The 62166-nt window shown below is 31.4% G+C and overlaps 5 protein-coding genes and 11 non-coding genes across 21 annotated transcripts; 6 read left to right on the forward strand and 10 right to left on the reverse strand.

The window, feature by feature from the left end:
• Nucleotides 1–1516: 1516 nt before the first annotated feature.
• On the reverse strand, nt 1517–4908 carry LOC110630260 (vesicle-associated membrane protein 722). The gene is made up of 5 exons (XM_021777670.2): nt 4583–4908; nt 2995–3136; nt 2781–2901; nt 2541–2603; nt 1517–1879 (listed from the first exon to the last, which is right to left on the reverse strand). Exons 1-5 carry the CDS (start codon nt 4770–4772, stop codon nt 1733–1735), a joined length of 663 nt encoding a protein of 220 aa, XP_021633362.1. The 5' UTR covers nt 4773–4908; the 3' UTR covers nt 1517–1732.
• A 3576-nt stretch (nt 4909–8484) lies between these two features.
• Nucleotides 8485–10349, forward strand: LOC110629141 (uncharacterized protein At4g13200, chloroplastic). Its single transcript, XM_021776052.1, has 3 exons — nt 8485–8803; nt 8892–9046; nt 9678–10349. Exons 1-3 carry the CDS (start codon nt 8575–8577, stop codon nt 9942–9944), a joined length of 651 nt encoding a protein of 216 aa, XP_021631744.1. The 5' UTR covers nt 8485–8574; the 3' UTR covers nt 9945–10349.
• Nucleotides 10350–11015: 666 nt separating this feature from the next.
• On the reverse strand, nt 11016–15198 carry LOC110630108 (guanine nucleotide-binding protein-like NSN1). 2 transcript variants are annotated; one of them, XM_043949707.1, is made up of 10 exons: nt 15042–15198; nt 14898–14954; nt 14546–14790; nt 14035–14167; nt 13737–13910; nt 13347–13564; nt 12884–13148; nt 12017–12196; nt 11682–11893; nt 11016–11525 (listed from the first exon to the last, which is right to left on the reverse strand). In XM_043949707.1, the coding sequence occupies exons 2-10, from the start codon at nt 14914–14916 to the stop codon at nt 11151–11153; spliced, it is 1821 nt and encodes a 606-aa protein (XP_043805642.1). In that variant the 5' UTR covers nt 14917–14954; nt 15042–15198; the 3' UTR covers nt 11016–11150. The 2 variants fall into 2 exon arrangements, with proteins under 2 accessions (XP_043805642.1, XP_043805643.1); XM_043949708.1 differs by having other exon boundaries at nt 14898–14942; nt 15042–15158.
• A 110-nt stretch (nt 15199–15308) lies between these two features.
• Nucleotides 15309–15393, reverse strand: TRNAM-CAU. Its single transcript is given in 2 exon segments — nt 15309–15344; nt 15356–15393. It is a non-coding gene; the product is annotated as a tRNA-Met (tRNA).
• Nucleotides 15394–15615: 222 nt separating this feature from the next.
• Nucleotides 15616–15700, reverse strand: TRNAM-CAU. The gene is given in 2 exon segments: nt 15616–15651; nt 15663–15700. It is a non-coding gene; the product is annotated as a tRNA-Met (tRNA).
• A 6866-nt stretch (nt 15701–22566) lies between these two features.
• TRNAR-UCU lies at nt 22567–22639 on the reverse strand. The gene has a single exon. It is a non-coding gene; the product is annotated as a tRNA-Arg (tRNA).
• An 801-nt stretch (nt 22640–23440) lies between these two features.
• Nucleotides 23441–23512, forward strand: TRNAW-CCA. Its single transcript has one exon. It is a non-coding gene; the product is annotated as a tRNA-Trp (tRNA).
• Nucleotides 23513–24186: 674 nt separating this feature from the next.
• On the reverse strand, nt 24187–24271 carry TRNAM-CAU. The gene is given in 2 exon segments: nt 24187–24222; nt 24234–24271. It is a non-coding gene; the product is annotated as a tRNA-Met (tRNA).
• A 1710-nt stretch (nt 24272–25981) lies between these two features.
• Nucleotides 25982–26054, reverse strand: TRNAR-UCU. The gene has a single exon. It is a non-coding gene; the product is annotated as a tRNA-Arg (tRNA).
• Nucleotides 26055–26387: 333 nt separating this feature from the next.
• On the reverse strand, nt 26388–26460 carry TRNAR-UCU. Its single transcript has one exon. It is a non-coding gene; the product is annotated as a tRNA-Arg (tRNA).
• A 176-nt stretch (nt 26461–26636) lies between these two features.
• Nucleotides 26637–26708, forward strand: TRNAW-CCA. The gene has a single exon. It is a non-coding gene; the product is annotated as a tRNA-Trp (tRNA).
• Nucleotides 26709–27725: 1017 nt separating this feature from the next.
• TRNAM-CAU lies at nt 27726–27810 on the reverse strand. Its single transcript is given in 2 exon segments — nt 27726–27761; nt 27773–27810. It is a non-coding gene; the product is annotated as a tRNA-Met (tRNA).
• Nucleotides 27811–29525: 1715 nt separating this feature from the next.
• Nucleotides 29526–29597, forward strand: TRNAW-CCA. Its single transcript has one exon. It is a non-coding gene; the product is annotated as a tRNA-Trp (tRNA).
• A 719-nt stretch (nt 29598–30316) lies between these two features.
• On the reverse strand, nt 30317–30401 carry TRNAM-CAU. The gene is given in 2 exon segments: nt 30317–30352; nt 30364–30401. It is a non-coding gene; the product is annotated as a tRNA-Met (tRNA).
• Nucleotides 30402–39988: 9587 nt separating this feature from the next.
• On the forward strand, nt 39989–47945 carry LOC110630227. Of its 5 annotated transcripts, XM_021777607.2 has the most exons (9): nt 39989–40108; nt 40286–40450; nt 40985–41302; nt 41457–41676; nt 41902–42048; nt 42142–42266; nt 44720–44927; nt 45770–46038; nt 46889–47945. In XM_021777607.2, exons 2-9 carry the CDS (start codon nt 40341–40343, stop codon nt 47055–47057), a joined length of 1566 nt encoding a protein of 521 aa, XP_021633299.1. In that variant the 5' UTR covers nt 39989–40108; nt 40286–40340; the 3' UTR covers nt 47058–47945. The 5 variants fall into 5 exon arrangements, with proteins under 5 accessions (XP_021633299.1, XP_043805700.1, XP_043805698.1 ...); XM_043949765.1 differs by lacking the exon at nt 46889–47945 and having other exon boundaries at nt 40038–40450; nt 44723–44786; nt 44875–44927; XM_043949763.1 differs by having other exon boundaries at nt 40041–40450; nt 40985–41298; nt 41504–41676.
• An 11457-nt stretch (nt 47946–59402) lies between these two features.
• Nucleotides 59403–60233, forward strand: LOC122721538 (CLAVATA3/ESR (CLE)-related protein 41). The gene has a single exon (XM_043949423.1). The coding sequence runs from the start codon at nt 59569–59571 to the stop codon at nt 59941–59943; it is 375 nt and encodes a 124-aa protein (XP_043805358.1). The 5' UTR covers nt 59403–59568; the 3' UTR covers nt 59944–60233.
• The last annotated feature ends 1933 nt before the right edge of the window (nt 60234–62166 follow it).

A 62166-nucleotide genomic window follows, 5' to 3' on the forward strand; every position in this document is an offset into this window, starting at 1 on the left:
ATTTTGCTTTGCAACCACTTAACTACTCTATCCTGTTCTATCACTGAGTTTGATCCAATGCCCTGAATAAGAACCAATTTTAAGGTTGGGAGAGATGAGGTTAATAGTAAAATACATATAATTACCCATGAATTTTTAAGTTGGGACAGTTCAGTAATTGGTTGTGCCTACCTTATATTGCGTGATTCAATTGCTAAGATTTATTTACTTTATATTTTTGTTTCTGTTAAGATTAAATAGGTCGAAACTTCATTTGCTGATAATTATGTCTATTTCAATTATTTTTAACATATATATTTTATTTCCTTCACGCCTACGCTATACTCTTTTTTTTTTTTTTTTTTTAATCTCAATTGATTTTTAGATATTTTTGAACAACGAAATTATATATTTCATATTGTACACAATTTAGTAGTCAATAAGGATGGCGTTGACTAGCTTTAGGAGATGTCTTCTCCTTGCTTGTATAACTGAAACTCTAGCCTTAGGAAAAAGGCTCTTATGGTTGGGACGAGAATTTGTCGTAGATGCTAAAATGGGGCGGATGCTATCTCTTCTTTTTGTGAAGACTAGTTTGAATTTGATCAAATTTCATAAGATTATAAGAATTTTAAAAAAGTCAATATTGCTGCTCATACTTTGATTGAGATAGCTTTATTAAGTAGTTTGAGTCGCTAAGTTCCATTAACAATGTAATTGTGTTTGATGTTGTGCCAGTTTTTTTTCACTTGATATTTGAAGTACTGATCTAAGTTAAAATGTGTCTAAAATGTTAAGTTTAAAGGATGCCGTCTTTGCTTTTCCCCTTGAACAAGGAAGTTATTCTTGAGCCTTCGAGGAATCTAATGTAAAACCCATGTAGGACATTCTATTTTCAAAACATTGTTAATAGATCTTTGGAATGTAATTCAATTCTAAATTCTTATATGTTTGTGTTGAAAAAGAAAATATTTGTAATTTTCTCCGATTGACCCAAACTGAACGATAAAAATTAAGGTCACAAGTATCGATCATCATCCGCTAACCATAACTTTGTTGACAAATGATTTGAAATTGTCAAAATTGAAACCAAATTGTGACCAACTAAATAAAATAACCTCATATGACTTAAAATGATTAAAATTAAAATAAAAAGTTTTGATTCTTGTTTCCCCTTAGCATTAGGCCAAATTCTTATTATTTTGACTTAAATCGTTGTCAAGCGTTTTTACTTAGCTTGTTTGACAAGCAAAGGTTTAATGGATAATTGAACAAGTAATAAGCATTAAACGGAAGGTTGTTTACCAGCAACAACATGAGCATGACAACATGACGAAATTACCAGAGAAATTTTCCTGAAAGTTAGCCCAACAATCCTCCGATTAACCCAATAATAAGGCTAAAGCAATCGCAACGAAACTAGGAGAGGGGGATTTGTTTTAGTAAATGACGAGTGTCATGAATATGGAGCTCGGGTCATGGCCTAGTATAATATTACTAAAACAATGAATTCACAGTAAACAATCGAGATGCGGCATCTGTGAAGCAATTATTTACTTCCAACTTAATTTGACTGACATTCATGAAATAAAAAATAATAATACTGTGTGACAAGAAGGAATGACAAACTTCCACACACACCGAGCAAGAGAATTCAAAGCACAAACTATACAAGCACTGTCTCATGATGTAGACTATAGCAGAAAGTGGTAACAACACAAAAAAAAGTATAGGTAAATCATTATCGATGAAACTAGTGACATTTGAAGCCACCACAAACGGACAATACTATGATGAGAATCAAGGCAATCAAGATACCCAGCACTATCAGCTTAATTTTCATGTTCTGCAACCACATCTTCCTCCTCATCTTGGTTCCCTGTTGTCTGAAATCTTGAGCCTGAAAAAACCAGATAATTTAACTTAGTCAGAGACTAACAGAAGCAACTGATATAAATAAAACAAATCCCAACAAATATTCATTTTTCCAGAGAGTTGCTTCTTTTATGTCTTTTTAGTTCAAAAAGAAAAGAGAAAGAATGGGAAAGGATGAAAGAAAGAGAGAGAGATTCAAAGGAAGAGGGTGCCCCACGAAGAACAAGGAACTAGCACAGCATGATCACGCTGGATCAACAGGCAAAGGCCTGCCTCACCTGACCATTGCTACTTTATGAATAGAAGAGAAATTGCTTATCTCTTCCACAAGTTTCACGTTTTTGAAAGTTGCCTTTCAATTGATAAGTTCTAAACTTTCAAAATTTTGAAAAATATGTGGACGCCATATGACCAAGGAAATTATATTAAATAGTTGAATTCTTAAGGATTGCAGCACTATCCTCAATGCTTTGAAATTTATGCTAAGATATAATTGGTAAAATGGGTATGCAAGTTGCTTAAATGTGTGGGGCATGCTATATTCTTATTTTCTTCAACAAGAGGGTTGAACTAGTCAGCCCCTTCATATCCAGAACCCTTGCATTATATATATCAGTTTTCAGTTTGGTTTAAAAAAAAAAAAAACTAATCTTGGGAAAAAAGCTAAATGATTTTCAGCAACTCACCTGAGAGCGAAGATTTTCAGTTTTGTCAACCAAAAGCTCAATTTTCTCTCCACGGTCAAGAACCTGCAGAATAAAACTCTATTGATCAACAACACAGTTCCACAATCTAAAGATTTTTATGATCCATTACTGAAACAGTAACACATAACAGGAAACTCACATAAAAAAACAAAATTTAAACCCACCCAAACCACACAGAGATGGGTTTAGCAATTACAAAATGTAGAAGCAGTCTCTCACCTTCTCTATGTTTTCCATCATTACCCCTTTGACTTCTGAAACCTGAGCTTTCACTTTCGCTAGCTTACTGACCTCCTCAGGGTGATCCACACAGTATTGCATCTGCTCCTTCAACTTGGGCCTATATCCATTAACAAATTTCCAATATTATAATGATTCATAGAAATACATTGCATGCAATGGGATCCATATGTGAATAAATAAAAGCAGTTACCCAAATTCCTTGTTCAGGCTATTGGCAACTGCTGTTGCAGCTTTTCCTCCACCATATTTCTTGGTAAATTCCTCCTTGATTCGCTCAAGAAAGGCAATTGGAACCTGTCGGCCAACAGACTCAACTGCAACTACACAGTAAGCTGCAAAATTTACAAGATCCAGTTAGTCCAACTTAGAAATAGGATATCCAAATGCACAAATGAGAACATTATGCACAGAGTATCCTATTCAGATAAGTGAATAAAACTGAATCCAAATTGTTTCATCACATATAACATAACATCGTATACCTTCTCCAATATTACTATACAGGGATTTGTGGGTATTTTAACTCTTCAACAGGTATCACATATGAATAAGTGACTTTTCAAGTGCCCAAATACTAAAATCAAATGTATTCTCCTCTTCATGCACAAATTCAACCCTAGTCATTCGCATATGAATAACTCTTCAGCTTACTTACATTTGTACTCTTTAATAATCATCTTTGCAAATCCAAAAATTCAGGACTTTATTAGAAAGACTAAAAATTTTATCAAATGCATCAGAACATTGCAACTCACAACGTAAGAATAGAACTCCCAAATACCATTATTTAAGGCACAGGTCCCTATTTGTACAGTTCATGCAAATCCCATTGTCATTAATTGCTCTTTGAAACATTAAAAATGAAATGCAGAATAAGATTTGCCATGTCAATAAAAACTTCCCTTTTTTCAGTGCGCTCATTAATAAGATGAAAACCTGAATTACTACTATTTATCTGCATCAGTTAAAACCGATAAATAAAGTACTGAATAATAGTCACAAGGAAATTCATTTTTCATTCAAAAACGATCAAGACAATCCAAGAAATGTTGCAAAGCACTAATCACAACTGCCATCCAACTCTAGTTCCATAATCAAAAACACTCTTTCCCAATTAAGAAAATGAGTCACTTTTGTTCTCATAGTCTTTAATTATCCTTATCATCTCCCAGGTTCCAGCAACCAAGCAAATAACTAGGGGCAGCAGTAAGTCCCAATAAAGAAAGTAAAGTGGAACTGATTCACCCAAAATTTTCTACTAGTGAAGGCAACATAAAATTAAATAACATGGTTGATAAGGTTCTTCCCATTTTCATCACTCCCATTCAAACACAAACACAAAACTCTAAACTCTAATTACAGCTTGAAGCCTATTATCTTCACAGACAGACAATAAGGACTCAAGGTCATAGCATCAACACAATGATCCAAGTGCCCTATATTGATCTAATTCAACAACTACAGCATTCATCATATGCGTGTGCTTGTTTGCACGCCCTTGACTAGAACCAGACAGATAATAGTAAGATCAATGGACACCACACTGAGATCAGCTAGATCGTCAAATTATTAGCAGTATTACCTAATATGCTACAATAATCACAGCCCAAAGCAAATCCATAGACACATTAACCCGCAGGAACATGCAAAGAAGCCCGCAGATCAAAGCATATGAAAATCGATTACAAACAGATACTGAATCATGGAGAAGACAAAGATCAGATCCTAGAAAGAGTTGAAGAGGCAAAACAATAAAGACAAAAGGTTAGATGATATACTGAAGCCGTTATCGACGAGGTAGTTGAAGGTGTGGCCATCGCAATTGTAGGTGAACTTGTTGTTGGTGGCCGGAAGTTTCTGGAGGCACTGAGCTGCTATGCTGGTAAAGTTGCCGGTGAACTCCGTGAAGTCTGCCAAAATCACCGTCCCTCTCGCCACGAAGCTGTAGATCAACGATTGCTGCCCCATCTGTTACGTCAACAAAACCCTAACCTTAGAGAGAGATAGAGAGAGAGAGAGGGAACTGAGGTCAGGAGCCTTTGGTTTTGGAGAGCGAAGTTAAAATCAAAGAAATGAGTGATTTTATTGTGGGGAGAGAGAGAGAGAGAGAGAGAGAGAGAGAGAGCGAGAGTTTCCTTTTCGCTTAGATGGGAGGCAAAGTAGCGTGGCGTGGGCTTGTTCATGAAAGGAATAGCTACCCTCCAACTTGATATGTAATAACGGAAATGCCACGCTGTCTGAATTTTAAATTTTTTCATATAATTAACCTTTTTATTGATAATTCTCTGCCTTAGCCGTAAAAATCATGAATTTTTACGCGTTTCTACATATGGTAAACTTTTAATCTTAGCGCCACCGTCAAAAAATTTAAAATTTTAAAGAAATTTTATTCAATTAAAAAATTAATGTGATATTTTTTAATATTTAATAGATGAAAAAAATAAATTTAAAAGATCAAGCAAATTAAATACATTAATTAATTTAAATTTTAATCATTAATTAATCTAAATTTGATAAAAATTACAAACAAAGTCGTATTATTGTTGTAGGCGACAAAAAAGAGGCGGTGGGCTAAGCGTGAGATAACTAATAAATAAATAAATAAATATTTATACATATTTAATAAAAAATAATTTTGAAAGAATAAGAAAAACATATTAATAGATTAAATTTAAGAAATATTAATCTTATCTTATTATTTTATTATGATCATAATATGATAAATTTTATCATACTTAAAAATGTCTTGCTTTAGTGCAATAAATTTAATTTAATATAATATTTTGGATGCTGAATTTTAAATTTTATCATACTTAAAAATATTTTTTAAATATAAATGATTTTTCATAAATAAACGGATAATATCAAATTTATTAGATGATTAGAAGTTGATTATAACATATTGAAAATGTGAGAGGGTGATTAAGGAAGTTGCATTTTGCATATATAAAAATGGAATGTGGAGGCAATCAAATCCAAATCAACTCAACTAATTTAGAGCCTAATGATAGAAATAATAGCTGAGAGTTGAGACCCCACAGAATACTTTTTTTTTTATTTATTTATTTAATGCCAATATTTTAGGCATAAAGAGAAAGCATCAAGACCATGATTTTTCTCCTTTGTTTCCCACAGAAAGATTCTAACTAAAATGACCAAAAAAACAAAACCCAGCTATGAATAAGTTTTAGTTTTGTATCAACAATTCCATATCCGAAATTTGTTGAATTGATTAATTAGAACTTATATTAAATAGATTTATTGGAGAATAAAACACTTTATTTTAAATTTAAAAATATTTTTATTTAAATTTGAGAATTGGTTAAAAATAAATTCTTATCATTTCATAAGATAATAAATTTAAATATAAGGTTCTATTTATTTTCTGAAAAATATTTTTTAATATTTAAAACATTAAAAAATTTTAATTAATAAAAAATAATTTTTAATAAAAAACTATTTTAAAAAAATAATTTTTTTCAAAAAGAGAAAGTTATTGTTGATAGCTTGATATTATTATTAAAATTTATATATATAAATTTGTTAATAAAATTTATTTTTTAAATTAAAATTGAATAATAAAAAATAAATTATTTTATTAAAAAAATTTATAGTTTTTTTTAAATATAAATTATTTTTCACAAGAAAGTTAATATTATTAAAGTAGTTTTTAGAATTATAAAACCTCATGTTGAAATCTTAATTAGAATCGATTACAATAAAATATTTTTTATTTACTAATTTTTTTAATATTTTAAATATAAAAAATATTTCTTTTAAAATACAGCCCTAATGTATTATGAAATTAAGATAAAAGTATATAAATTTTACTTATTTTGTAGATAAATCTCAATAATATATCGAATTTATATAAAAAAATATTTCAAACATTAATTTTTAATTTTATAAAAATATTTAGTTATTAATTTATCTATATTAAAAATATTTTAAATTTATTTATAATATTTAACTGCTAAAATTAATAAATAGACTAATTAATAAATTTTTTAAAATTTTAAAAATATTTTAATATATTTTTATAAAATTAAAAAATTAACTTATAAGACTAAACAATAATTTAAAAATAAAATAAAATAAATTTTCCAGCTAATAAGAAAAGAAAATGGTTGGTGCGTCCAAGGCAAATTGGATCTATAAAAAATATAAGATGCCCTTTGTACCCTAGTTCTTGTTTTACTTGTAAGATGGCTTAATGATTCACTTCACCTTCCTATTCACTGGAGAAGTTCAAATTTAATATATTTTATCTTTAAAAAATGTAGCTGAAATTTTTCATATAAATTTAATTTAGCTTAAAAAATAAAAATTAAATTTCGTGTTTTTTAGAAAAATAAAAAAAATAAATCTAAAGCTAGGAAATTGAGCTTCTTAATTTTGAAATTAAATAAAAAAATTAAAAAAATTAACTTATAAATTTGATTTTGGAGTTAAATCTAGATTAAATTGAAACTTTTAAATTATATTGAATATTTCAATAAAGCATAAAGCATTCCTTTTTTTTTAATTGGAAGCTGTCTTCGTACGAAGCATGATGCTGCTCTTTTCAATAATGATATACCATTTGCCAATTTTGTTTTCTCTAGCTTTTTCTTTTTAAGAGTTTACCAGCTATTTCAAATTTATAAATATTTAAAAATTAAGATTAATATATTTAATTTTAAAATTAAATTAATAATACATATTTTCTTTAGATTCACAAAAAATAGGAGTTTAGGCCGAAAAAGACAGAATAGCATTCAGGGTGAAGAAACCTCTAGAGAAGTTTTCAACTACTGAGTAAAGCAAAAGAGATTGATTTCTTTCCTTATCATAAAACTATGCATATTAGATCATTCTCTAATTATAATGATGAATTTGGTTGAAAAGCAACAGCCCACCAAATTAAATTTTCATATTTTTATTTAAAAATTAAATAAATTGAATTTAATATTTTTTTCTAATTAACTTTCAATACTCACTGAAATAAGTTATAATCTAATTAAATATTATTTTTAAATAATAAAATTTAATTTTTTTTTAAAATAAGAATTGAAAAGTAGAATATAAGACTCAAATGCACTTACCATCATGTTAAGTCTATGAATATAAAAAAATTATTAAATTTATATGCCCAGTTTGTTTATTTTGATTTTAATTTTGATTTATATATTGAGTTTTATGCATAAAATTATAATTTCATATTTATTTGAAAATGTAAATAATTTTAATTTTTTAACGTCAAAATAATAATTAAAACAATAATGCTAATATTAAAATAATAATTATATTAATATCAAAGTATATTCATATAGTTATTAATAATATTAGTAATTTCTATATATTTCTTAATCATGTAATTTCTAATTAAAATATGTATACATATAATTAACAACTAAAAAATTTATATTATATGATCAACACGTGATTTAGTCATATAATTAGAAAATATAAGGTAATTTAATATATTTATAATTGTTTTTTTAAATAATATATAATTACAATTAAAGATATATTAAATTATATATCCTTATGTTTTTAATCCTTGTCAATGAATTTTCCCTTCTGACAAAAAAGAAAAAAAAAAGAAAAAAAAAAAAGAAAAAAAAAGCCTAGGCCAACCGAATTGCAGATCCAATTCATTCCAAAACCCACATAAAGCCTCTATTCGGAGGAGATATCGTAAGAGATCGGCGTTTTATATGATGTCCACAAAGAAAGTCCAAGAAACAGCCCCACCAACGCAAAACAAAAGTAGGCTTCAGCTTCCAGCATGAGTGGGGTGCTGGCTTCCTCATCCTTCAGCTTCTCTTCTCTTCACTCCAATAACCATAATCCCATTTTTAGCTATAGACTTTACCCGCTTAATCCCGAAATCCCGTCTTTACCGGTTGCAAAGCTCAAGAAACAATTGGGTTTTCGATTTGAAACTCCGACGAGACAACCCCATGGAATCAGCGTCCGATGTAACAGCAGCACCAGACCCGGCGGTCCTGGTTCCGGTACAGTTATCGCGCCTTCCCCTTTTATATCTCAGTAGTGATTTTTGAAATCATGGGACTTTACTAGAAATTCCTAATGATTCTGCAGGTGATAATGAGAGCAGAAGTGTTATGGACGCGTTTTTCTTGGGAAAGGCTCTAGCAGAAGCAGTTAATGAGCGTATTGAATCTACAGTTGGGGAGTTTTTGAGTGCAATTGGTAGGCTGCAAGCTGAGCAACAGAGGCAAATTCAGGACTTTCAGGTAGTAAATTTAAATCTTTTGTAAAGTAAAGGTGTAAAGTAAATGTTTTGTAAACAATAGGTTTTGTTCAAAATTTAAAAAGAAAATTAAGCTATATATTGTTTGATTATTTGTTTTGAGATGCTAGCATGTGAAAAATGATAGTTTCAAAACTTTTTGCTTGGCTGTTGCACTTGCACAACAATCAATAGGATACAACATTTACACTCAAGTCAAACTGGCTCAAAAGTTAGCCCCCAAAGATAAGGGCACATTATCCTATTCCAAATGGAAGTCGATTTAATCCACTCCTTATACCCAGAATTATAGTCAGAACCCAGAATTATAGTGCAGCGCCTGGTTGCCCTCTTAGGTCCATCATTGAGTACATGCGAAGTTGCTTGCTTCACGGGTATTGAAGGTGTGAACTACAACTATCTTGTGGGTTAGCCTGGTTGAGAAATATGTATAGTTCAATTTGTTAAAATTTAGGAGGAGTTTGTTATCAAACTATTGATAAGGAAACCAAAAGAAAATGCAGATGGAGGGGATCAACGGCTCTTAAGTTCATTTAAATCGATGAAATATTCAGTATTGCTGTGTATTGATTTCATGGTTATCTGTCTATGCTTAGTCCTTTGGCCATGTGCAGGTAGATGTGCTGGAAAGAGCCAAAAAAGCCAAGGAAAGTGCAGCACGGGAAGCCATGGAGGCACAAGGACTAGTTCCCAATGCTACTGCAGTTGATCTAAAATCGGGGAACAATGGCGTTAACTCAGAAACTTCATCAACAACCACCAATGTTGCCACTCCTGCAAATTCATCCTCATCTTCAAATTCAACTGTTGTCACTCCTGCTGAGACGGGTCGAGGTCCTGCTGCTAAAGGCCCTGCTTTTGGGGTGACAGATGATGACTGAAGTTGGTATCTTTATGCTCTGCATATCCTATATTTTCCACTAGATAAATAAGGCATGAAGGCGGGTCATCCTCAAGAGATTTACAGTTAATAGCTATGCCTTGGTTGGTTCAAATGGATTATTTCATGAGAAGACATTATCCTTGGAAGAAGATTAATATTATTCCACATGAAAGTTGAAAGCTATCAACTTCACTTCAGTATTGCTTTCACCTGCTGGATGTGAAATTTGTGATCACTTGTTGGCTTTCTTTTGTTTTAGGAAATGAATTGGAATGGAATAGGGAGAGGAGTACACTGAAATTGGCATTTTTAGCCATGGTTTAAATTTTAAATGAAAAAGTTATTTTGTAATAGATACACTACAAATCTTTTTTAATTAAAATTTTAAATTTTTAACGGTTTATATGTAAATATATATGGATATTCTTTAAATATTGAAATTTAGATTCACACAAGGGAAAATGGATATTTTATTTGTATTGTATCCCTTTATGAGCCAGAACGATGCAGAAGCTGGTGAGATCAGAAGAGGCATGAAATTAATTTAATCTATTTTTGAGTTTGAATTAAAGTTTAATTTACCTAAAAATAAGAATTCTTAGACAATTTTTTATTTATTGATTTATATAAAAATAACAAAAATCCAATTTCTTTTTTTTTGTGTGTTTTTAAATTTTTTGGACTAAATTAAACAAAAGATTATAAATTAACTAAATTAAACTTTCCCAACAAAAATAGACATTATTAAGACTGACCTGCAGAAAGTGACCAAACCAGCTTTTTGAAATTGTAGGGGCTCAGAAGCTCATGTAAGCCTCCAATCCTAAGCTCCAAGGCCGTGTCTGATTGCTAGAAATCTTATTCCTTGAATGTTTGCAGATCAGTTGACAACAAACGTTATCGCCATCTCGCGTAAGAGCGAGAAGCATTCCATACCAGGAATTGTTTTCATTTCCTTGCTAAAAGTTCCAAGTTCCTCCATATTTTCTGATTTGTTTTTCAACAGATACTAATCTATATTAATTCAGTGGTGATAGTGATAAAGATACGAGACATCTGAGAGTACTTCTGAATGGGGAAAAAGAACAACTTTCTTAACAAAATTTCCACATGAATAATTTGATTACAATATCATATAACTCTTTAAGAACTAGCAAAATGTCACTCTATTAAAAATGAGAACCCCTTATGGTCATGCATTCTATCATTCATCATCAAACTTAACACCCGACATTGGCACCTCACCAATAATTTGATTATCATCATCTTTGTTCCCACTCTCATCTTCAACATCCATGGTAGAACCCTTTTTCTTGATGTAATCCACTTTAAAGTCATAGTCATCATCCATTGCATCTACTTTAGCCGCTTTTTTCTTCCTTTTCTTCTCGGCTCGTTTCATTTTTGTATTCAGCATACCTTCAACTGCATACAGCTTCTCATTTTGCCGGCTAGTTGCTGTTTTCGCATTATTCTTATTTGCATCTTCTTCTTCAGAACTCATAGGCTGGTCTTCACCATCACTAGCATGGTCAGGATTTTCATCACCACGAGCTGATGTCTTGGTTTCCACATCTCCCTGATAGGCGATGAAGTAATAATCAGTAAAAACAAATTGAAAGAAATGAAAGTAAATATGCCATTGCTAAATTTCATTGTTTATCAATCAATTAACTTGATGTGAATGAGAAAAATAAACCCACGTGTGTGTTTAACATTAAGGGAGATCACAAACCTCTATCATACTCTCATCGAAATTGACTGGGCAACTTGGAGGAACTTCAACAGGATTGAAGTCATTAACAGACTTCAGGCTCCCGATGAATGAGGATTCACCACTGTAAACTTCATCTACATTAAATTCCTTTCCGAGCTCTGAAACAATCTTAGCCTCCAAAGGTTCATCTTGATTCCTAGCAGGAGGCATTGTGTAATATGGAATTTTACCTGAAATATGTACCACACAATGTTCTTTGAAATGAGAACTGAATTTCAATTTTAGAAGTTATCGTTTGTATCATGTTTTTCAGAAGTCTACACTAATGCGCTAAAAGTTCCTAGAAAGCATACCCTCATTCCAGTCATGCAGAACCATTCTAGCTGCTGCTTCAACATCCACAACACCACCCTTTTTCAGCCTACCCCTGACAGTAGCCACCTTTTGCAGAAAATCATCAACTGATTCAAAGCTTGGTATCTTGTATAGGGTCACCAACAGTCTGTCCGGGCAAAGCTTGAGAATTTCTTTCACTGTATTGTCAAAGAAACACAATGAACACCAATATGCTATTCAAGTAGTAACTGAGTATCAAATAAATATTGAGAACACGTAAAGTCAATATCTTCTACAAATATGTTAATGCAAGGTCTTGGGAATCAAAATCCCACATCGAGCATAAATGAAAATGAAAGGTTGAGTCATTTTATCGTGTAAAGCAACTCAATCATTTATAAGTCCACATAAAATGAATTACCATCAAATATGCTCAACACTCTTTCCAAATTTAACAAAAGGAGTTATGTGGCCGTTTGACATTGAGTTTTTTTTTTTTCCTTTTTTTTTGGGGGGGTGGGGGTGGGTGGGGGGGCACCATATTAGATGCTATTAAAAGGCAATTTTGTTATTTTTGTATTCTCTTGACTAAAATATGTCCAAATTATTTTAAATTGATTTTTAAACTCTCTAACTAATAAATTTAAGAAAGTGCCTTTCTTCGATAGGCGTGCTAAACAGACCTTATGAAAGAATAAAAGACAATAAAAAATTTACTTCTAGGCTAAGTACCCACTTCGTGTAATCTTTATTATGAGAAGGGTTGGAGAGAACTAGAAGATAAAACCATTAATCTGAGTAAATGTCATGAAAAAACAAAGGCACAAAAGCAGGTTATTGGTCTAATGTAAAAGAAAAAACAATTAGATAAATGGTTAAATTACCAGGGCTAACTGGATCATCTAGCTTTTCAATCCTTTTGCAATTACGAAGAGCTATAGATGCATCATTCTCCCCAGACTTAAGCAGTACAACACCAGGACAATCCAGTAATTTAACATTCTTGTCTAGCTGAACTTCTTGCATTGATCTCGTTAGCCCAGGAGTAGCACCAACATTGACAACGTGACACCTCTTTAAGCTGTTAATTAGACTACTCTTACCAACGTTAGGCAGTCCAATTACACCAACTGTAATAGATTTTTTAATCTGCAAGAAACCATGGTATATGACAGATTAAGAAAACCTTGAAAACCATAATTCTACGGTGGCAAGCTTTATGTATAATAATGCTAAAAAAAGTAGAAAATCTGATGTTGGCATATGTTAGATCCACAGACTTCAAAAAGAAAGAAGGAAAGAAATAGAATAGCTCATGACAACAGAGGGTAAAAAAGATCAACATACGTCATGACTTCTTGAGTAATTTTTCAGCAATTTAATAAGGGTTTCAGCTCCAAGACAATCACTTGTTTGCAAGAGATTGCTGGTCTTTGCTCTTTTCGACGAAGATTTCCACCCTAGGTTTGACCTCTGCTCTTGGGTACTACACTTGAAGGCAACAGCAGGTAATTCTTCTCTAAGATACTTTAGCCATTTTTCAACAGCTTCTCGAGGGACAAGATCTGCAATACAGGAAGAAAATCAGCAGCAGGATTTTAAAGAAGTTGAATGATGCTCCACCACATTGTAATCAACACATTCAAATAGAAGCCCCCCCCCCCCCCCCACACCAAACAAAAGAAAAGAAAAAGATGCTTGAGAGACAAGAAAGTGTCGGCGAGAAAGAAGGATTACCAATTTTATTTAGAAGCAGCACTAGACGCTTATCATGACCAGATTTCATCACCATTTTTTCCATATCAACACAACGGGTACCAAGGGGGTCTCGGGCATCAAGGACTTCCAATATGACATCAGATTCTTCAATAACTTTCACCAACTCCTTATAGAATGCCCTGTCTGAATTATCTATATAAAAAATAATAAATAAATTAAAAAAATGCAAAGCATATATGAGAATGGAATCTATAAATCATCTCCAATACTTCCCACAGATAACGTGTTCCCACTTCCCAGTCAAGAATCAACATACCCCGATTTTTGGCAGTTCCACCAAAATCATCATTGCTACTTCGCTCTTCAAATTTTTGTTCTTTTGCTGAAGCTAGATCACCAAACTTAGAGATATCATCATCCTCGAGTAACCCCAGCTTCCTCTTTTTAGACTGAAAAAGCGCATATAGAGATATATTACAAGTAGGAGACCAAAGATATAGGACAGCAACAGCAAATCCTTGCAGCCACAAGTCATAAATGTTAAAGAATACAGAAAATGACTGCACAATGACCTATCTACGTAAAAAATCAACACTTTTTGTATTTAAATTGAATCGGTCTACGTCCCTTGAAACTGAAGCCATAACTCAATTGTGAACTCAAGCATGTTTATCTAAATTAAATAGAAGCTATGGGAACAAAACCTTTGTTGATAAAACGTATATCTTAAATGAAATAGAAGCTAAGACAATAAACCACAACAACAAAATCATGAAATGCAATAACAGCACATTGCCAGCAACACCAAAAAACAAGAGAATCAATACCCTCTCCTTGCGGGCAGCTTTCTTTTGCTCCATTTCCTCAATAACACGAGCCCGGCGAGCTTCAAGAGCTTTGAGCTCCTGTTCCTTGAAGGGCCAATCATTAGGAATACCCGGATCCTTCTCGACCTTGCGTTTTTTATTCAATCCAAGTTTCTTCGCCTCCTTGGCCTTCTTTTTGTGATGCTGCCTGACCTTCCTCAAAACTTTATACTTCTGTCTCAACGGAATTCTCTTACTTTTACTCTCTACACACCACCATTACCCACAAACACAAAACAGGTCACAAACACGAAAAAAAAAATCTGAATATCCAATCAACAAAGCTGCAATTAGAGAAATGGGATTTCCTTACTTTTGCTCTTTTTCACCATGTTTGATTCTTCCTGAAGTCACAGTTCTGCAAACAACTCTAAAATATAATAAAATAAACATAAGTTGAGCAGAAACCACACAAGCTTTGATAGAAAAAAGAGATATCGAGAGAGTGGAGAATCACCTGGAAGAGAAGCTGCCTGGAGAGGAAACTAGACAGAGAGGAAGAAAGAGAGTGTCTCTCCGGTTTATGCTAGGGCTTTATTAACCGAGAAAAAATGGGAAAGAGACGAGTATAGTCGATTGGCTACTAGGGTTTTTGGGGGGTTAGTTTAATTCGGTGTGTCCGTTATGAATATGGACGATCCGATTTACGACCCATTCAATACATGCGCCCATTTGAGAAGACTGAAACCCAAGTGGGCCTAGCCCAAGAAAAGGAAAAAGGGATTGGGGTGAGAGAGGCTCGAACTCTCGACCTCAGGATAACTCAGAAGCTATGAGACCTACGCGCTAGCCAACTGCGCCACCACCCCGCGATGAGTGCCTTTCTGGTTTCTGCTAAGGCTTTATTAAGCGAGAAAATTGGGAAAGAGACGAGTATAGTCGATTAGCTACTAGGGTTTTTGGGGGGTTAGTTTAATTCGGTGTGTCCGTTATGAAAATGGACGATCCGATTTACGACCCATTAAATACATGGGCCCATGTGAGAAGACTGAAACCCAAGTGGGCCTAGCTCAAGTAAAGGAAAAATAGATTGGGGTGAGAGAGGCTCGAACTCTCGACCTCAGGATAACACAGAAGCTATGAGACCTACGCGCTAGCCAACTGCGCCACCACCCCATGATGAGTGACAGGGCTTAATTCGCTAATATATTAATTAATGAAAAATTTCCCCCAACTTAAAAAAGGAGCTTTTAATAAATTTTATAATATAATTATTTTTCATACATAAATTATGTTTGACAAAATTTTTTAATAAAAATCAATTCAAATACTATATGGATTTGTCACGTGTTTTTAATTTAGCTTTTGAATAATTCTTGCTTTGAATAAGTCGTGATTTTATTTGTATTTTATTTGTTAGTTGCTGCAAAATAATAGTTTGTTTCCTTATATTTAGCTTAAAGTTGTTAGCTTGTTGGCTATTTAAAGTGAATGAAATAAACATATCGGGGGAGAAAAAAATAATTATCAATACGTTACTTTGACGTAGAGGCCTGGTTTTCTCAATTAAACCATTTCTTCTTTTAATCTTTTCTTCATTATCAGTATAGGTTCCAAAAGTAAAAAGCAGTTTGTACCAAAGTAGTATCAGAGCTCTGGAATGGATCAAAGAGTCGAGCTGCTCGAACAATCAATTCAGTCTCTTTCGGGTGGTCAGGAAGGCATCGCTAAGCGCCTTGAAGAGCTTTTCTCTCAGCTCAATTCACGGATGGACCGATTGTCCATTCAGTCCTCTCCTGGAAAGGGAGTCGAATCTGAGGCACACACCCCTGAGTCTAGAACCAACCTTACTCGTTCTAGGAGTACTTTTTACACTCCTAAACTGGTAAAACTGGACTTTCCACGTTTTGATGAGAAGGAAGACCCTTCAAGCTGGGTTTGCAGGGCAGAGCAATTCTTTCAATTCTACCACACGACGGATGACGAACGAGTTGAGATTGCCTCATTCCATTTGGTGGGTGATGCATAATTATGGTACCAGTTAATTAAACAAGAGAATCTTGTAATTACATGGGCAGATTTTAAAGAAGGATTTTATGCACGGTATGGTCCTAACCAACTTATCGATTACTTTGGGGAATTGTCGAAGCTTCAACAGCGTGGTACCATTCAAATGTACCAAACTCAGTTTGAAAAATTATTGGCGAAGGTGGGGCCATTATCACAAGCACGACAAGTTGGCTGCTTTATCAGCGGGTTGATCTCATCCATTAGAACAGATGTGCAGGCCAATCGGCCGAAATCCTTATCTGAAGCGATCGCACTAGCAAGGTTGTATGAAGCCAAAAATTCAGTCCAAGTGAAGGGGACATCCACAACGTCCCGTCCAGCATTTCAAACATCACGTCCCTCACCTGTAATCAGTCAACCAGCAGCAAATCCTGTAAAACGTCTGACTTGGGATGAACTCAATGAAAGAAAGAAATTGGCTTTATACTTCAAGTGTAATGAGAAATTTAGACCTGGGCACCGATGTAAAAAACTCTTTTCAATTCAAGCAGTTTTAGAAGAGAGTGATGACGATATGGAGATGGAGATAGAAGAGCAAGATCAAACAGAGGTACCTGCAATTTCCTTACATGCAATCTCGGGATTTGAAGGACCAGACACGATGAGGCTTAGAGGGAAATTGGCAAATCAGTTTGGCACTATTTTAGTGGATTCTGGCAGCACCCACAACTTTGTGAGTGAGAAATTTGCACGGAAAGCGGGCATAGAACCAACGACAAGCAAAAAAATTAAAGTACTTGTTGCTTCTGGGGAGGAACTAATGAGTTTAGGTAAATGTACACAAACTGAAATTCTGGTTCAGGGAGTTCCAAATATTGTAGATTTATACATTTTACCTTTGCAAGGCTATGATGTGGTTCTTGGAACACAGTGGCTGCGAACATTGGGGCCAATAATTTGGGATTTTTCAGATCTTTTCATGACGTTTAATTTGGATGGGAAGCAAGTGATTTTGCAGGGATCAATAGTTCCAGATAATCAGCTTATCTCAGCCTACCAGATGGAGTATCTGATCCAGTTTGCGAAAAAAGGGTTCCTGCTATAGATAATTGGAGACCAATCGGATTCTCCAGAGATTCCTAAGTTGCACCCACAAATTCAGGCTCTCTTAGATAAATTCAGAGTCGTGGCGAATGAACCAGTGGGGCTACCCCCTCAACGGCTCCATGACCATAAGATTCTTTTAAGAAATTTCAAACCTATTTCTGTCTGTCCTTACCGCTACCCACACTACCAGAAGACTGAAATTAAGAAAATTGTATCCGAGATGCTGACTGCAGGAATAATTCGACCAAGCCAAAGTCCATATTCTGCTCCTGTTTTGCTAGTAAAAAAGTCCGATGGATCTTGGCGAATGTGTATCGATTACCGGGAATTAAACAAAAATACAGTGAAAGATAAATTCCCCATCCCTGTTATTGAAGAATTGCTTGATGAGCTAGATGGTGCTCAATATTTTACTAAGCTAGACCTCCGATCGGGCTACTACTAGGTTCGGGTATATTCAGATGACATTGAAAAAACGGCTTTCCGAACTCATCATGGCAACTACGAGTTTCTGGTGATGCCGTTCGGTCTTACTAATGCTCCCTCAACTTTTCAATCTCTAATGAATGAGGTATTCAAAGATTTCCTACGGAAATTTATTCTTGTTTTTTTTGACGATATACTTATCTACAGTAAAACTTGGGATGATCATATTAAACATTTGGAGGTTGTATTTTCAATCTTGCAAATTCATCAATTGTTTGTAAGAATTGAAAAGTGTCAATTCGGCCAAAGGGAAGTTAAGTACCTTAGTCATGTGATTTCTAATGGTGGAGTTACTGTAGATCCAGAGAAGATTGTTAAATAATAGAATATTAAATGGAAATTCTCATTCAAGGTTGGCCGAAACCCACTTCTCCAAAAGCCTTGCGGGGATTTTTGGGCCTTTGTGGTTATTACAGAAAATTTATACAACATTTCGGGAAGATAGTCAGCCCTCTAACCAGGATGTTAAAGAAAGATGGTTTCGAATGGACCCCAATGGCAGAAGAAGCATTTGTCAAATTGAAAAAAGCTATGACTTGTGCCCGTGTTAGCTTTGCCGAATTTCTCTAAAAAATTTATTGTGGAGTGTGATGCCTCGGGGACGGGAGTAGGAGCTGTGCTACTACAGGAGCGGCCAATTGCCTTTTTCAGTCATGCTCTACAGGGCAACCATCTTCTCTTATCCACTTATGAGAAGGAAATGCTAGCATTGGTTCTTGCTGTTCAAAAATGGAGGCCCTATCTTCTTGGTCAGACTTTCATTGTGTGGACAGACCACCAGAGCTTAAAGCATCTATGGAGTCAACGAATTACAACATCAGCCCAGCAGAAATGGCTATTTAAATTAATGGGCTACAGTTTTACCATTGAGTATAAGGGTGGCAAAGAAACCCACTTCTCCAAAAGCCTTGCGGGGATTTTTGGGCCTTTGTGGTTATTACAGAAAATTTATACAACATTTCGGGAAGATAGTCAGCCCTCTAACCAGGATGTTAAAGAAAGATGGTTTCGAATGGACCCCAATGGCAGAAGAAGCATTTGTCAAATTGAAAAAAGCTATGACTTGTGCCCGTGTTAGCTTTGCCGAATTTCTCTAAAAAATTTATTGTGGAGTGTGATGCCTCGAGGACGGGAGTAGGAGCTGTGCTACTACAGGAGCGGCCAATTGCCTTTTTCAGTCATGCTCTACAGGGCAACCATCTTCTCTTATCCACTTATGAGAAGGAAATGCTAGCATTGGTTCTTGCTGTTCAAAAATAGAGGCCCTATCTTCTTGGTCAGACTTTCATTGTGTGGACAGACCACCAGAGCTTAAAGCATCTATGGAGTCAACGAATTACAACATCAGCCCAGCAGAAATGGCTATTTAAATTAATGGGCTACAGTTTTACCATTGAGTATAAGGGTGGCAAAGAAAACATTGTGGCCGATGCTTTATCCAGACGTGAAGATGACGAACAGGTGGGGGGACACGTGTTGACAATCTCTTGTCCAATCCCAAATTGGATTGATCCAATCAAAGAAAAGATCATGGCTGATCCTGATTTGCAGAAAAAAATTCAACAGATACATGATGGGGAAGCGCTTGGTCCATGGGAGTATAGAGATGGAATTCTATTTTTCAAAGGTAGAATATTTTTATCCAAGAATTCAGCTCTGTTGAAAGATATAATAGAGCTGTTTCATAATAGCACTCATGAGGGATTTTTTAAAACTCTTCATCGGATACGATCAACCTTTTACTGTCCTAATCTCAAGAAAAGAGTGAGGGACTTTATTAGGGAATATGATGTTTGTCAGAGACATAAGATGGAGCACACTTCTCCGGCTAGACTTCTTCAACCTCTTCCCATTCCCAACAAAATTTGGGAAAACATTTCCATGGACTTTATTGATGGACTCCCAAACTCCCAGGGTAAGTCTGTGATATTTGTGGTGGTGGATAGGCTCTCAAAGTATGCTCACTTCATTCCTATTTCCCATCCTTATACTGCTGTAACGGTTGCTAGAATATTTTTTGATAATATTTTCAAGTTACATGGAATGCCACTGACCATAGTTTGTGATCGGGACCCTGCTTTTACAAGTTTATTTTGGAGAGAATTGTTTGACTTGAATGGCACCCGGTTCAATTTTAGTTCAGCTTATCACCACCAAACTGACGGGCAGACGGAGGTGGTAAACCGTACTTTAGAGATGTATCTCAGATGTTTCACAAGTTCCCAATCGAAGTTATGGACAAAGTGGCTGTCATGGGCTGAATATTGTTACAATACAAGTGTTCATTCTGCAACAGGGAAGTCTCCTTTTGAGGTAGTTTATGGGAGATCACCTCCTGCACTTCTTACTTATGTTTCTGGTACAGCCAAAGTCCAGGCAGTTGAGCGGGAATTGATTGATCGTGACATCATGATTAAGGAGCTTAAGGGAAAAATTCAATTGGCTCATAATCACATGAAGCGGGTGTATGATTCGAAACATCAGGAGCGTGAATTTGAAGTTGGTGATATGGTTTTTCTTAAGTTGCATCCCTATAGACAGCAATCTCTGGCTTTGCGAAAGAATTTTAAATTAGCAGCAAGGTTTTTTGGCTCTTTTAGGGTGCTGCAGAAAATAGGAAAGGTAGCTTATAAATTGGATTTGCCGCAAAATGCTAAGATACATCCAAGATTCCATGTATCTCTTCTTAAGAAACAGATTGGGACCAAAAGCGTTGTGCTTCCACAATTACCTTTTTTTCATGAGCTTGGGGAATTAATTCTGCATCCTGTAGCAATTCTGGACAGCAGAGTTCGACGCAAGAAGTTGGAGGTGTTGGTTCACTGGCAAGGGTTGCCCCCCTCTGAGGCCACGTGGGAAGAGTTAGCTAGAATTAAATCCAACTTTTCAGATGTCCTGCTTGAGGACAAGCGAATTGTTTAAGAGGGAAGGAATGTCACGTGTCTTTAATTTAGCTTTTGAATAATTATTGCTTTGAATAAGTCTTGATTTTATTTGTATTTTATTTGTTAGTTGCTGCAGAATAGTAGTTTGCTTCCTTGTATTTAGCTTAAAGTTGTTAGCTTGTTGGCTATTTAAAGTGAATGAAATAAACATACCGGGGGAGAAAAAAACAATTATCAATACGTTACTTTGACGTAGAGGCCTGGTTTTCTCAATTAAACCATTTCTTCTTTTAATCTTTTTCTTCATTATCAGTATAGGTTCCAAAAGTAAAAAACAGTTTGTATCAGGATTTTTATAATTCTTTTAATTAGTAAAATTTTTTACCATCCAATTTTTTTGAATTAACTAAAATTTAAAACAAATTAAATACATAACAGTCCTCTGAAAAAAAAAAATAGCAAGTCAACGACGGTTATTTTCCTTTTTAAATTTGAGACTGTACCTTCCTAATGTAGATTTTATAGAGCAGAAGAAGAGCTATAGATGAAGTCTTGGAGACCACTAATAAAAGATTGAAAAGTCAAATCCTCTTATCTTCCTCTCATCGCAATTGCTTCGAGTTACACTGAGTTTCTCTTAGTAGTTTGATTGACTTTATTTAAGAGAATTTCTCAAATTTTAGGGAGAGGTGCAAATAAGAAAAAATTATTCAATTAAACTATTTATTTATTTTATTAGTGCAAATTAAATAAAAAAAATTTGTGTATTTTTTTAATTCATCGTTCGATTGGTTCGTTTCAAAATTAAACTTAACTAAATAAATTAAAAATTAAAATTTTAATATTTATAAAAATTAAAATCGAATTAATTTTAAGTATAAATTGATTTGAACCGATCTGGTCTATTTCAATTTAGTTCGATTTCATCATTTGACATTTTTAGTATATTTTTTCTTGTTTACATATTATTTTTATTTTAAATTTTAATTAAAATTTTTTAATTTTAATTATGTTTTAATCTCTTAATATTATAAAAAATAATATATTATTACTATTAATTGGTTAGATTCGATTTTATCTATTTATTTATTAAAATTAAATAAAATTAAAAATTTTAAAAATAAAAATCAAATCAAATAAAAAAATTAAAAAATAATATGGAACCTAAAAAAATAAAATATCTAACGGATTAAATTCGAAATATAAAATTTATAAGGTTTAACCCTAATTTAAATCATCATTATATCAAAACTATTAAGACCATTTTTGCTATTATTAAATATTTCAGTAGTTAATAGTTGAGTTAGCACTTTAAAAAAATTTTCTCATGATTCAATCTTTTAATTTTTAAATTCTAATATTTTTTAGTAAGTAAAAATATTAAACATTATTTAAAAAGTTATTGCCGAACTGAACTTAAAATCAGAGGTGCTTGAATTTATATTTGAAAAAATTGACTTTGATTAAAATTCTAAAATAAAATTGGAAGCTTAATGTTATAAGGTAAGATAAATAAACTTAGATGGTATAATTAATGGAAAAAAAGTACTAAAACACGCCCAGTGGGACTCGAACCCACAATCGCCTGATTAGAAGTCAGGCGCCTTATCCATTAGGCCATGGGCGCTTGGTGCTGATGTTCCTAAACTAAAACAATATTACCTAATTCTCGTAGTGCGTAGCTGAATCCTTGGAATGTTGTGGGGATTCTGCCTCGCAACGGATTATTTTGATCTTATACCCCGTTTGAAGTCAGTCTTTCGAGAATTTCAAATAGGCAAAAAGGCTCATTTTAACCGTGGAAATAATATTTTAAATTTTTTTAGAATTAATTGAACTTTTAAATTTTTAATTATGGTTTAATTAATTTTATATATTATAATTTTAATTAATTTTAAATGAATAATGTGACTAACTCAATAGCAAAAGCAAAAGTAAAATTAGTTGATGTATTGAAACCAAATCTCAAAGCAAAAAAAAAATAAAGCGAACAATAAAATCAAGAATGATCTTCATTCTTCAAAGAATACTAAGTAAATGATAATAGCACAACTGAGATTGTTAGAGATTTTGAAATAGTAACGAAGAAAATAGAGTTGAAGAAAAAATGAAATTTGTTTTCATTTGAATTTGAGGTATTTATTTATTTTTCTTTATTATAAATAATTTATTTTGATTTTAATTTTAATTATTTAAATATTAAATTAATATTATATTCATTAACAATTTGCTTTACTGAATTACTTGACTTTGTTAATTAATATTATTAAATTAAAATTAAAAATTAAAAATTAAAGATTTTAATTGATCCAAAAAATTTAAAAACTTAATTCAGTCTTTACTAATAGACAAAGGTTAAAATGAGTGTTTTGCCTTGTGTCATTACGATTCTCATATATTAGGAAAAGAAGTATGTCATCCATCAAGTGGATCCGTGGCGCAATGGTAGCGCGTCTGACTCCAGATCAGAAGGTTGCGTGTTCGATTCACGTCGGGTTCAATTCCCAATAACCTTTTTTTTTTCAAATATTTTGCTAACATTAGCAGGCAGAGCACCAGATGATTCAATCAGCATCTGACACGGGACTTGTGCGAGTTGCGAAAATTGCTCTGAGTTGATAGTGCACGGATGCCCATAAATTCGCCCCCCCCCCAAAAAAAAGAACCCAACTTCGAAGGAAGAGACAAGTTAACCTTTTCTTTTTCTTAAAAAAATGTTACTGTTAACCTGTGTGAGTTTGCTCCTTCACTCAACATCTGCATACAGATGCAAGCAAAGATTCTACTAGATGGCAAGGATTCTGGTGCGGGAAAAGGCATGCATGGCTGATCTCCTTTCTTAGCAACTTAACAAGTTTCCAAGAGCCAAGTGGCCCTGGCAGCAGACAGGCACTCAACTTGAAGACTTGCTATTGCCCAGGCGAAGAAAGAAAGCAAAATCCATCAGGTATTGATGGAAGTCTGATGAAGGTCAGTAATGATCAGCATGCATGGTCATGGCTTGATGCTGCTGCGGAGGTTATAGGATTTACACCAGCTCAATTGGCAGTGGAGTATTTTTTAGAAGATAGAAACTGCAAGGCAACAAAATGCATACGAATTGAAGATCAGTCAACAACTTCAAATTTTCTGGGAAGGTGATCATTCGAAAAAAAGGGAAAATAAAAACTTCTTTGGGGTGAGAGAGGCTCGAACTCTCGACCTCAGGATAACTCAGAAGCTATGAGACCTACGCGCTAGCCAACTGCGCCACCACCCCGTGATGCAATTTCTTACAAAACAACTTATTCTTTTTGTTTTTTTGAAAATGAACAATTAAGTATGAAAAATAATTTAATTATTTCATTTTTAAAATTTTTGTAGTATTCCATTAAAATACCAACATTACATATGGAGGTAAGGAATGAGTATGAGAAAGTATGCAAGGTTGAACTTGTTTAGTAGAACATTCAAAAATCAATTTTAACTGTTTATTTTTAGAAGATTAGGAGCAAATATATGAAAGGAAAGTGCATTTATGAGATACATCTTTGAACTTAAAAACGAAATTTTATTTATTTACTATGTACATAATTTTCTCGATCATAATAGTTTTACATAAAAAAAATTTATAATCAATGATCAATATTTAATATGTAATCATTTTTTTTAAAACCCTTAAATTTTTTTTTTTTTTCATATTTGGAAATTAAGAAAATTGAGTAAATAATAAAAGTTAATTATTTACAAAATAGTCAGCATGATTTGGGCAATTTTGAATGTTACTTGAATCATTTGGTTTGAGAATACTCCGTTGTTGAGGATAATATGGAGTAAAGCTAATTCTATTACAATATGCTGCAAATTGTTTTGTCTCTTTGTATTGTTACACCGTCAGTTCTCTTTATTCTTTTTAAGTAGGGGACCTCTTTCTTAATTATCAGGAGAGTAGAATTTTTGTATCTTTGTACTGTTGCATCATCAGTTTTCTTTGTCCTTTTTAGGTAGAGGACCTCTTTATTGATTATCAAAAAAATAGATTTCTTTAGATTAGTCCTTTTTTATTTTTATTTTTTTTAATCTATTTTGGATTTATGCAAATCTTGCGATTTCAATGTGAGAACCTTTATATTTTGAATTTTTCTTGGTTGTTTTTCTCTCTGGATGATTGTTTATGGACTTGTATGCAGGTGACTCCATTGATCCAAAATCTTTAGCTCTCCTCTTATTTGTTCGAAAGTGTATGTTTGAGATATCGAATAACACATTATCCTTATCTTTTGACAATGATGTTTCGATCTATAGGATTTCTTCAACCTAGATGTTAGTTGTGATGTTTCAAATGTTCAAGTCTTTTTTTTTCAATAAATTTAATGGTAATTTTAGTTTTTTATCCCAATATGATCCTCATGTGTTGATTCTATGACTTATTTTCCTCTATGAATATTAATTTGTTGCTAATATAGTTATATTGTTGAAAGTGATATAACAAAACTTATTTTGATTCACGATAATCGAAAATCTAGAAAAAGAGATTGTGTTAGAAGTTGTTTGTTTTAACTTTTTTTTTTGGTTCTTAAAAATATACGTTTTAAATCTTTTATAAGTTTTTTTTTATATCGGAAAAATCTTATCTTGTGACAGAAAAAAAAAAATGAAAAATCTATTACAATACTTAAGATTTGTATATATATAAAGGTTTTCTATTCTACAAGTTCTGTAAAATATATAATAGAATCATCAAAAGGGATCCCACTCTGCCAAAACTATTAAAACAAAAAATGAAATTGAGATTAGTAAAGAGGTGCTTAAATTTATCTAATTTAATGGTTAATGGGATGTAATGACATTTATGAAAAATCTAAAGTAAAATTGGGAGTTTAATATTGTAAATTATAGATTAATCTACTTATTGGTAATAATAAAAAACACATTTATTTGTTTCTATAAAAAATATAATAGGCAAAAAATTAGAAAAATAAAAAAAAACCACGCCCAGTGGGACTCGAACCCACAATCGCCTGATTAGAAGTCAGGCGCCTTATCCATTAGGCCATGGGCGCTTGTTGTCCAGTTGGCAAAGCAAAATTCCTACCACAACTATTAGTACAAAAAATGAAATTGAGATTAGCAAAGAGGTGCTTGAATTTATCTAATTTAATGGTTAATGGGATGTTACTTGGTCTAATTTTGAGTTTCTACTCTCCTATGTTCCTATTAAAAAGAGATTATATATATAATTTAAATAATGTCAAAATTAAGAATGACATTTATGAAAAATCTAAAATAAAATTGGGAGTTGTAAATTATAGATTAATCTACTTATTGATAAAAAAAACATTTATTTGTTTCCATAAAAAATACAATAGGCAAAAAAATTAGAAAAAAAAAAAAAACACGCCCAGTGGGACTCGAACCCACAATCGCCTGATTAGAAGTCAGACGCCTTATCCATTAGGCCATGGGCGCTTGTTTTCCAGTTGGCAAAGCAAAATATGCTGCTCGGAACTGTCGTTGACAACGATGAAAATCACCCACATCCATGTTCTGCTAGCGCTATTGAGTAATGAGTAGATTCGCTGAATCCGATGGGATTGTTGAGGATTCCGCCAAATAATTATGCGTGAGGTGTAGCAGCAACGTGTGGATCCGTGGCGCAATGGTAGCGCGTCTGACTCCAGATCAGAAGGTTGCGTGTTCGATTCACGTCGGGTTCAATTCCCAACTCAACAATTTTGCTGTTTTGTATTTCTCTCTCCGCCCACATTCGAATGCAGACATTCTACCAATTTTTTCTTCAAAACAAAATGCCATTGTTAACCCGGGATGTATTTCCATTTGGCTTTGAGTTTTGTTTGCTACTTCACAGTTACAGACAGACAGATGCAAATGTTCTTCTAAAGAAGGTAAGGATGCTGATTTGTATATGCGCCTCTCAGTGTGTGTACGTACATATGACAACTGCTTTGAAATATAAAACAAAGGATGCAAGATGAAGATGTTCATGCAGGGAGGAGTTACTTGAAATCATGAAGAGTCAATTTTGTTGACTGATGTAAACTAGGCCATGAAAAGGAAACCTTATCCTTGAATATTCACTAGAAAACATAGATCAAAGTGAGCCGTTTGGTTTCATGCATGAACCTCCTGGAATTATTACCCACTAGAAGTGTTGTAAAATTTTTCCAACAAGAAGTAGTATGAAAGTTCCTGAGAAGAATTCAGTAAAAATTAGTTTCGTTGGAGCAATTTCAAGAACAGGTGAGGAGCTTGTTAATTGGGAACAATTTCATTGAAACAATCAACAAACAACACTAGGGAGATGAACGGTTGTTGAAAGCACTGGAATCACTTGATTAATCTGTCTCGCAACTTTATGATGAAATTCCTACAAGCATGAGATGATATATTTTTCCTAAGCAGGTTAAGAATTTTCCAATGGTTCCAATCGCCAAGCTCTCAAATTGAAGACTTTGTGGACCTCCACTGAGTGCCCAGGTGGAGAAACAACGCAAAATCCATCGAGTTCTGCTGGCACCAAAAAAGTGAACTCGAGTGTGAAGAAGGCCAAGAATGATTTGAAAGGTCATGGATCTGATGCCGGGGCTGGATGTGTTTATGGGAAATTTTACGCCGGCGCTCAACTGACTAGAAAGCAACAAATGCATACACCTTGAAAATCCCCATCGACAACGTAAAAATTTTCAGGCAGGGGAACCATAAAAAAGTTGTTATGGGGTGAGAGAGGCTCGAACTCTCGACCTCAGGATTACTCAGTAGCTATGAGACCTACGCGCTAGCCAACTGCGCCACCACCCCGAACGTGTCCTTTCAGCTACTCTTTTATTACCTCATTTTAAAATAATCTTATTAAATATATTAATTATAAAATATTAAAAATTAATTTAAAATGATCCAATTTAAAAATATTTAAAATAATAAAATAATTTTTTAGAATGTATTAAATTATTTTTTTTAACTCTCAAATATAATATTAATCCACCACTTTTTTTTTTACATTTAAAAAAATTAATAATATATAAATTAAATATTTAATTATTTAGTTTGACTTAATTAAATAGTTAAAATAATATCTAATTCATTTGAAATTATAAATTTATTTTTTATTTTTTATATTTAAAAAATTATTAATAAAATAAATAATTATTAAAAAATTTAATTTTTTAGTGTTATTATAATTTTATTTTAAAATTTTAAATTATTATTAATTTTACTTTAAAATTTATTAACGTGACATCAATGTGGTAAGTAGCTATAGCAATTTCATTAGTTTTTCACGTTATTTACTGTAAGCATAACTTGAGTAATTTTAAAAAATTAAATTTTAATTGATAAAAAAATAAAATTAAAAGTAAAAATTTTGTAGTCATTCACTTTTTTTATTTTTTATAAGATACTTTATTCACAAAAATTTATTTCCATTTTATATCAGTCTAATTGATATATTTAGTTATAATAAAATGTGAATGAAATTCATTGTTAAATATTCAAAAGGAATAAATAAATAACAAACTTAATATTATTTAGGAAGGAATGAAATAAGATGAAATATAATTTGTTTTATCTCTTAAAGAAATAAAAATTTTAATCTAATTTTTCTGTATTCTCAAAAATAATATATTATTATAACTAATAGTTCAATTTAATTTTTTAATTTTTTTAATAAAATTGAATTAAATTCAACTGATTAAAATTTTTAAAATTAAAACTAAATCAAATTAAAATAAATAAAAAATATAATTAAAATTTTAAATTAATTTAATTCAATCTATTTTTCAATTTCAACTTAATACTCCTAACCTTCTGTCACACAAGAGAGTATGGAATCCCTTACACACTCTACATGCCATTTGGTGAAGGCTATTTAATTTTATTTTTTGAGAAAACAACTTAATTTTTATTTTGTTTAGCTCGTTTTGTGCAAATTTCTAGATTTGAGATTAAATTAATATATTTTTATAATAATAAATAATAATTTTTATTTTTAAATAATAAACTATTAATTTTACATTTTAATATTATAAAATTATTATAAGGAAAACAAGAAAAATCTAAGTAATTATAATTTATTATTAAATAATTATAATATTAAAATATAAAATTAATACTTTATTATTACAAATTTAATATTATCAATTTATTTTTTATTAAAAATAAGATAAATTGATCTAAATAAAAACTTAATTTTGAATAAAATGTGAATTTTCATTTGTTCCAATACTTGAATATTGTAGGGTTCTCTAGCACCCTCCAATGAATACATGCAGTATTGGATTCTCAAATTTGAAAGCAAGTCGTGGAAAAAGGGAAACTGCCTCGAGGCACAGCTGCTTGGGAGCTCTGATGGACCCTGACGGTGCTACAGCATCTGATTTGGTTTCAATTAGCGTCCAGTTGCTTCTGATGACCAGCATAGCTCTTACACATACGGCTGGTGTAATTCCCATTGCCAGGCCCAATTTGGCTTCTGGAAAGGAGGTATCAGTCAAAAAGAATACATCGGTTCAACGAGTGGATCCGTGGCGCAATGGTAGCGCGTCTGACTCCAGATCAGAAGGTTGCGTGTTCGATTCACGTCGGGTTCAATTCCCATCTGTGAACATTTTTGTTTTCTTCCCTTGTTTAAACAGCTTAGTAACATTTGCAGCCAGAGATCAAGATTCATCAGAATCTGACACTGTGAGTACTGAGGAAAGAATACTCTCACATATTCTGTTGAAGGATATATGTTTGTTGTGAGTTTCTCTCTCCACCCACCTTCGAAGAAAGAGACAAGTCGACAATTTTTTCCTTGAAAATAAAATGCCATTTCCATTTGGCTCTGAGTTTGTTTGCCACCTAACAGTTACAGACAAATGCAAAGATTCTTCTACAAGGAAAGGATGCTGATTTGTACATGTGCCTATGTGTGTATACATACATATAACAACTGTTTTGAAATATAAAACAAAGGATGCAAGATGAAGATGTTCATGCATGGAGGAGTTGCTTGAAATCATAAAGAGTCAATTTTGTTTACAGATGTAAACTAGGCCATGAAGGGGAAACGTTGTCTTTGAATATTCACTAGGAAACGACAGATCAAAAGTGAGCCTTTTGGTCTCATGCATGAACCTCCTACAATTATTACTCACTAGACATAGTATGGAGCAATTCCAAGAACAGGTGATGTGCTTGTTCGAACAATATAAAATATTTCATGCAAGCGCTCAACTGACTAGATAGCAACAAATGCATACACCCTGAATGTCCCCATCGACAACGTAAAAATTTTCAGGCAGAGAAACAATAAAAATTTGAGTTATGGGGTGAGAGAGGCTCGAACTCTCGACCTCAGGATAACTCAGTAGCTATGAGACCTACGCGCTAGCCAACTGCGCCACCACCCCACTGTGTCTGCTGTGTTACTCTTTCATTATCTAACATTTAGGAATTTTATTTTTTATAAGATACTTTATTCACAAAAATTTATTTCCATTGTATCAGTCTAATTGATATATTTGAATTTTGATGAATTTTAAAAGTTAAAATTAAAGATTAGTAATTTCATTCTTAAATATTTAGTTCATATAATAATAAATTTTGCTCTATAATAATAATTATAAATGTTTTATAATAAATATATTATTTAATTTAAATTAGCATTATATATAATTAATTAAAAATAATATATTTATTATAAAATTTTTATAATTATTATTATAAAATAAAATTTATTTACTATAAAAATTATAAACCACATATTTAATAGTTATATTATCATTATTTTTAAAATTAACTATATAAATTAACTATAATTAAATGTAAATTAATATTATTTTCGTAGCTTAGATTAAAAAATAATAAAATAATGTATTTAATATTCTATTGAATTTTTATATTTTAATTTTAAAAATTAATAAAAATTACATTTAAATATAAATTTTAAATTAATTTATTAAAAAATTAAATTAAAATGTATAATGATGTAAACTCGGTTGGCGTGTTGTAATATGTTTATTTTAAAATTTCGAAGCTAAAATTAGTCGTCTTATTTGCCATTTGATGAAGGCGTTTTTTTTTTTTTAAAAAAAAAAAAACAAATAATGTTTATTTTGTTTAGCTCTTTTTGTGCAAATTTTTAGATTTAAGATTAAATTAATACATTTTTTATAGAAATAAAACACTAATTTTTAAATATAAATAATAAACTATTAATTTTACATTTTAATATTATAAAATTATTATAAGTAAAAAATGAAAATATTAAATAATTATTATTTATTATTAAATAATTATAATATTAAAATATAAATTAATATTTTATTATTAAAAAATAAAATTATCATTTTATTAAAAATAAGCTAAATTGATTTAAATATAAACTTTTGAATAAGGGATATTTACAATTTAGTCCCTGAGTATTGCCATCATTAACAAGTCAATCCCTACATTTTCAGAAACCTATTAAAACGTCATTACATAATCAAACCGTTAACAAATCAGTCCTTCTATCCACTATTACCCTCTTTTCCGATAAAAATTAGATGAAAGGACCAAAATAACCTTAGTGCAACTTTTCCCCAAATCGATAATCTCTCTTCTCAAATCTCTATCATCTCTCTTCTCCCGAAAATGAAAACCTCTGTTCCCAAATCCCTAATTTCTCTTTTCTTCCCAAATCGATAACCTCTCTCTTCCTAAATCCCTAACTTTCTGTCTTCTTCGCAGTGGATAACTTCTCTTCTCAAATCTCTAACTTCTCTCTTCTTCCCTAAATCCTCTCTTCTCGATTTTGTTGGTTTTTGTCGAAGAGAAATTGGTTTTTGTCGAAGAGAAGTTGTGGTCCCGATTTTGTTGATTTCCGTCGAAGAGAAGTTGTGGTCCCGATTTTGTTGGTTTCTGTCGAACAAGTGGGGAAATGTAACTTTTTGTGCTTTCTTTTATTTTTTTTTCTTTGGATGTGTGATCATAATATTTGTATTATAGTAAAGCATGTGGGTACCACTCACTGTTACTGATAGTTTTAGTGTATTTTTTTTCAGGAGATTTTGATTAATTAAAGAATGTGTGATTCATGTGCAGGTCTGAAGACATGGCTGTGGAAGATAGATTTATTGTGGTGTTGACATATGAAAACAAAACTGATTCCTTATATAATGTCCCCATTGCAAGGTATTCGTACATATCCTTGTTGTCTGATATTTATAAAATGTTTAACATAGCTGCATCGTTTGTTTTGTTTGTTACTGGTAGTGGGATGAGTGTAGAAAATGATGATGATTTAATGATGGCTTTTGAGTTGTACAAACGTAGTCATAAATTGCTTTTGACTGTATAAGTAAAGGGGGTCCCTCTGAATACTGAGATGTCTGATGATGACGATGATGATGATGATGTTTGTATTATTGATGAGGGCAGTAATACTGGTGAGGGTGGTAACCTTAGTGAGGGTGGTAATACTGTTGAGGATATTAATCTTGATGATGCCTTAGGTAGAAACACTCCCCCGTTAAGTAGGGATGGGTCCATAAGAGGTAGGGGCAGGAGTGTGCCATTAAGAGGAAAGGGAGGAAGAAGCAGTTTTACTAGAGGTAGAGGGATAAGACAGGAAAGGGTTAGTGAAAGTGGGCAGTTAGGGGGAGGGGCCAATGAATCACCACAAATTGATTCTGAAAGTGATGTATCATTCAATGAAAGTGAGGTTGGAGATGATTTACTTAAAGAAGTTGTATTTGACAATGAGATTAGTACTGATGAGTCAGATGAATTATCATATTATGCTAGTGACAATGACAAAGAGATTGAAGATAGTGAGAATGAGTCTTATGATCCAAATAATAGGAAGAAAAAATATATTGATCCTTATCATGGTATGTATGATGATCCCTTCCAACACAATGTAGGGGAAGAGATTTTGTTTAAAGAGGGCCAAGTTTTTAAGGACATTGTAACTTTGAGGAATGCGATGAGAGATTATGCTATTAAGGGGGATATGATATTACAAGAGTTAAAAATGACTCTAGTAGATTAACAGCTAAGTGTTCCAGTACAGGATGTCCCTGGAGGTTTCATGCATCAATTTTGTCTGACCAAGTCACTTTCACGGTTAAGACTCTACATGATGAGCACACATGCATAAGACCATTAAAAAATGAAAATTTGAATTCAAACACTAAGTGGATAGTAGAAAAACTTAGGGGAAAGCTGAGGGCAGATCCTGACATGAGTTATGAACTCATGCAACATGAGTTGATGGAAAAATGGGGTGTGGAAGTTCCTGTGTGGCAATTATATAGAGCTAAGTGCAAGGCTAGAGATGAGAATGTGAGCATGCATTGTGAAAGTTTCAAAAAACTTAAGAAATATGTCCATTATTTGCAAACATATAACCCGAGCACAGTTGTAAAAATTTAAACAGCTCCAAGGGTTAATGAAGATGATCCTTTTATTTTTCAAAGAATATGGATTATGTTTGATGCTATAAAGTTTGGGTTTGAGAATGGTTGCAAATCCTTTATAGGATTAGATGGTTGCCACTTGAAGGGTCCATATGGAGGGATTTTCCTAGTTGCAGTCATACTGGATGGAAATAGAGGTGTGCTACCTCTTGCATTTTCTATAGTTGAAGCAGAATGTGGTGATAGCCGGACATTTTTTCTAGAAAATCTTTATTCTTGCATTGGTGGAGGAACTAATGATAGGCCTTTAACTATTATGTCAGATAGGCAAAAGGTATGAATTAATATTCCATTTTTTTTTAAGTTAGCATATTGAACTATGTGCTATTAATTTAAGTTACTAACTATTTTTTTGGTTGTAGGGACTCGTTGATGCTGTCAAAAATATATTTTCCAATGCATCTCATAGAGTTTGTTGTAGGCATTTATACATGAATTTCAAGAAAGAGTTCCCTGGACTCATGCTCAGAGATGATTTTTGGAATGCTGCAAAGAGTACTCATTCTTATGAGTTTTGGCTTCACATGAAGAATTTGAAGCCCAAGCGAGATCAAAAGCCATATGACTGGTTGATCAACATATCCTTCAGTCAATGGAGTAGACATGCATTCTGGCCTGAAGCTAAGTGTGACAATTACACTAACAACATGACCGCATCATTCAATGCATGGATAGTGAAATTGAGAGGTTTGCCTATTATCAATATTATTGAATCTATTAGGCAGAAATATATGGTTAGGTTGCATAAAAGATTTGCTAAAGCTCAAACATGGGAAGAGATAGTTACACCAAGAACAAAGAAAGTATTGAATAAAATCATTACTACCAGTAGATTTCTTAAGTTGCTCCCTGGTAGAAATGAAGAGTATGAGGTTCATGAGGGTCACCAGTAGATTTCTTAAGTTGCTCCCTGGTAGAAATGAAGAGTATGAGGTTCATGAGGGTCCATGTAAGTTTGCTGTTAGTTTAGCTAAAAGGACATGTAGTTGTGGATAGTGGGATATAAGTGGTTTACCATGCAAGTATGCTGCTAGAGCAATTGCATATGTTAGGGGTAATATTGAAGAGTTTTGCCATAAATATTACACTGTGCAGTGCTATTCAAGAGTTTATGCAGGTGCCATACATCCTGTTCCTCAAACTGAGCTTGAACCTGATAATGAACACCTATCAATGTTGCCACCTCCTTTGAGGAGGCAACCAGGAAGGCCAAGGAAGGCTAGAAAGAGAGATGAGATTGAACCACCAGCAAGAGAAAGAGGATAGCAACTGTCACTTGTGCTAGGTGCTTACAAACAGGCCACAATAAGAGAACTTGTAATATACTGCTGTTGGGGTAACTATAAAATTTGTTTGCTTGCATATAATGAATCCATTTTAACCTTTTTAACATTTTTATGTATTTCTCTAATTGCAGGCAAACATGGCTGCAAGTCAAAAGAAGAGAAAACGCACTACTGCATCAGGTGCAAAGACTTCAAGAGGGGTTAATACTAACTAAGTGGGATCAAGTGGTGGACCAACTACCTAAAGGAGCCTTTGGAATATCAAATGATCTTTTTGAGAATGTTGTTAGTTGATGGGATATAATTTGTACATTTTGGGAAAACATGTATTTTGGAGCATTGGATTGGACTTTTTGTCTATTTGGAAATATTGTAAATTTGCGCACAGATTCTTTTTTGGGGGAGTTTATAATAGATATTGGTACAGTGCTACAGATATTGGCCTTACTTGATCATTAAAATGGCAGTAATAGATGTATGACATTGTAATGATCAAGTCTGATTTTGTAAAGTCTGATTTTATAATACATATTTGAACAAAAAGAACATATTAATGAAGTTATGCTTTTAATTTCATTTGCTCACCTCCAATTTTATTCATTGTGCATTTATAAAATTTATTTGTACTTGATATTAAGTTACAATTGGATAAAATGTAACATTATTACTCTTCTATTACTTTTAATTTTACAACTTTTTAGTCCATCTATTTAAGTATTCAAAATTTCTCAGTCCTTTAAGTTTTAAATTTTTCAATTTTTTAGTCCTTATATATTAAATTTCGAAACTATTAGGTCCTCCAGTTTTGAATCATTACAACTGTTTGGTCCTTCATTTTAACCATTTACTTACAAGAAACTAACATGCTACAATTCCACTCATCTAACTTAGCTAAATAGTACATAATTCATTCATACATAAAGAACATACTATAATGTGGTTCAAAATAACTTCTATCTTCTGCATCTAAACAACTTTTTATGGTATTTTTACAACAAACACTATCAAGAGTAACAATATAATTATCATACAATTCTTCATCTGGTTCAAAATAACTTCAATTTTTTGCAGCTTTACATGTAATTTTTTTTGTCTCTTCATTAATCTTCATCAACTCTTCTTTAGTCTCTGCAATCGTTCTTGATAAGTTGGCCTTGAATACCTCTAACCGTTCACCTATATTGTTTGATGTTGGAGAGTTCACATTTGTTGGAATGCACCACCCAATAAATGACCCACATTTGTTATCTCAACCGTAATAATACAACTTGTTTGGATTACTAACAGATTCAGATATGCGAATCCTCGCTCTTTTCCCACAGCAGCAATTCACATTCATGTAACCACCATCCCAGCTTCCCATCGATCCACTAATGCCAGAAATTCTCGCGAAGATTGAATGAATCCTTTAGGTGCTTGATCGTCGGCTATTATGAACGGAGGTGGGATCCTTTCACTGCTTGATCAATGTTGAAGATAGTCACTCACATAGAGTATGCTGAAAAGGGTAAAATTGGAGGTGAGAGAGTAAATGGAGGATTGTCTGCCAAGAGATGATGAGATGTTGCTTCTAGGGTTGTGATCGGACTGTTATGGCAAATCCAACCCTACATTTCTGCTTAATATGGATTGAAAAGAGTAAAATTGAATTTTCAAAATATTATCTCTCCTTTTCATCTAATTTTTAACGGAAAAGAGGGTAATAGTGGATGGAAGGACTGATTTGTTAACAATTTGATTATGTAAGGATGTTTTAATAGATTTCTAAAAATACAGGGACTGACCTATTAATAATAACAATACTCATGAACTAAATTGTAAATCTCCCTTTGTATAAACTAAACTAAAAACTTAATTTTGAACAAAATGTGAATTAAGGAATAAGCCTTCACTGAGAAGAGAAAGAGAGAAAAAATAAAAAAAGCAACGGGCGAGCAATTCTGGTAGAGGGATTTGTTGTGGATCTGTAGTAGTTGTTATCCTGAGTTGGGCTCTTCTTTTTCTGCTCAGTGGAGGTATCGTTGCATGGTGTCCGTGGTAGAATCTCCAAGGAGTGACGTCCGTCATTTTTGTTAGGCTTCCCTTATATTGCCAGAGTGCGATGCCAGTGAGTACTTTCCCACCGCCTCTGGGAGCTTGAGCTTTGATTGTTTTTCAGTTTAGAATTTCTTGCAACCTTGTTTGAGTTATCGATGTGCCTTTAGCGCATTTTGCGGGTGATTTCATGGGCTACTCGTTCGGTGACTTCCTCTCTTGCGGTGGTGGCATGCCTGGATTGTTGGGTTTTTGGCGGTGGAACGGTTGAATGTTTGTGGGTTTCCTTCCGCAATTGGACCAGGTTGTCCTGGGGTGTACGGATTAGTTTGGGCTGGGTAGTTTGGGTGCTGCATGAGTTTTTCATTAAAATCGAAAAAATGGATCAATCAAATTAATATAATCAAATCGAGTTAATTTAAAAATTTAATTTTTTATTAATTTTAATTCAGCTGAATTTAATTTTTAATTTTAAAAATTTTAATTATTTCAATTTAATTCGATTTTGATATAAAAAATCAATTCAGTTGAATTTAATTTTTAATTTTAAAAATTTTAATTATTTCAATTTAATTCGATTTTGATAAAAAAAATCAAATCAAATCGATTAATAGTAATAATATATTATTTTTAATAACACAAAGAGATTAAATCATATTAAAATTAAAATATTTTAATTAAATTTTAAAATATTAAAATAAAGTATAAAAATTAAAAAAAATTATTAAAAATTTAAATCGATTAAATCAAATTGAATCAAATCGAATGTTCACTCTTTTGAACTTTTCCTTAAACCTTATTTGTATATTGCCCTTTAGCCCATGAAATGTGATAAATTTTATCTTACTTTTACTCCATGATAAATATGGTTTTCTTCTTGCTCCATCATAGGGGTCTATCAAATGTGTCTCTCAATATTATATTTGATGAAAGGACCTGTTCATGAACTAGTATAATATGGATAGGTAAGAGTTGTATAGAAAAATAAAAATATGGAGCTGAGAAAGAAGTCAGAAGAAAAGACCCCCAAAGAAGATCCCCTTACCTTTTTTTACCTATTTCTGACATCTCCTCCCTCCCTGCTATTATGCTATCGGTCTATGTCATTCAGGTTCGTACATACGGATATGTCAGACCCCTCTCCATGTCAGGCGACCCATTTAATTCCCTGACGCGTGTGCGGGCAGCACTGCGAAGTGACCAGCTCTCTCCTTCACATCACATCACCAGGCTGGACTTTTTCCTGTTGGGTTTAGGCTCGCGTGTAACCCATCCAGTCCGGCGTGTTTGGGTCGATGTCTGAAATGCAGAGTTGGTCAGTTTAAAGAGGGCTTGATGGGTTTTGGACCATTATTCTCCTCTTGGACCCGACCTCGCTCAGGGTAGAGGAAACCCGATTATCAAAATGCAATCTTTTTTTTTTTTTGAAATGGGGTTGGAGATTGGAGGAGTAGAATCTGAGACTTTTCATATTTACTCAGATACAGTCGGATGTTGTAACTAAAAAAAATGTGAACTTTTATTTGTTCCCATAGTAGGGTACGTTACTTAAAAACTTTGATTTCTTTTGTTAACTTTTTTTTAAAGCAGGCAGAGCCATAAAACTCTAATTCCTTTATTTATTTTCGGAAGAATAATTATCAAATCTTTATTAAATTACTCAATTAAAATGTATTTTTTATTTTATAAAATTAAATTTATGAGACTTTCTACTAAAGAAATTATTATTTTAAATATTTATATTATTTAATTTGTACAATTTTAATTAAAATTAAAATTGGTTAATAATTTTTTTAATAAAAACTAAATAATTTAATTTTATAAAGAGTTAATGATAAAAAAATTTATATTTTTGATCTTGCTATAATTATACTATAAACGTTTTTTATCAATTAAAATTTGATATTTTAAAATTCTCTAATTATATTTTGAAATTATTTATATTATTAAAAATTAATAGAATTACCACGAGTAAAATTGATAATATTTTAAAAATTTAAGATAAAATTATAATAAAATTAAAAGTATAAAATTTTATTTTTGAAGATGGAAGAATGGAGACTGATTTTATAATTTCAGATGAATCACATGCTTTTCTAGGGTGCACAGTATTCTGTTCAAACTGAAAAAATCGATCGAACCGAATTAATTTAAAATTTTAGTTCAATTTTTTATTCATTTTAGTTCGGTTCGATTTTTAATTTTAAAAATTTCGATTATTTTGATCCGGTTCAGTTTTGATCAGAAAAAAATTAAAAAAATCAAATTGAACTGATGAGTGATAATAATATGTTTCTTTCAATAATATATAGAAATTAAATTAAATTATATTAAGATTAAAATATTTTAATTAAATTTTAAAATACTAAAAATAAAATGTAAAAAATAAAAAAAATTATTAAAAATTAAAACCGATCAAATCGAATTTAATCAAATCGAATTGAATCAAATGGAATCAGACTGATTCGATTCAATTTAGTTCTGATCAAAATCAATTCGGTTCGATTTTTATAAATACTAAAATTTTAATTTTTGATTTATTCAACTAAACTGAATCGACCGAATGCGTGACTTTATGCTCTTCTAATCACTTGATAAAGTCAAATTAGACAATTAAATTTAATTAATATATTATTAATTTTTTTAAAATTCACTTTAAATATTAGTATAATTTAGAAAAGAATAAATTAAAAAATAAATTTAAAAAATATTTTATTATTTCTAAATTGAATTATATTAAATATTATTTTAAATTAATTTTTAATAAAATTATTTTATTAATGATAATTTTAAAAGTAACGTAATAGTAAATTTATTAAATAAATTTAAAAAAATCAGTAATAACAATTTTAATCAAAATAAAATAAAATATTATTATAAAACTATTGATAAAAATTAAAAAAAATTAAATAATAATATAAATAATAATTTTTAAATATATTTAATAATAAAAATAATAACTTGATAATTTTATTAATATTGAACTGTATAAATAATCGTAGGTGGATTTAGTTAAATATTAAAAAATAAAATTTAATTGATAAAAAATAAAATTATAATAAAAATAAAATATATAATTTTTTTAATAATTAATTTAAAATTTTATTAATATAACGCAGTGACATTGCGTGACATAATGAGTCAAAAAAATTAGAAGAACAATTTTAAAAGAGGGTTTTAATTAAAAAAAAATTACAAATTTAATTACAACAAAATCAAAATTAGCGATTAACTCTTTTATAAAATAGGTCCCTTGTTTTAGGCATTGTTTGGTCGTTTCCTTGTTCTAACTCTCAGCTGGACCAGACTGGTTTGTAGAAGTGATAACGACGAGCGGTACGCACAAATCCAATCCAAATCTTCATCCTTCTCCATTTTCAACCTCTTGGACACCAAATCTTTCTCATAAACCCTAAGCTTCTTCCTGCATTCTATTTCTCACTTGCCTTCCTTTTCTGTAAATTTTGTATTTGTGTGTTAATTGAACTCTCCTGGATTTCAATTTGAGTACAGCACTCGATTTCATAGTCAGGCAATGTGTTGATTGGGAGACTGGAAAGTTTTTGAAATGGCAGAGTATGCATCTTCCACGTCGTGTGTTAAGTTGCACATGCGGACTAGCTGTCTCCGAGAGAAGAGCTATTTAATCCGAAATTCGTATTTTAGGACGCCACAGAGGTCTCTGCTTTGCTTCCCTTTTTAACTCCATTGTCTTTGATGTTATATGCATGGAGGATGTTGATTTTTGGTTGATTTGAAAATGGGATTCAGTCATTATGACAATGCTTAGTGATGGTTTGCATACGCTTGTTAGTTTGATATTATTGGTAATTCAGCACTTTAGAGGAAACTATGTGGATGCCATTTTGATAAGAAATTGAAAATCAAAAAGAAAAAACCACATTGCAGCTTGTTTGCCCAGTTGAGCTGAAAAACCACATTGCAGCTTGTTTGCCCAGTTGAGCTGAACATTTATTATTATTTTTTGAATTCCAATGATCATCCATTGCACAGTGACTCACTAGCTCACATACATGTGAACTCTTTCTTTCTATTGGAAGAACTGCCCTTTTTGGTGACATTAAGGTTGGTATAGCAACAAGCAATTTGATAGTAATGTTTCACACATATCATTTGATTTCCACAGTGTTTCACCATTGAAATGTAAGATTTCTCGATCTTAATTTTCTCACATGTATTTTTTGGCTGCAGAAAGTATTCCCATGGAAGTTGTAGGGTTCTCCAGAACCCTCCTGTGAATAATACATGCAGCATTGGACTCTCAAATTTCAAAGCAAATCCTGGTAATAGGGAAACTTCCTTGAGGCGCAGCTGCTTGGGAGCTCTGGAGGACCCTGATGGTGCTGCAGCATCTGATTTGGTTTCAATTAGTGACCAGTTGCTTCTGATGGCCAGCATTGCTCTTACACATATAGCTGGTGTAATTCCCATCGTCAGGCCCAATTTGACTTCTGGGAGGAACATTACAGATCATAGTTCAGTCCTTGACAGTACAATGTCTTCTGGTAGGTAAGGGTAAGCAGATATAAAAATTTTAGTTTCAAGGTTTTTCTTTGCTTAGATGACAGGTTCTTTTGCTTTTCTGAAGGTAACAGTGTAATATATGTATTTGTGTACTCCTTGTTTTTTGGTACCTAAAGAAACTAATTTTCTCTACCCTCAGTGCTAAGAAGGAAGTCATTGTTAACATAAATAATGCTTGGGATGCAGTAAAGGAAAAACTCTTGGTTTCTCTTCATGCTATAGAACACAATATCAATCTGGGAAACAGACTTCTTGAAATTGACGAACAGCGTGCAAAGCAACCCTTAAGTTTGTATGCTATATCTGAGGGTCCCAAGTTGCGGCTACTTTGGGCTTCTTTTAAACAACTCGAGGATGAGGCAGGCACTGTCACTATGTTTCTTCTTTGTCTCTCTGTAGATAGTTGATTCGATAAGCCAATGGAAAATTTGAACTGCTTTTCTTAACTGGTATTTTATAATATGTCAGGGCCTTGGGGCATGGAAAATATTTGACTGGGACATTTTGACGAAACCTAAAATATGCATTTTATCATCATTCATTAGTATTTTGGAAATTAAGGGTTTCATATTTTTTTTTTGCAGGTGAATAATGTTTTTGGTGATTCTGAGGATTTTAATTTGGATGATTGGTTGACTATTTTTCCTGAAATTATTAAAAAGTCTTGTAACTGCATGTACATAGCTTGGCTAGTGGAGGAACTTCGTCTTAGAAACAAGAAACTGGATGAGGTAAAGAGTGGAAAAGCTTACCATTGTGCTATGTGGGTTTATCATACATTGCTGGTTTAGATTAATCCCACTCTCTCTCTATCTCTTTTTCAGGAACTTCTCTCGTTGATGATTCAGAAGTTAAAGGGAGATGAAACTGTTTTGCAGACAATAAGAAAGTCGAGCAAGGAAGATCTTTATGCAGAATTATTGTACTTTCTTAGATTTGGTTCTCTCAGGTAAATTTTGGTTATGATCATCCAGCTTTTCTTGTTACTAACCAATTTAAGTTCTCACATGGGTTGTATACAGTGACGGACAGGCACAAAAATTCATTAAAGAGGCTCAATTTGAATATGTAACTTATAAAAATAATATGCATAAAATTAATATAAGTTGATTAGAATATTTTTAACTAAAAATTGATAAATTATTATAACTAAATTACTATGATTTTTCTCTATTTTATCTATTCATAATTTCATTATCAATACTTGCAAATACATCTCTTTTAATGTAAGTCACCATACACTTATTCAGTGGCTCATCTTTCATTCTATTGGAGTGGACTTTTGATGATATTCATCATAGAAAAAGCTCATGCCACTGTGATTGTAACAACTAGCAAGATTAGTGATAATTTGACTAACAAATACACCAAGAGACCTTTTGATATTAATTTTTTTCCTAAATTCGAATAGTAAATTTTTTATTTGAAATAATTTCTCCATTTAGCCTAACCCATGAAATCACTTTTTCCTAGAATTTAATTTCTTTTAACTCTTGAAACCATATTTTCACAAATTCAAAATTTATTTTTCCTAGATTTTAATAATCTGACGCATGAAATGCATATTTTCCTAAGTTTGAAATTTATTTATTTTTTATAAATTTAAACAATCTAACACATGAAACCCATATTTTCATTCAGCCCTTTAACAATTTGCTTTGTAACAAAGCAATAATCTTGTGATCTTATCTTCCCCATTTTATGAATTGTTTTGTTGGGGGAAGAAACCATAGCTAGAGAGAAGGGGAGTGAACTAGTAACTTTTCCAAAGAAATATTAGGGGAATGACAAAGTACAAACAGTAATTACAAATATTAGGAACCAATTAGCCAATTAGTTAGTGAACTAAGGTCTAAGGCACAGAACTACTAAAGAAAAAGTAAGGGAGTGAAAAATTACAACTACGCCTCTGAAATTTTTCTGAAGTCCAGGGTGGCCAATTGCCACCCCCCCCCCCCCCCCCCGGGTATCTTGTTACCATTTTATTTGCTTATGCTATAAATTTTTTGCTGTCTTTTATCTCTTTGATTTCTCTAGATTGATTGTGCATTTTGCATGTATAAGTATATTACTATATAGTAAAGTGACTAATTGTGGTGAGATGCAATAAAAACAAATGGTGATTTTAAAGGAGAAACACAAATACATAATGACACTTTTACTGTGTCATACTTCTAATTATATGGAAACAATTGGCTTAATATATGTCTTAAAAGTGCACACTATTTTTTTTATAGGGTTTGGCTTTCTACTGTTTGTCTAAAGCTAAAATGTGGGGATACTAGTATGGTAGTATGTATAGGGATTTCATGGTGTTTGGCAGCTAATTGTATATGGTGAAAGAGGTACTCCTATGAAGCACACATATGCCTACTACTCAATAGATATTACAATTTGTGAAACTCTATAAAGCCAAGTAATTGGTTAGCTTTGGAAACTGGTTATTTCAGAGGGTGGCTGAACTTTGAAACTGTCTGTCCTCTGCCTCTCCTTTATAATGGAAAATCTCATCAATTCCAACAATTTCCGTCTTCTTATCAGTACAAAGCCCTTCAAACTTCAAAGCCAAATTTCAATTTTTTGTTTGATTTCCATCACTTCGTAGAGGAGTTGATCAATTTCTGCAATATTCATACTTTTTTTTGGATTCCCAACTCTAGACTTTCTCCACACCTCTCTCATCAGTCTCTCATTCTGGTTGCAAGTTGCAGTTATGTGTGTATAAGCGAGGGAAGTTTCATTTCTCTTATTATTTGGTTTCAGCTTCTCAATGCAAGTATTGTGGTTCATCATGGATAACTGAATCTTCTGAATCTTCTTCTGTTATTACATTTATTATTATTTCTTTCTGAATTCTTGGTTTGCCTTAAATATATTGGTAAGAAAAGAAATGCTAAGAAATGATATTTTGAGGTTAAATGAATTAATTTGTATCCATAGAATGGGAAAATTTGATGATTGCATTGAGATAGGTTAGCTTGGATATGTTTAATTTCCAACTTTCAAAGCATAGGTCTTTGCTATTGAGTAAGGTTTAGTGGTAAATGAAAATCTGTTTATCAAAGAGAGAGAAGGACAAAGAAGGTAATTTCGTGTCACACACTGGCATGTCAATCCATTTCAGTGTGCTTACTTGTCCAACTAAGCATTCATTGTTTGCTTGGAAGATATGTTTACTGGCATGTTCTGACATGTAAAATTTGGACACACTTTTCTCAATGATAAAGTCCAGACTCAAGAGATTTAGTGGGTTAGAATAAAAGTATAGGACCTTAATAGGCTTTTTTTGGATGTCCAATGGTTTTTCAATGTGTTCTCCTAATTTTACTTTGTATTACGTTTTGAATTAACCTAATCTTGTTGTCACTATAGACATTTTCTTTACCGTTATCTTTGTTTTAGCAGGAAGAGTTGTTGTTATGACCAAAGCTTCTTTACTTTGCATGGAGATGTTATACTAGAAGATCTGGTAATAACTTTAGCTGATGGCATTGCCAGTGTTTATTTGGAGCTTATTTCTGTTGATGGTAATTTGTCAAATGAAATGAACAACCTAGGAATGGATATGTGTGATATGTCAACCCGAGCACTCCAAAGATTGCGAAATGAGGTATAGTAGTTTCTTTCATGAGCCTATAATTGTGTTCAGCCATCCATCATGCACAATTGGTTCCTTAATTGGAATGGTGATTAGGATTCTGGAACAGATTCCTCATATCCTTTTCTTGTTTCTTTAACTTAATTTGCTTCTTGCTTCTCTGATTTGGTCTTCATTACTTACAACCGAGATATTGTGTAGGATTTTTACCTTTCATTTACCAGTTGCTGAGCTTTTCTTAAATGCATTTATTGTATAACCTGCTAAATCTATATGGGCCTACACATATGGAAATTGTTGGTTAAGTATTAAAATGAGATAAATATCCTTTGTTCTTTGCTCAGAAATTTTGTTCCTCTTTCTGTTTTACATTTCTACTAAGCCCAATCTTGTGGATACGAGAGGAAATTGCTGCTTGGGTCATTTATAATGTTGTGCATTTGATGGTTCATGTGATCACAGTATTCCATTGAAATTGTTATAGAGTTCCTTTTTTCTTAGTAGACTGTGCAACAAAGAATTCAGGTGATAAAAGGGATATGTATTCTCCTTTTGTGTCCAAGGAAAGGTTTTGCAATGTTTTACACATTTTCCTATTTCTTTTCCTTGTCGTCTTCTTCTTTTGGGGACTGATGAACTCTTTTTTTTTCTTTTTTTTTTTCTTTTTTTTTTTTTTGGGGGGGGGGGTGTGTGGGGGTGGGGAAGGGGATCTTATGGGTGGTTATAGGTTTTGAAAGTAATGGTTTTTAGAAGTTGAAAGTTGAATTTGCTGTTAAGTTTGTACATGATATTCCAGGATATCTGGAATTTCGGCACAAATGTAGTTCATGCATCCTCAATGTTATTGTTAACAGGTTGCTTTGAATCAATGGTTGTATCAAAATGTGGAGGCAGTTGTATCAATGTATGAGGATCGATTTGATCTATGCATTCTACAGTCAACAGTCATTGAGGAACCGAGACAGAATCAGACTAAGAATTCTAGTTGGTGGAAGAATCTTACTGAGAGAAATCTTACTGAGAGAAAATATGGAACAGTGCCATCTTCCTTCAATTATATTTTCATAGGCCAGCTCTCTATGCCTGTAAAGAGGACCAATGAATTAAGAGCCTTGACAGGGTGGTATGTCTCTATTCTTTGGCCCTTCTCTCCCCCCCCCCCCCCCCCCCCCTCTCTAATTCTCTTTACATATGACGTAAACATGTCAACCAATTTGATGTAGAAATCAGGACTTACTCTAAGTAATGCTACTTTTCACCATATTGCTATAAAAAAAATTATTGGGATTTCTGGATAAAAGACTTGCAATAATTTGGCAAAATGGATGGAGGGAACAACTGAAATATTATGTTAGATTTGAAATGGTGCATCAGTTTATTTCTTGAGGTAATCTATGTTTGTTTAGCTGACTCTGTAAGTTTGATCAGGCTTCAGCTAAACATTTATAGGAACTTTAAAAAACGAGTTGTTGTGCCAGGAGGTAATCCCTTAGCACAATTAGGGTAATGTTTTTGGATTTGGACTATTGCTATTACCAAATAATGGTTTAGTCATCTTGGATCTGGAAATTGGTTTGACATGTAATAACTTTGTGCATCTCATGATCTCTTTGAGAAGACAGGTTCCAGAATCCGGATGTATTAGCTTTTACTTTTTACACTCATCTCTTGCACCTTAGTGGTCTTCTTTCTTTCCCCTCTTAAATCCTCCCCACTTAAAAGAAAAGGGGAAAAAAAGAGAGAGAAAACTTTCCTCTCTCTTCTTCGTTCCTTTTCTTGTTGACGTTTTTGCCGCCTGTGTTTTGTTTAACCATTTATTCTAGTTGGGAACAAATACTTCTGTAGAGCTGGGATATCTTCCTACCATCCAACCATATTTTGCTACATCTTTCAACTACTATATGATTTTTTTGTGATTACAAACTGAAAAATTTTCTGCTCCGCTCTCTAACTTACCTTTTATTGATTTGCAGGAGATACTACTTCAGTCTGTGCCTTGAGTTTTTGGATATTTCCATGCCGCTGATTAGGGCTATCATCGACAAAGTTAGCAATGCAGTATCATTCTTTCTAGTTTCCTTGATTGGGAGGTCATTAGGACTTATTTACTCAGGAATTAGGCAGTCCCTGAGATGGAAGTGAGCTGTCATGGGTACAGTTTTCGTTTCCAGTACAATTTTTTGCTTCTCTGTTGTTTTTTTACTTGAAATAGTAGCAGCTGCAGGAGGAAATATGATTTTTAAACATTTGCCCAAGTTGCATGAGGCTTCTGCTTATTTGTAATAAATCTCTGTAATGAATTACTTTCCCCTAACATTGCTATTCTTAAATACCTCAAAGAGCATTTTTTAAAGCGGGTTTCACCTCAGAGGAAGTGGATAGGCGGTTCTTGGACATGGGGCATCAGCAGTTTGCTGCTTAAAACTTGATTTTGATCTCAACTCAACTCATGGCAAATAAATCACGTTGAAGTTTTTCAAGTATGCGTTGAAGCACAGAGATCTAAACAGGCCTCTCGCAAAGCAGTGTATATGTTCTAATGGATGTTCAGAAACGTTTGACCCAGAATGCTTGCCTTTCTTCCTTCACTTAGTTAGTTACTCTCTAAATTGAATTTGGACGGAGACTGGTTAGATTAGAACTAGGCTTTTGCCCTGAATCATCAATATCCTTTCATGTTCATGGAATTGCTTGATGGGGGAGAGGGGTGATTCAATTTTTCGTACTGCATTGTTGGGAAAATTAACATGTGCATGAGGCCTTGGGTTCTGGTTTCTGGAGGCAACAAGGACATTTTAAATAGCTAGTGAATTTAGGAAATCAGGGCCTTGGGAGGGCTCAATTTCGCCTGATAAGTCTAAGAGGTGACTTGTATCTTCTTTGACCTTTGTGAGTCATTGTGATCAGATTGTACAAAACTGCCTGAATTTACTTTCTGGCATTCCCTCGAGCATTTCATCACATGCTTTAAAAATATAATGTAATGTATAATGATCAAGGTGCCTTCTTTTATTACTTTACTTTTAGTCCACTTTGTTTATACTTTGTTATTTTTATTAGCAGATAAATCATTATTTCCAATGTTGGTTATCTACAAACTGAAAATTTATTATGCCAGTAACTAGAGTATTTCTCAATGATCAAAGATTAATTAATCTTTTTCTCTCGTATCATTATATTGGTGGATGTTTGTTTTGCATGCTTGGTCCATTCCTTGATGTTCATGAAGAAAATGGTGGGAATGCAAAACATGAGATAGTGACTGGCATACTTGTGGAAAATACTTTTCAAAAGATTTGCAAAAGCAAGATTACATTTCAGAAGATAATCCTTGTGCCCTACCATCTTTACATGATTCTCTCTTTTTTCAGGTAAACTTCTTATTATGCATTAATCAATTCATGGTGTCCACATCTTTTTATAAAGCAGGGTTTCCCACTTTGATGTTGCCACCTTTTTACTGCCCTAATTATAAGGAGGGATGTTATTTGAAGAACTTGGGATCATCAAGCAAGGCTTCAATTAGCTCTGGTGATTACCTACCTCATGGTTCTCATGGTTCTCCTAATATTTGTCTTATTGCATAGTTCAATGTTTTATTTCTTTCTTTTAGTTTGAACCCATAACTTTCTCTGAGGATTATTTCTTAACATGTAAGTGATTCCTTTGATTAGAGGAGAGAAAACTTACACGAAGAAAGAGTGACCTTCAATGGCAAAGAAAAAAAAAAGTCAAATTTGAAGGGCTGAAGTGATGAAGCATCACTATCCAAACCCAAGAAAATAATAAAGGCTCAAAATTCAATGTTTAATAGGGATGAACATATCTTCACAATCTAATTTATAGCATACATTGCCTTTTACATTCTATGATTAGAGAATTATCAAAGATTTGAATTATTTTTAATATGTGTGCATTTGTTTGGGTGGACCACTCTAATCTTGTCACCTTCCTATTCTTTATTTTATTTCATTGTTTTGGCAGATGAAAGGACCTTTACACAGGGACTAGTCAGGTAGCTATCATACATTATTGATTTGATGTTATTATTGATGGTGAATTTTAATATGTAGGTAATTTCAGGAAAGAAAATTTGAAAAATGAAAATAAAGTAATAAAGTAGGAAATCTTACTTTTTTTTTTTATGGATTCAATTTCTTCCTCTGACATAGCTTCCCGCGTATACAAATGGACACTTTGCATCCGTTTGCTGCTTCAATTCCTTCTCATTTGCTAGAAAATATATTTGGTTGAAGTTTTTGGCTAGATGATGAGGCTACCATTTATTTTTGGCCATGAAAAGTTTGGTAATATCTTAGTATAAATTTATATAATCAATTTATAACAAAAAGGTAGAAAGATTGATAACACTAAATTTTCTTTTTTAATCAGAAAAACAATTTCCTCTCATCCATTTTTTTCAATATATAGAACAAAACAAACAGAGGATTCATCAGAAAGTTTAAAAGTTGGAAACTGGTTAGTGAAATGGGTCTTCTCTTCCATTGTAAGTTTAATTTTTCTTTGCCTTGTGTAGCAACATTGGAAAGGAGAAGAGAATCTGCTGGTGTATGTATGTGCGTGTACATATATACACAACACAGTAGCAAGCAAGAAATGACTTTAATGGCGTAACATCTCTATAAAGCATGTCTACGTGCACCTATTTCCATAATCCAAACTTCCTTTTTTTACCTACTTGTCAACTTTTTGCATCTTTTGACTTCTTTTCTTCTTCTTTTAGACATACATACACACGGATATATATATATATATATATATATATATATATATAATTGATCGACTTTAATTTTTTTGTTTAAATATTAAATTTATGTCTTAAATATTATTTAGTTTGAATGCAGTGCATAAGGAAGCCTGTTATAAACAAATACACTAGTTTTTTCCTTTTTCTTTTCATATTTAACCAATCCCCACCTTGTTTTAAACATAAAGAATGAAGTAATCTCCACTTAGGATATTGGATTTTTAAAGTATAGGAGGAATAGAATTTAGCAAAAGGCACACAGGAGATTAGAATATGATTTATTTGACTGTTATCCAGCCGTTTGAAGGTATCAATTATTATAATTAGAGATAAACAGCAACTCGATAATCAGAAGCTAACCCCATCTTTTTTCCATCACACAAGTAAAGAAGGCATCCTAGCTGATGCTCTTAGTCTTAGGCCTTCTCTTATCTTATATGCTATAGCCGAAAGCCTTATTTAACCAATGGCATCTGCCCTATCAGGCAGCTGGTGATATATCTTATTCATCAAATATAGGCCACAAGTGATTCTACTTAGCTACCTTTTTTTTTTTGACTAAAGGGATGGGAGTGAGAGTTGAATTAGTCTCCAAACTTCAACATATACTATTATCAATGAGTTCTGTCCCTCCAAAGAAAATGAGTCTGTTCTCATTTAGCTTCAATTATTAGCTTAATTAGCTTAAGAGAGGAGTACTGTTCAAAATTTTATAAGAGACCCATTATCTCTATTTGCTCAGAACTGTTCTTTAAAAAAAAATAAACCGTATCTAATTTGACTCTAATAGATAGCTTAATAGAGGAGTGCCAATAATTTATAGGAGCATATTACCCTATTTGTTAAGACATTCTAGAACTTAAAATATTTAAGGGAAGCTTTTAATATTATTTCAAGACAATAATTCAAACTAGGGGTGTAAACGAGCCGAGCCAAGCTTTGAAGAGTTCAAGCTTGATTCGTTAAAATTTTTTCGAGCTCGAGCCGAATTCGAGCTTTACTCATATCGAACTCGAGCCGAGTATTAAGAAGTTCAAGCTTGGCTCGTTTAGCAAACGAGTTTAGACGAGTCGAGCTTTTATCGATCTGAGTCGAGTTTTAATCGAACTGAGTCTCGAATAGTTCACGAGTAATTTAATTTATTTACACGTATAATGAGTTTTAGTTTAAAACTAATAAATTTAAAACTAAAATAATTTTAGTTAAATAAGTATATCTACAAATTAGCATGTAAACTTATAAAGATGAGTTTTTAAATCTCAATGATCTAAATATATGCAAGTTTAAGAATGTAACTAAACTATATAGAGCTGAATTTTAAAAAATTTAGATTTGGCTCATTAAAGTATATGTAGTGTTTGAGTTTATTTCTCTTATGATAGTAATTTCAGTTTGCTTAACGAGACTGTTCATGAGTTTATTCGCGAGCCTGCTCATGAATTCAGAAACGAGCCGAATACTATGGAGCTCAAATTTGACTCGTTTACCAAACGAGTCTAAAAATTAAACTCGAGTTTGACTCGTTTAGAAATCGAGTCGAGCTCGATCGAGTTTTTATCGAATCGAATCTCGAATAGCTCACGAACGAACAGTTTGGTTCATTTACACCCTAATTCAAACTTAATTCACTTCTAAAGATCATTCATAAAGAGATAAGTACTGAATACGTGGGGCAAATACTCCAAATTCTAACCTACGTGAAATTTAACGTTTTCGGATTGGGTGCAGTTAATTATATGCCAAATCCACTCCTTTGTGGACTTTCAATTTATTTTTCTTTTCTAACTTATCAAAATGATCTCATTAATTTACCATAAGAGTTTTTCCTATTAATAACTTGATGATAAGTAATGATGATATGAAAAGTTAAAATAAGTTGTAAGCTAGGATTAGAATCTTTCAAGTGTTGCACGCAATTTGATGAATTTCCATTTGATGTGTGCAGATGCGTTGTCTCAATTTTATGTCATTTCAGTAGAGGCTGGAGGTGGGGTTTTGGTTTTGGAATAATTAGCAATCTCTTTTTAAATTAAATCCAACACTGAAATTACAAAGAAAGCTACCTTTTTCTGCTTTAATTCATCCAATGCTTTTCTTTCTCCAAAGTCTTTGTCCATATTCTCTCAATATATGCTCTGTTTCATATTGAGTTTTCACTTAAAAGAAAAACGTTTCTATGAAAAGCATCACTTTGAATAAAATTTTTAAAAAATTAATTGAAAATTTTTAATTTATTACTTGTTTTTGCCCCATCAGGATTGCCCTTCATAATCTCTACCCATTTAGACAAATCTCAACTGTCGGAAATAGTTGCTTCCTTTTCAAACTTCAACAGGTACGAGTAGATCTATAATTTTCATGAGTTATTTTATAATTATATAATATTTTTCGACTCTTAAAAAATTAAAGACATTAAAATTTAAATTTGAGTCTCTCAAATAAATAAAATGCTTTAATCATTGAACCAAATTATACTAAACTTTTCCAACAGTATAAATAAACTTATAAGATAAATGCATTTTAATACATAAAATCAATAATACCTCAAATTTGTATCAAGCAATTGTGAATTCAACTGTAAATTAAATATTTCTTTGGAGAATTGCAACACTACCATTTGTATAATTTAGAATGTCAAAAAATATTATTAATTAGTTAAAATTCATTCCGTAGTCATTCAATATATACTCATGAACTAGATACAATGATTAAAAACAAGTATAAATATTATGCACAATTAAAACCATTTAATAAAAAAAAGGGATTTAGTGACAGTTTTGCGTCGGAAACTGATTGTATAGCAATCTAAACTTCTGAATGAATGGCTAGGATTAATTGCTACTTTCTTCATCCACTGGTTCTCATTATTTCTTACTTTTATCTATTTGTTTAAGTTAATTCCCACGTCTTGATTCAAAAACTTTTAATACTGAGAAATAATTCGATGGAATTATAGGTAAAATAATTATATATTAATCATCAATCATGATAAAATAATCTCATTAATTAATATGGTTATTTTAAATGTGTATTTAAAATATCTTTTAATATTTAATAAAATTTAATATATTTAAAATGTTATAATTGAAAAATTAATAAAAATTAATTTTTTAATATATAAAAAAATAAAATACGTAAAAATTATGAAATAAATAAAATATTATATATTTTGTATCGCAGAAATTTAAAAAAAATTCAATTTAGCTTCATCGCGAAATTGAAATTCAGGGTATTATTTGAGTTCAGATTCTCTTAAATCAATTGGTAGAATTGGAAGGCAGTTTGTCTCTTAGCTTCTTTTCATTTCAGACTACCATTTCCCTTCATAGTCTGAAGATAAATTCAAAGAGAGATAGAAATGGATGAACTCAGAATTAATTTAACCAAATTAATTAGTTTCTCTCTCCTTTTTTCATAATTTGTCTGGCTGATATTATTGTTATTATTATTATTATTATTATTTTCTTTGTTTTAATTGATGATATTAAGCCTCCGTTTTTTACAATTTTTTGTCCATAAAAATATTTAAAATATTTAATCAATAAAAAATATTTTCTTAATCAAAAGATAAATTAAATTATTTTTAATAAAAGTAATTTATTTTTTTTAAAAAATCATTTTATACATTTAAAAATTTTATTAATATTTATGTATAAATTTATTAATATATATTTTTTAAATACAAATTATTTTGGGCAAAACATACATAGGATTTTCATATTTTATTTGAATATGATTTAAAGAAATTATGTTGCTTCTTTGGATATTTATAATGCTTTTGGTTGGATTTTCATAGTTTCAACAATGGGATTTGATTTGGGAAGAAACTTTAACCAACTTGAACAATTGTCAGGCTGTGGTGGAGGAATCAGATAAGATATGGCTAGATGAGAATTTTTTTTTTTCTTTAGCAATATTTGTTTATAGAATAATTGATTTTTTTATCAATTTAAATTATTATTTTTTATTTATGAGCAACAACACTAAATTCAATTAATATAGATGAATACAAATTTAATGTAAAAAAATTATTGTATAAATATAATCGATGCAAATCAATATTAAAATATATTAAATTTAAATTTTTAATAATTAAAATTATGTTTATAATTTCTAATAAAGTGTTCAAATTTAATTTTATATTAGAATATTATTTTTATATAATAGAATTTAATATTTTATTTTATTTACTCATATAAATATCGAAAAGATTATCGAAGTAATCCACTAAGTATTTTCTTTTATCTTACATGTTTATACTCAAAAAATTATGACGTTGTCAAATAGAATTGATACCAAAATCTATATTTTTTCTTTATATTTTTTATTATTAATATTTATACTAAAAATTTAAGCTTTTATGATAAATAATTTACGTCGATAAAGGGTTATGATATGTTGCACAAATCTTATGTGGTAGATTTGCAATAAAATTAATTATGTATTTGATACTCTCATCACAAACTTTTTACAATAATTTGTGTTTGTAGCTGCTATAATGATGGAATTTGGGAGAACATTGCTAAATCAGCAATAAAATTTCGCCACGGCTAGATGATATGCATTTTTAATTTTAAGTATTAATGAAGTCCCCATTAAGCATGATGTTTGTTAATAGCTTGAAAAACGCCTTTCATCATTTAAAAAAAAAAAAAAAACATCGGGAAAGAAAAATTATAAATTATTTAATTATAAAATGGTGATATTTATATAAATTTATCAAATAATACTATGCGCTTAATAATCCATGGCAAATAATAATTATTTTTTACTTTTATATTTATATTTTTATTTAAACTCTACATTAATTTTAGAACCATATAGTATTATGGGTTATCTTATATAATTTTAATTTTTATGATTTTATATTTTATAAAAAATTTATTTTTTCAAATAAAGTTTAATAGATTATATTATCTATAAAAAAGACAAAACTCTAAAGTGAGAGTACACATTGAAAGACTCTTCTTCAAAATCAAGCGACTCATTGCTCACTTAGACGATGTAAGAGCGCCCTTAGGGATGTAAGAGTGTCATTTCAAGCAACCAATTGCCTATTTAGGCGACATAAGAGCGCTATTTTAGATAATCAATTGCCCAAAAAAATGCTCTTAAATGATGTAAAAGCGCCTTTAGGCAATGTAAGAGTACTCTTTTAGACAATCAATTTTTCACCTAGACGATGTAAGAGCACTCTTAGATAATGTAAAAGCGCGTTTTCAGACAACTAATTGCTCTTTTAAGCGGTTTGCACACTTTATCAATAATTGATGTCCATACAACTTCTCATGGTGGTAACGCAGTACCAAATATCATCAATGTCAAGTCATTAAAGTATATGAGAACATAAGTTAGGTAACATTTATTTAATCATACAAGTTTATCTATTGAAACGCTTATATTTTAGTTATATATTTATAACTTTAGTCCTCTCATTTGGATTAAAATACACCCATAAAACATCAATACTATAAAACAAGTAGCAAAAAAAAACTAAAGTCTCCAAAAGTCAAAACACAAAAGCTACAAGCTTGTTAAGGAAAAAATCAAGGTAATCACAAGTAATTTGTTACTAAATCTCCACAAAATGACAAGTTTATCAAAAAGGAAAATTTCAGTATCAGACCTAAAAATTCGACCATTATAAGAGAGACTATTAATGTAGATCAATATTAAAATATATTAAATCTAGGTTTTAATACTCCAAATCACGTCAACTATTTAGATAATATATCTTCTAATAAAGTTATATAATTTTAATCACAATAGAACATTTTATATATATCAGAATATTATCCTTACTTAATCGATTCTATATCCTATCTTATTTAGGACTCCATATCGTACCTTATATAAGATTTCATATCGTATACAAACTCTATCTAACACACTATATAAGAAGCTCGTAACCTTCATAATCAGGTATACTATTCTCTTCATCAATAACATCCATAATTTACTCATCAATAAATATTGATTTAAGTATAAGAGAAATTATTAAAGTAACATACTCGATATTTTTTTTTATCTTATAAATTTATATTTAAAAAATTATAATATGAACAATATCAATAATATCATAAGTAAATGGTATAATTATAATATAAAATGTGTTTAGCGGTTGAACGTATATTACTCACTTGCATGTTAAAGTTCTTATTCTCTTAATTGTTTTTATTAATTTTATTTATCAAAGCATTATTTAATATCTATAGACAGATTTTAATATTTTTCAAAATATGCTTTTGATCTTCCAATGGCGAAAGCATAATTATTTTAGTAATTATTTTAGTAAAGTGTGAAAAGAATATGAAGAAAATATGGTTGTAAGCAATAATCATATGCTTTTTACACAAAGTGATTCCTTAATTAAAACTATTCCTTTTGCATTTCCATTTCTTCTCCAATCATATAATATACATTTCAACAAATTGAGTCTTTAGGGATGAAGCTTTAGTGAAGGCACACTAAAATTAATTTATAGAGAAATATCAAAATTTTATTACTAAATTTCGAAATACGCTACTAAAATTTTGAAATCATAAATTTTATAGTGATTTAATAGCGAATTTTAATTTCGCTACTAAATATTTAAAAAAAAATTATTAATTATTATATTTATATTTAATCTACTAATTATTATTTTAATATATAAAAATATGAAACATAATAAGGTGTTAAATTTTAACAATCTATTAAATATCTAAAATTATATAAATGTCATATTTTATTGAAAAAAAAGTAATAAATAATCATATTTATAATTGATCCTATTTTAAATTCTACTCTAAATTTTTATAAAATGATAAAAGTTCTCAATAAAATTGAATAACTTTATTATTTTATAAAATTTTAGAATACAATCATTAAAATTAAAATATAATTAATAAAATTTGGAGTACCATTAATGAGGTTATTTATAATTCTTTTTTAATAATTTATATTTAATTATTATAATTTTTTAAGATTATACTGATCAGTATCTAATGTACTAATCACACATGGTATATTTAGCTTATAATTAATTAATATTTATTTTAATAAATAAAAAAAATAAATTATTTATTATTATAATAAATAATTATTAATTATTTTTTAAAATTATTTTGTAGTATTAATAAAAATAACAAAATATTAATAATAACTAAGTTAAATGGATTCAATAACATATGAGTTTTACAAATTAATAATAGGATAGCATTATATCATAAAATTATTACTTTTTTAAATTACAAATTATAATAAAAATTTTAGCGCAAATTACATATTTATGTAAATTATAAATGAATTATTAACAATTTTTAAAGTGATATATTAAGAAATTAATTATCTTAAAAAGAAAATTGAATATAATTTAAAATGGATTAAAAAAAAAGACCCATATTTATGGAATGGAGAAAATGGCAAACACACATTAGCTGTTGTGATAAAATTACATCTCTCTCTCTCTCCTAAACATGAATATTAGAGAGAGAGTGGTGGGCCATCCATCATCCATGATGGGAGACATGCATGTTTTGGCCTTTCACTGTGAGGGAAGCAGCAGTGTGTTTATTTTTAAAAGAGAATATTATGCTTTTGCTTTTCTTATGTCTTTTCTCATTTTTGTTTCCATACAAACATTTAACTATGCCTTTCATGGCTTCAAAGATATTAAATATATAAATGTTCTAATTATTATACACCAATTGCTCTAACTTAGTTCAATTATTATTGATCATAATAATAATAATAATACCAAAAGAGGCGATCAGTTCATAAAAATTGGCATTTTTATTCTAATTTTATCAAGTCATATCAGGCTTATTCGACTTATATAGAAATAGACTCCTTCCGATTACTGAGGTCGGCTATATTAGCGTTCAAAATCTTGTTATATTACGGACTTTTGAGAAGATTCGTCTGTCCATCCTCTTTAGTTTTTGAGAAGATCAATATGTGTATTTCAGATTTTGATAAACTCAAAAGTGTTGATGGTCTGATTTTTTATACTTAATAGATCAGATTTTTTACTGCTTGATCCGACTAGATAGAAAAACACCGCCACATAAATTTAAAATATAAATAGTTGTATAATCACAATGTAAATGAAAAAAATATAAAATTTTATTTATTTGTAAAAAGTAATTTGTATTTAAAAGGTATTTTTCGTGAGAAAGAATAAAATATTTTTTTGAAAAATACTTGCTAGGGAGATAATTTATTTTTTTATTATTTAATTTTAATTTAAAAAATAAAACTTATTAATAAATTTATATATAAAAATTTTAATGAAAAATAATATTCTCAAATAAGTAATAAAAAAATAAGTTATCTAGTTGGTAAATATTTTTTATTAAAAGTATTTTATGTTCTTCCATGAAAAATATCTTTCGAATATAAATTATTTTCCGCAAACAAATCAGCTTATATTAAAACATAAAAATATTTTCTTTAAAATAAAATATTTTTTAGTTAAAAAAATATTTTCATTAAATAAATTTTATGAATATCCCAGAAAATATAAAAAAAAACATAAAAATATTTTCTATAAAACAAAAAGAGCCCAAATACAAAATTTAGTATTATTCAACTTAAGGACAAGAACAATCAAAATACCAATATATAATTGCACATTACTTTTAAATTTATTATAATAAATAAAAATAATAATATTTAGATTCATTTATATCATATTAAAAAAAATTTAAAATTTACCGTCTAAATTATAAAAAAAAATCAATAAAGCGAATCACCAGCCGTTTTGTAATAAAATTGCAAAGTTTTTTCAAAATTTTCTTCTAGTTGTTATCGTCTGCACTCCTAATTAATGAGTTTTGCATTGAACTTTGAACTTGATCACCGCTGGATTTCTCCATCCCGGTCAAGAGTCAAGCCCGCAGTAAGAGCTCATCATCCGAAAGCCCACACATTATCTGCATTGACAGGTTAGGCCTATTCGATCCTCGATATCAGGCCCCTTCTGAATTTCTCAATCAGGTCGGCCCAGCCTTCACTGCTCCTCGGGCCGACCCCTTTTGGACTCAGCTTTGTTCCTATCTTCCGGCTCAGCCGGGGACCAGGAGGAAGATTCATCCACCTGCCTTGTGGGCCATCTACACACGCACAGAGAGAATCAAAGGCCGTTACGCATGGAGCAGAGATCTGATTCCCTCGTACGTCCGTATCAACGTAGCAGGGACAGGTGGACCAATGATATACGTTCTGTTAGCACGCAGACAAAAGGAAACATATAAAAAGAGAAATACTCTGCTCTATATCTAGGTTTTTTTAATTTTATAGAACCCATTGTAAACCCTATTTATCTGGATCTCAGATCATCAACTCAATATTGTATTTAGATTAAAATATCAAAGTGGCCAAATTAAAGAAGGGGTGAGAACGTGAAGCTCAAGTCTTGGCAGCTGAACAAAAGTAAAAGAACAAGAAGATAGTAGCTTTTATTTTTATTATTTTTCTGTTTAATTACCTTTGCTCTCCAAGTCAAAGAAAGATTTCTTGGGGAACCTGCAAAGGCCACCACCACCACGTCTCCATCTTTCTATTTGGTGCCACTGGATTTAGCTTTTGAGATTATTTAGTGTTTGTTTACAATAATTCAAAATCAGTATTCCATCTAAACCAAGGCTATGGTAATAATTTGATAACCTGAAGAAGGACACTTTGGTAAATACACAAAGTGATTGCAGCACATTTCTTATATACTTCCATGCTAAGTTGGTGCTTTGGTTCTTCAACAAAAGTGTATCGAATTTCAAAACCTCCTTTCCATTATTCACTTTTGCTGAAGCTTCTCCTCCTATCCTTTTCTTTCTGTCTTTTTCTCTCTCTTTCTCTCTATTTCCCTTTCCTTCTCCTTCTCCTTCTTAGCCTTGGTGCTGGTTCATGGATATTGAACCCTTGTGGGCTCTTGGGGGGTGGTTTCTTTTTCCTCTTTGCATGGCAAAACCAAACCCAATATCATCAATCTCTGAAACCAGCTCTAAATATCACCATTTCTTTATCTTCTTTGTCCTTGTGATCTTCACTTTTCTTTTACTCATTAGCCCATCAACAGTGACCATGTCTTCTTCTTCAATTTCCATCAAGAGGGTTCTCTTGGAATCTTCAGAATCAATCTCTGCTGCTACCACGACGAACTTTCACCCAAAACAATCCCAAAACTCGCATGCTTCATCTTCTTCAAAATCAAAACGTTCAGAGTTTGGAGTTGAAGCTCATGAAGTTCCCAGCGGACCAAACCCTATATCCAACAGGTAAATGAGTTTGATAGAAGGGATGAAACTGCAGCTGCACTGAGAGAGGCAGCCGGATGAAGATGATAGAGTTGTAACGGTGAATTTATTAAGAATTTGTCTTCTTTATGGTTATTTTCTTAGTGCACCAACTAGAACTGCTTCCTTTTCTTTTCTTTTCTTTTTCGTTTTTGTATCGAGGGGAATCAAGGGGTTAGTTCCTTCTTCTTACTAGAAATGTATAGCAAGGAAGACACTATATTTTGATATTTATATATAGAGATATGATGATGGTATGGGTTTTTGTTGGTTTAATTCTGAAGCTTTATATATAACTCAAAGAAGAGTGGTTTGGTTTGATTCATATATCGAAGAAGAGTGCTTTTTTCTCTAGATCTAGCCAAAATCTCGAAAACTAATCCAGGTTTCCTTGGGTTAATTCGGTTTCTGCCTCTTCCTTTTTTGGTTGGTTCATAGGTTTTCCTTGAAGTTTTCATTTTGCAGCTTGGGAATCTGGTTTTCTTGGAATCCTAGCCGGTGAATTTGTTCCTATACTTTGCTCAATGGGTTATTCTCTCATGCCAGTACACTTGCTGATTATTCTTATAATTTGTAAAAAAAATCTTGAAATTAGTGTATACTTTCTACAAAGTTTGCTCCTTTTCAAGAAGTAAGCCTTACATGAATGAAAGAGTTTACAAGAATGGATTTTTAATTGCAAGAAAAGGAAAAGGAGGCAAGTTAATGCATAGGCATTCCATGGATTTGGTCTTATTCAAGTTGGTTGTGAAAGCTGAGGCAAGAGGAAGAAGAAAATAAAAAATGAGTTAAGCAAATGCATGCAGTGTCAGTAATGTGTCAGATATGTGTGAGTGAATTCTGTTTTAGCTGAGAAATGATTTGATCTCTCCTTGGACTTTGCTTTTGTCTTCTCAAAACACATCATCCAAGAAAAAATAAAGCTGAGATGCCAAAACAACAACCAACTCATGATCATCAGAATCATGTCTTGTGAGAGATGGAGATAGAGAGAGAGAGAGAGCATACACATATGATTTGGTAATAATAACAGTGTTGTTGAATAAGCATCCACCAATCATATGATTTATGATGGTGTTTTGTCTGGAGAAATAGGCTCTAATAATTTATACTTAGAAAATTCATCGATCAGTAACTTTCTTTCTTTTTCTTTTTCTCTAGTAGGTGTAAGCTTTATTACAGTTTTGGTCCTTTTGACTAATGTCAGGTTATCTTTATCCAAAACCTCAGGCTTTCACATTTTCAACCGCATTTCATGGCGCCCCATAAGGCCAAATTTTTAAATATAAATTAATATTAACTCATATTTAATTAGAGTTATAACGGTAAGATATGCAATGCACAATTTTAATAGTAAATAGATTTTATTTTACAGCAATTATATATTATGAAAATTTTATAATATATATATTATTTTTAATTATTATATATATTATTATATTAAATTAAATAATATATTTATTATAAAATACTTATAATAATTATTATAAAATAAAATTCATTATTGTGGAAGACGTAAACTGTATTATAAAAATTGGGTTATTTTTCTTTAATTTTAATTTTAAAAATTAATAAAAATTACAATTTTATATAAAAGTAAATTTATTTTAAATTAATTGAATTTTTTTCATTAATTTTGATTTTAAAAATTAACAAAAAATACACTTAAATATAAATATTGAGTCAATTTATTTAAAATTTAAATAATACTGGATATTTTTCAATGAATTATCCTTTATTTTTTTTTTATCAAAATCTGAATAAAAATTGTACCGAATTCCACATTTAGTCCCTAAAACAATTTTTAATGAAATTTTTATATTTGTTTATTGAGTTTTTTTTTGTTAATTTTAATTTCATTAATGGGAATTACATAGAAGAAGGCCTAATGCCCAATTGCATAATGTAGCACAAAGGATAAAGAATTTAAAACAAAAGAAAAGGCCAATTAGAGGTAAACTCAAAGCTCATAGGCCCAAGCTAAGGAAGAAGGCGGAGACCTCAGACCAACCCAGCTCTTGCTCTTCCACCGTAGACTTCTGCTTTTTCGATGATAGCAAGAGTAAAGTATGCTAAAACCCAGCTCTTAAGAATCGATTGACGTGGCTGTTCTTAAAAAAAATGAATCATACTTTTTTTTTTCAATAATAAAAAAATTAAAAATTAAATTATGGGTAAAGGATGCTAAAACATTTTTTTTTATTAATTG

This window comes from Manihot esculenta, chromosome 13 (genome assembly GCF_001659605.2).
Source record: "Manihot esculenta cultivar AM560-2 chromosome 13, M.esculenta_v8, whole genome shotgun sequence".
Taxonomy (NCBI): Eukaryota; Viridiplantae; Streptophyta; class Magnoliopsida; order Malpighiales; family Euphorbiaceae; genus Manihot; species Manihot esculenta.

Excerpts from the sequence above, each read along its gene's own strand:
- LOC122721538 (XM_043949423.1), top strand. The coding sequence starts at position 59,569 with ATGGATATTGAACCCTTGTGGGCTCTTGGGGGGTGGTTTCTTTTTCCT.
- LOC110629141 (XM_021776052.1), top strand. The coding sequence starts at position 8,575 with ATGAGTGGGGTGCTGGCTTCCTCATCCTTCAGCTTCTCTTCTCTTCAC. Across the intron at positions 8,804-8,891 it reads ACCCGGCGGTCCTGGTTCCG|GTGATAATGAGAGCAGAAGT; the intron begins GTACAGTTATCG and ends ATGATTCTGCAG. Across the intron at positions 9,047-9,677 it reads GGCAAATTCAGGACTTTCAG|GTAGATGTGCTGGAAAGAGC; the intron begins GTAGTAAATTTA and ends GGCCATGTGCAG.
- LOC110630260 (XM_021777670.2), bottom strand. The coding sequence starts at position 4,772 with ATGGGGCAGCAATCGTTGATCTACAGCTTCGTGGCGAGAGGGACGGTG. Across the intron at positions 2,902-2,994 it reads AGCCTGAACAAGGAATTTGG|GCCCAAGTTGAAGGAGCAGA; the intron begins GTAACTGCTTTT and ends TAATGGATATAG. Across the intron at positions 1,880-2,540 it reads CTGAAAATCTTCGCTCTCAG|GCTCAAGATTTCAGACAACA; the intron begins GTGAGTTGCTGA and ends TGGTTTTTTCAG.
- LOC110630227 (XM_021777607.2), top strand. The coding sequence starts at position 40,341 with ATGGCAGAGTATGCATCTTCCACGTCGTGTGTTAAGTTGCACATGCGG. Across the intron at positions 40,451-40,984 it reads TATTTTAGGACGCCACAGAG|AAAGTATTCCCATGGAAGTT; the intron begins GTCTCTGCTTTG and ends TTTTGGCTGCAG. Across the intron at positions 41,677-41,901 it reads TTAAACAACTCGAGGATGAG|GTGAATAATGTTTTTGGTGA; the intron begins GCAGGCACTGTC and ends TTTTTTTTGCAG.
- LOC110630108 (XM_043949707.1), bottom strand. Across the intron at positions 13,565-13,736 it reads GCTGCTTCTAAATAAAATTG|ATCTTGTCCCTCGAGAAGCT; the intron begins GTAATCCTTCTT and ends CCTGTATTGCAG. Across the intron at positions 11,894-12,016 it reads TCTGCATGACTGGAATGAGG|GTAAAATTCCATATTACACA; the intron begins GTATGCTTTCTA and ends TACATATTTCAG.